Below are 72,089 nucleotides of genomic sequence, written 5' to 3' on the forward strand. Positions count from 1 at the left end.
AGAATCTAGCTTAACACCTGATAGGAATGGAGTAGGAGTAGGCTTGTAGTCACTCATGTGAAACTAAGAAGGCAAGTCAAGAGCATACTTGGGCTATGAAAGTGTTATCCCTGCTGAAGACTGTGTGATTTCAATGCCAAGGAAGTAATGTAGAAAACCCAAGTCTGTCATGGAAAATCTATCCTGTAGAGAGGTCTTGACACTGGCTATGATGGATGAAGTGATCCCTGTAATGATCAAGTCATCGACATAAAATGCTAATATCAAGTGAGAATCATCTTTATGAAGAATGTAGACATTTGAATCAGAGTGACATCTGGTGAAACTTGCTGAGAGGAGGAAGTAATCCATTTTGGCATACCAAGCTTGAGGAGCCTACTTTAGACCATAAATAGACTTCTTAAATTTGCAAACCATAGTAGAATCCTATACAAACCCCTATGGTTGCTCCATATAAATTTTCTCATGAAGATCACCATTCAAAAATACATTCTTAACATCCACTTTGTGTACAAGCCAACTTTGAGCTACAATAATTGCTAGTGTCAGGTGAGTGGAGTTCATCTTGGCAACTGGTGCAAAAGTCTCTATATAGTCAATACCTAGAACCTGCAAGAAACCTTTTACAACTAGTCTAGCCTTATGTTTATCCACACTTCCATCTACTACAAATTTGGTTAGACAGATTCACTTACATCGAACTACCTTTCTTCCCTTAGGAAGGGGAAGTAAGTCCCATGTGTTATTTTTCATCAATGAATTGTATTCTTCCTCCATAGCCTTATCCCATTTTGGAATCCCTGATGCTTCCTTAAAAGACTGTGGATTTGAAGCAATGGCTATATATGCATGTGGAAATGACTTGTGCTATGACCTAGTCCTTTGAGTGTCTAAAAGATTTCCCACCAATGAACCTGCTGCATCAAGAGTATGCTATGCCCAACAAGGTTTAGTGGAAGAGGAAGAAGGAATTTCCTCAACCGTTTGTTGACCCTACAAAGGTGGTGTCTTGCGAGTCAAAGTTGGAGGAATCTCATCTTCTGTGTCACTTTCATCACTATGATCACTATCCACTAAGGAGGAAGAAGGAGGAGTTGAAGAAGCCAAGCTTGGACATGTCTCTTCAAAGTGAACACTCCTTTCATAAAAATTTCATGTGTCTCTAGATCCATTAGTTTTTATGCCTTGAGATGATCAGGATATCCAACAAATATGCATGGTTTTCTTTGTGGTTCTAATGTCTTTCACTTTTGTGGAGGTATCCTTTCCCATGCTAGACAACCAAAAACTTTGAAGTGTTTGACACTTGGTTTTCTGCCACACCAAGCCTCAAAAGGTGTTATTCCATCTAAGGCCTTACGTGGACTTTTTTTTTGGATGTAGTTGGCACAACACATGGCTTCAGCCCAAAACACTTGATCTAGAGACTTGTGTTGAAGTATGCAAGTAGTCATTTCCTTAAGGGTTTTTTTCTTCCTTTCAACTACACCATTCTATTGTGGCATGTATGCAACTAAATTTTGAAGATCTATCCCCTCATGTGTGCAAAATTCTATAAGCCTAGAGTTGACATATTCTCTGCCATTATCTATCCTTGGGATCTTGATGGATTTCCCTGATTGTTTTCTCAACTTGAGCTTTGAAGGTGATAAAGTTGTCAAAGACTTCACTCTTATGACCAAGGAAAAAGACCCAAGTGTACCTTGAAAAATCATCAATAAATGTGAGAACATAGCGGGCCTTACCAAATGATTGCACTAGAAATGGGCCAGCTACATCACTCTGAACCAATTCTAGAACAAAAGATTCCTTCCAAGACTTCCCCTTGTCATATTTCTCTTCAGGATGTTTACCTACTTTGCAACTTGGACATACACCCTTTGAAAACATGACTTGAAGTAGACCAATGACCATTTCCTTACTACTTAGTTATTGAAGGTAGCGATAATTAAGGTGTCCAAATCTTTTGTGCCATAGTTTACTTTGTGTGTTTGAATGAGTCAACAAGGCAAGAGACATGGATTTAGGCATAAAATGTGAGAAAGAATAAAGTCTTGTCTCATGGTTTGCCTTTCCAACTGCCACCATTGAATCATCTTTGAGATTTTTCACCACTACTGTGTCTGGGAGGAACTCTATTTTGTTGCCACATCCATAGTGAGTTATTTGATAGATGGAGAGAAGATTGGTGCTCAGGTTAGGAACATGAAGTACATCCTTGAAGATGCCATTTTCCAACTCAGCATTTCTTTTACCTTCTACTTCAACTTGAGTATCATTTCCCACATAGATGTAAGGTACATTAAATGGTTTTAAAGAGGAAAATTGCTCCCTTGAAGCACCCATATGATGTGTTGCTCCAAATCAAGAACCCATTCCTCAACATTATTTTTACTTGAAACTAAAGCTTGTCCCTTTCCCTTTGAAGTGGATGAAGATCCCTTTTCCTTATATGCATTTGGTACATCAATTTTGTGTTTCCTCATAATATTGACCAATACATCAACCTTCTTATCCTTGCACTCATGTTAATCATGACCATTTCTCTTGCAACAGGAACACGTTTTCTTCTCCTTTTTTTTGGATTGTTCCCCTTTTGATTATTCTTGGAAGAAGATTTTCATTTTTGTGAAGAAGAATGCTTAGTGGAAGAAGATTTATTTGAGGAAGATTGTTGTTTTGAGGAGGACTGTTGTGTGTCATCTTGTGGCTTAGCCTTCCATTGCTTTTGCTTCTTGTTGAAGTTTTTACCACTTGAATTACCTTCATTTTCTACCAAGGCTTTGGTTTTGGAAGACTTGAGAATTCCCATATCCACTAGATTGTCATGTTCTAAGATCAACATTTCTAAGAATTTTTTGAATGAAGGTTTAACATAGGCACCACCCATTGTTAATTTGTGTGTATTAAAGCTAGAAACAAAAGGGGCCTATTCAGGTAGAAGATGAGTAATGATGTGTTTGATCATCTTTCCATCCTTGATGGGTTCACCACAATCCTTTAGTTGTGCCCTACACATTTCTACTTGGGTAAGATAGTCCTTGATGGTGTCAAAATTTCTAGTATTCAACTTGAGAAGTTTATCCTCTATTGTGTAAGCCATGTCTTAATCTGTTGTCACATACAAAGCTTCAAGTTTAGCCCAAACCTCTATTGGATCTATAAGCTTCCTAATGTGAAATTTGACAAGATTAGAGATATTTTTGAACAAGGTCACTAAGGCCATCTCTTGTTTGGATTTCCAGTCTTCTTTCCAAGCTTCATCAGCATCAGTAAGAGGTTTCTTTGCTGCACCAGTGACATAACACAATAAACCTTTTTCTACCAATGGCTCTTTAATATTTTCTTTCCAAGTAGCATAATTATGTGGAGTTAACTTTGAAAAAGAACCAATAATGCAAGAACATAGGATCAAGGAGACATAGTACATAGTACACACCCCCCTTTTCACTCAATCAAAAAATCCCCCCCAAATAAATGATTTTGGCACTTTATAAATAGTTCGTTTACAATGGGCCACTTGCCAACATCGACAAAGTGGGATTTTTGATTTTTTTGATTACAACCTCTATATAGAGTACAAATCTAAACTACTACAATGTAGCTCAAAATTACAACAATTGTGAAGCAATATAATGCAAAATAGGATCTATCTCTAAAAGTGGTATTTTTGTCCAAATAAGACTATAATCTAACTATAGATCTAAAAACTAGATGAAAAAATATACACTTTAAAAAAAAAGAACTTGAAAAGGAGTCTAGATGAGCCCATATGATGCATTTGAAGTTGCAAAAAGTAGGATTAGCTAGGTATGGTTGCCAAAAAATGCTATTTTGACAAATCCATGCACCAAAACTAGAAACTAGCTTACCATTGCAAAAATTTAGGAAATTTTACATAAAATAAAAAAAATTGCTCCTAATTTGGAGTCTAGATGATCGAGTTATGGCCGTTTGAAGTCAGCCTGCCAAATCAAAATTGCATATGAAGAGGGGTCTGCAGAGGAAAACACTGTGTTAAATTTGATGGTCAAATGGCCATCACTGCAGTTTAAAAATGCCCTGGAATGACGGTCAAATGGCTATCAAATTTAGGCTTGTGATTTGCTTACATCAGCATCTGTGGAAGCCTATTATGACATCACCCTGTATGATCGCTGACATGGTAGGTACAAATTCATACAAAATTGTACAAAAAATGATGATGTGTGTCACTGACCTTGCTATACGGATCTAACTTGGCAGGTAGATGATGTGACTAACAAGTTAGTGCAGTTCTAATGTGGATGCTGATTCGATAATGCCTACATAATAGATTGTTTATGGTGCTTGTGTGGCAGATAGTTGGCATAAAGAATTTGATGTGGCTATGGTGTGGATGATTTGTAGCCTACCACATGTTTGATGACTGTGTGTAGTGAGTCAGATCACTGCCACTGAGGTGGAGCCGTGTGGAGGGAAATTGAACCGCATAGCCCAGTGTCTCTGCCACATGGCAATATCATTGCTTGCCATGTTTACAGGTGAAACTCAGTTGTGTTGTTGTTGAAGGTTGTAGGTTTCCAAAGGAGGAATTAATGGTGCCAAGTTTTTAAAAGATGACTACAGTAGTTTGTTTTCTGATCCCAGCGTTGGGACTTTTAGTCCCACATTGATCAAGGTGGCAGGAACACAGTTGTATAAAAAGAAGCCCACGAATATTACAAAACAAATGAACTGGCTTGGTTGGCCATGGAGGTATGAGCCACTGGTTATGTCAAAGGTCACAAATACTGCCAGTGTGTGGTAGTGCTTTTTGATTCTATGTGCATGGCCAGAAATTGATGTGGTTGGCAGTGTATTGTGCCCACATAATAAGGTTTAATGCCTATGAATAAATTATAAACCTACAAAATAAAATAGTACCCATAGAATATTCTACACTACATGGCTCCAGGGTGTAACTGCCCGATACTTGGGCAATTTTTTTTTCTCTACTTGGATGCCTAAATAAATAAAAAAATCCTGAAAAAGCACCAAAAAAGAAGAAAAATGTAGAATTAATGGATCAAAAAATCAATTAATCAGATCAAAAAAAGGCCATACCCAAATTTGCAAATTGGGCCTTCGGGTTCCAATTTGCAAATTTTTTTTTCCTCCCTATTGACCATGGCCTAAAATAAATTTTTTTATAGTTAATCTTCACCAAATCATCGCTTTGGATGTAATGGCAAGGTCTACTTCGGATCTAAATGCTCCCAATTGTAGCTAATGCTCTGGATCTGGATTGGGTCCCTTAGAGAGATGAAGCAATGAGGCCTCCAATGACTATGTGATGAGTATCTCCCTTAGCTTTGATACCATGTAAGAATCTACCTTAGAGAAGAATTTACCCAAGACCAAGGAACTCAAAACACAAGCACAAATTAGACCAAAGTATGATCAAAATAACTGTATAGTATTCAATACAATGTACAAGTACACTAGGAGTGCCTGAATATAAATCCCTCTGAGATGCATCTAGAATGCCTCAGAATCAAAATTGTGATAAGTCCTACAACCAAGCATATGTCCACCAGATATGGGTTATCCTCCATTAAGCACAGAAGTAAGTGCGATGATGAGAGGATAAGCTTACAAAGGTGTGACACACAAATTAGTGTTGTAGACACCATGTGCTAAATTAGGAGTGCAAATAACTATGTTGTCTAGATGACAACTCAGTGAATGATGTAAACTCCTATGTTGTAGACACCATGTGCACATTTAGAGTTGCGTACTTCTGTGTTGTCTACATGACAACCCAAAAAAATGCACAAACTCCTAAGTGTCTCATATAGAGAAATAATAAAATAATGCAAAATAATAAAATAGTTCACTAACCTAAGTAAACTTAAGTAAAGTGTAAAGAGTAAATACCTATTTACACCAACAAAATCTATAATGGAACACCCTTAGTAGAGGAAATTTTGTAAATAAAGGCTACTGTAAATGTAGTTGGAAAGTTTAAATTTGAATAAATAAAGTGGTCAATTTTTTTGTCTATTTGCGTGTTCCTTCTCCTACTCATAATTTTATTTTTTGAATAAACATGTAAAAAAAATAGAAAATTTGATGTAAATAAATTGCAATTATTTTTAGGACACATAATTAAGAAATATGAACATCGATGGGAATGTTGTAGACCATGAAATGATCCATGAGAACAATTCACTTCCTCCTAGTGATCTGCTACTTTAGGTTTTGCAAGACACACAAACAAAGTTACACAATATGGAGAAAAGGATGAACAAATTGGCAGCCCAGATTGGGCAAAGTCAAGAAGAAATCCAATCCTTGCCCACTTTTAGAACAAAACTAGGAATCTTTGAGCATAGTGAAAGAAATAATCAAGAAGAGTATTACTCAAATTGAGGAACAAGAGAAACTTGAAATAGTTAGTGATTTATTTGTGGACATTAAAAAGATTAAACCATCCAAGTTTTGAATCTGAAGAGGATTTAGAGGCTTGGCTAATAGAAATGGAGCATTATTTTGAGATTGGATTTTTTTTTAAGAAATGTCAAAGGTAGTTTGGGGAATATACCATTTTTTAGGAGAAGTTTCTACTTGGTGGGGAAACACCAAGGTTGAATTGAATATCAAAACAATTGAAATTACCTTGGAAAAATTTGTAGCCATCTTTAAAAACTGTTGGTTTCCCCAAAATTTCTACAACCAAAATTTTTTGGACTTCCAAAACCTTAGACAAGGGAATATATATGTTTGCTCACAAGTATTAGGAGAAATTCACTTGACTGCTATAGTATATACCTTCGTATCAATAGGATAGAAATATGAAAGTGAGAAAATTGATCATGGGACTAAATAATAGGATCGATGGGGTAGTTGATGTTCACACCCCTTGACCAATGGAAGAAGCCCTTGAAAAGGTTGTTTGATAGGAACATAAAATCAAAAGAGATGATTCTATTTTAGATAACAAAAGGAAAACAAGTTGGAATTTAGAAGGGGCAGATATCAGATCCCACAAGAAACAATTTAAAGACTACAAGTCCAACAAACTAGAACTAAAGGGAAATGGTAACAAGGATTTCAAAAGTAACCCTAGTACAAATAAGAATGGCAAGGGAAATGAGAGGAATGAGCCACCAATAGGATACTATAATTATGGAGGAGATCACTATGCTAACAAATACCTCAATAAGACAAACACCAAACAACTTCATCACTGATCCCTTCCACTACAACAACATGTTTACGAACAAAAGATTCATGAGGCACTTGATAATCAATAGCTAGATCAAAAAATAGGCCCGATCAAAACTTCGAGTAAGATCTATGGAAACCCTATTTCTATATTAATTGATACTGGGGCCTCAAAATGTTTTATATCACCTATGTTATTAAGTAGATTTCCAAAAATATATATTTTTATGGAAAAACCATGGATGGTCGAGTATGTGAACTAGTCAAAGGATAAGGTAGATTAGTGTATGTTTGACGCACTGGTTGGCTTTCCAAAATTCTTCACAAAGTTGAACATGTATGTAACACCTCTTGGGTCCTACGACATTATTATAGGCACTAATTAGATTAGTGAGCATAGGGCCAAGGTTGATTTTCTTTCCAAAATTGTAGAATGTCTAGATGACCAAGGCTATCCTATAAGTATCAAGGGAGTTGTACATGAAATCAAACCATGCTACATATATGGCATGCAACTCAAAAAACATGGAAAAAAAGGCTGCAAGATTTTTGCAATAAGGATTGAAGACTTGAGAAAACCTATAGATACCACATATGAGGATGACTACATCTTTGAAGATGGAGAAATTGGAGAAATATTGAAGAAATCCTTTGAGGAGAAGTATCCATACCTCAAGAAATTGTAGGATGTGTTCCCAAAAGAGCTTCCCAGACTACCTCCATCTAGAGTTTTTGATTTTACAATAGTTTTAGTACCCGAAAGTAGAATCTATTTTTTGAGCTCCTTATCAGATGACCACTACTAAATTAATGGAACTACAAATACAGTTGTAGGATATGTTTAATAAGAAACTTATTTGACCTAGTGTTTTAACATGGGGAGCCCTAGTGTTGTTCATTAGAAAGAAGGACAAAATAATGAGATTGTGCATAGAATGCATAATGCTCAATAAGGTCACCATCAAGAACCAATACCCACTTCATACAACTACTAATTTATTTGGTCAAATAATATAAGCCACAATATTTTCAAAAATTGACTCAAGGTCAGGATACCATTAGCTCCACATCAAGGATGAGGACATCCACAAGACTACATTCAGGAATAGATATGAGAATTATGAGTTCACAGTATTACCCTTCAGGTTAACTAACACCCCAACAACCTTTATGAATATGATGAATAGTATTTTAAGTTTTTATTGGTCTTCATAGTTGATATTATGATCTACTCAAAAAATGAAAAGGAACATTGAGAACATCTAGAAAAAGTTTTACAAAGATTGAGAGAACATAAGCTATATGGGAAGTTGTCTAAGTGTGCCTTTTATCAGAAAGAGATCCAATATTTAGGACATATTATATCAGCCAAAGGAATATCTGTAGATCCTTCAAAAATCAAAGCAATTAAGGAATAATCTATACCTAAGAATGTGACAAAATATAGAAGCTTCATGGGGTTGGCAGGGTTCTATAGGAAGGTTGTTAGAGATTTCTCTAGAATAGCTTATCCAATCACTTCACTTCAGAAGAAAGGGGAGAAATTTACATGGACTGAAAAATGTCATTTAGTCTTTGAATATCTAAAGAGAAGTTAATTATGACACCCATTCTAAAAGTACATTACCCTCAAAGGAAATTTGTAGTTATAACCGATGCATTCAGAGAAGGATTAGTAGGTGTATCGATGCAAGAAGAAAAAGTAATTTCATATAAGTCAAGAAAATTAAAGAGCTACAAGGAAAACTATGCTCCTCATGATCTAGAGTTAGTAGCCATTGTGCATGCCCTCCAACTATGGAGAGACTATTTGATAGGGAAGCCTTTCGAACTTTGATCCAACCACCATGGCCTAAAGTATATCTTTACTCAACCCAACCTTAATGCTAGATAAAGAATATGGTTGGAATTTCTAGAAAATTTTTGATGGTAAAGAGAACAAGGTATCAAATGCCTTAAGCTGAAGAAGACATATTTCCACAATGGATGTTATAAATTCTAGGTTAAGGGACTAGGTATTGCAACATCTAAAATAAGATTAATTATATATAAAGGCCTGTCATGCTCTTCTCAAGGACCCACAATGTCCTAGGTACACAAATTTTAGAATGGAAGAAGATGGTTTATTAAGGTATTGTGATAGGATGTACATACCAAGGCACCTAAACTTTGAAAATTGATTTTAGAAGAATTCCACTCAACTCCTTATTAAGGACATCCTAGAGTAACCTAAATGATGGTAGATATGAAACCCCTATACTTTTGGAAAGAAATGAAAATATAAATAAAAGATTACGTGGGAGGATTTCTAGAATGCTAGAGAGTTAAGGTAGAACACCACTATCCAACTAGTCTTCTATATCCAAATGAAGTACCAGAATGGAAGGGGAAGATAATTTCCATGGATTTTATACATGGATTACCCTTGACCTAAAGTAAACACAACACCATTCTAGTAGAGGTAGATAGACTAACCAAGGTGGCTCACTTCATACCTAGTAACCTAACTGATGGAGCACCAGAGATTTCCCACAAATTCATAAGAGAGACTTTCAGACTTCGAGTTTCAAAGAAGATTATCTTAGAAAGGGATGCTAGAATAATCTCTAGATTTTGGAAAACACTATTCTCGACCTTAGGGACTAAGTTAAATATTAGCTTCACTTATCATCTTGAGATTGATGGTCAGACAAAGAGAGTGAATAAAGTTCTAGAATATCTTCTCAAAGTTTATTATATGGACTGACAATATCAATGGGAAATGTATTTACCCTTAGTGAAATTTTCTTATAATAATTCTTATCAATCTACTATTAAGATGGCACCCTTTGAGGTTTTATATATGGCCATAAGTGTTAGACTCTAGTAAGCTAGAATCATGTTGAGGATAGGATTATTTTTGGGCCTGAAATGCTCAGGGAGATGGAGGAATAGGTGATCCAAATCTATCAAAGACTAAAGGAAGAAAATGATAGAAAAAAAAGTTATGTAGATGCAAAATGAACACCCAAAGAATTCTCAGTGGGAGAAAAGGTAATATTAAAAGTAAAACCCAAAAAGAGCACTATTAAGTTCGAGAAGGATGCCAAATTAGCTCCAACATATGTGGGAACCTTTGAGGTGCTAGAAGTCATGAACCTAATAGCCTATAGAATTGCACTACCTCTAGCTCTTGCCAGGATGCATGCCATCTTTCATGTGTCATATCTTAAAAATTATATCACACATCATGATCATATAATTTATTGGAACCTATTGCTAGTATGAGACCTAGGGTGGGGGAAATAAAATCACTCAGAATACTCAAGGTGGGTAAGCTTAGCTTACAAAATTGAGATGTGAACCAATGCAAGTTCTAGTGGGACTAGTATGTACAGAAAAATGCTACTTGGGAAGACTACAATGATATTTTTCAGAAATACCCTCATCTTTTCTCAAGGGCCATAACCTGATCTATTCCTTTCATCTTTTTCCTATTCTAGCAATGTTAAAAATTTTTGTTGTTCATATACTACCTTTCAATTTATTTTTTAAATTATAGAATTCATCATAGAAAATGAAACATAAGGGGGAGGGTATGTTACATCTTAAATTTTTTACTTAATTAAATTTAATTTATACCTGTTAAGATGACAAGTCTAAAACCCTCATTTCCTTTGATCATGTGAAAAGGAAGTTATAATTAACTATTTATTTCATGCAAACTTGATTATTTATAGTTATGTTGTATAATTGGTTATTGATGATGGTAGTTAACCATTTCTCATCATGTATTTGATAAGGGTAGTTAATAGTTGCTTGTTATATTTACTAGATCATGGTAGTTAGCCATTATTACAATTATTTGTGTTACATTTTGGTATTGATTTAAATGGGAATAAATTATTATTATTATGGGAATGTTACATGGGTGGTTGCAAGAGCAGATGAAGGGGAGAAAGCATTACTAAATAGGATTTAAGGAATGAGGCACTACCATTTTCCATTTGTTCGATCGTCAGGTATGGCCTCTAACTATCTTGGCAAGAATCTAGCGATTTCATAACAAGGTACATACATTGAACACACATCAGGTACTTGGGAAACATATAAAACACTTATATATATTTAAAACATAATAAAAATTTGTACCTTTTTTGTTCTATGTTGGCATCTTCATTTTCTTCATCACTTGCACGCATATATATATATATATATATATATATATATATATATATATATATATGTGTGTGTGTGTGTGTGTGTGTGTGTGTGTGTGTGTGTATAAAGATATGGTATCACCATACTATTAAATCTTTAAGCTCATCTCTATTAACATATGTTTGACACTAGGATTTGACATGGAATCCCAATTTGGGTAAAACTACTAGCAACATGTCACCACTTTTTCACTCTTTTGAAGTGAGCTCTATTAGTAGCCAACCCTATTAAAGGTTACAATACACACTGTTAAATGCGACCTTGTTAGAGGATTTAATCACCTTATTAGGAGTGGCCTTTTCAGAGGACTTTAGAACATTCCATTAGAATGTCATCAAGTTAAAGGATTTTCATAGACTGTTAAGTCCTTCAATGACTCTTAGGTCAACCTTTGATTAAAAGGATTTCAATACAAACTATCTACAATGATTAGAAAGAAAACAATAGGGCTTTATCTATATGATTACAAATCAATTTTTTAGTTTCAAATCTCTATTCAATGCATGTGTTGATTCCTTGATAAGCCTTTCTTGTCACCTATGTCCTTGATTTTATTGGTAGTCCTTCAAGCATTCACCCTTCTCTTCACATCAATCTTAAGTCTTTTTCTTAGATTAGCTTATCAACCTCAACAACATTGTTCCATCTTACTGAAAATATCTCACACATACACAACTATGTTCTGTTCTTCATGTTTATCATTCACAATCGTCACACTCTATAAAGTTCATCTCTATACCTCCTTAAATAGGTAATTTTGGTTCTTTACCATTTTCACAATCACTGCAGATCTTAGGATTCATGATTTGATCCAATAGATTCAATGTATCTAATCACCATTTTATTCATCTCTTTCTTTTCTTTCATTTCTAGAAAATTCTCATCAAATTCATTCATTAGGAATCTTACCTAATCCTCTCCTTTAATTAAATGATCCAACTCATTAGTCCTTATCTTCAACATATTTTTCCATATCCTAATAAATCAACTGAGTCGACTGGGAATCATGATTTCTTATATGCATTCAAAATAGTATTTCTTGACCAACACTAAGTTCAGACATTCGGTCATCACTATTTAACTTGACCACTATAGAGCTTCTAGCTCACCATCAATGCTATTTTCCTGGCCAATATTGATGCTCAGTCAACACTAAATTTGCTTGACACTTGCTGTAGCTTGGTTGACACTAGCCTCACTTAGCATAAACTTCAAGTTTCTTAATATTTTACTTTTTTTCTTGGTCAAGCCTTACATAAGTGATCTATCTTGGTTTGTATTGTCAAGACTTGAACATTGACATGATTTAAATAATCACTTTGTCTTTTTAAAGTCTAACTAATAAAATATCCATTGCAAGTTCCTTTTCACAACTCAACCTTTCCTGTAGGTCCTTTTTTTTTGAGAAACTTCTCAAATCCTCTTCATTAATCAAAATAGACATGACATTCAGATCAGATAGCAACATGTCTCATCAATTGATTTGACATCAATGACAATACAACAATTGTTCCAATTGTAGTTTCCAACAACTTTATTATCAACCAAGGCTACAATTAGAAAATATTGGTAAAAAAATTCTAGGAATGGGCATTGATAATCACTAGAAGAGGAGATTGTACTAATAATGGTTGAAAGCAATAAGGGGGGTAAATATTTTGCTTTCTTTAAAGATAAGTTTGATCACATTGAGCACCATAGAAAGGGCACACTATCACAAAGGACATCAACCTATTCAACTTGCAAAAATTCAACCTTAAAAGACAATGATCAAATTCAATGCATTGATCATACTCGCCAATAGCTATGTCACATTTGATACTTTACATATATTGATAATCATGTGTAAATGAAAATTAGATATGATTAATCGTAATAATCATAAATGATTATTATAACTAAATATAAATTATTGGTTATTATGGTTAGCGTCTCTCCATTGTGTCCCTTAAAAAATTATTTATGTTAGTTGAAAGGCTCTCCAAGGGTACATTGAAGAATATTTGATATTATCACATATATTTTCCTTTTGTGGAGACACTCATATTCAAATCATAGAAGGTTGTAGTCAGTACCCCAGGTGTAAGAATTATAATCACATATTAGAGATGACATCCAAAAAAGAGCATACATCATAATTATATACTTGATATGGCTTAAGTGACATAGAAAGATTGCATACATAATATTGAATTTGATAGATAAGATATCTTTACCTAAATATTACGTGTAAACTTGTAAGTATAGTACATAATACATTTGAACATCATAGACAACCTATTGGAATACTTTACAATAACTGGGGGGGGGGTGTGAATCAGTTATTCAAGGTCCAAATGTACAAATAAAACTTTTCAGTACTTAACATATTCATATCCATAAAAAAGTTAGAAACAATAGTCCACAAGATAACTAAGAAGGGGGGAGGGGGCTGAATTAGTTATCCAATAGTTAAAAAAATTATCTTCTTTAACTAAACTTAACTATTCAACCAAAGTAAACAACACCAATAGTAAAATGCACATACACAATTACCCTAGATATGTTGACTAGGGAAACCCTTGATCAGAGGGAAAACCCTGGTAGGAATGCTGCCCACAAGATGATGTACTAATATAAATATTCCTTGTTAGAGGATGGACCCTATTAGGAGTCTATTACAATATTTAGTACAATGAGTCCTTGTTAGGATACTTTAAATCCCTATTAGGAGATTCCAACCCTGTTAGGAGTTGTGTTATAATGTATGCAAGATGAGCCCATTGCCCAAACATGCAATTTCAACTACAAGAAAAGCTCATTACCTAAACAAATAATTTTCTTCTTTCCTCTATTCTATCAACCAAACCAATCACTATCAAACCTTGTAGATGAGGTCATAAAACTCAGATCCAAATACCAAACTTGGATCACTCAACAAAACCTCAACAATGAAGTTTCCTTCACTTTTGCACTGCTCTGCTCAACTTCGCATTTCACACTCTCTGTTGCTTATCATCAATCATCAAATAATATTCCTACACACATCATGATAAAGGAAAATGTCCTTCCTTTATATCAAGTTTTCAAAACAATTCCTTGAGTCGGCTGTTAGACCTTCTCAATTAATTATCATAGAATCATATTAAGAACACATTACACTTAGAGATAACATTAATCTTCCACCTTGTAACTTGAATAACTTTTTTTAAATGCAATATTATGATGAGTGAGCTTATCCACATCATCCTCAACATGTATTTTCCATGTCCTCAACCTCAATCCTCAAGATATCAACTCTGCTAAGAGATATGACAAGTTTACCAGAACATGCCTTTGTAAACTCTAACTTAGAACATAGATCACCAAAACTTACATAACTTCTTCTAGACTTATCCTTTCTTCTTTTGACATTAACTACATATAATAGATGCTTAAAAGTATCTCCCATAACCTCAGGTGGTTATAATACTCAATTGGCCTTAATTTTTTTTTATTGTTATTCTGTTAGATACCATAGAATACTGCTATGTTGACATCAATGAAAAAATCAGTCATGAATGTAACATATCAACATAGTAGCATATCTACAATACTCCCCCATAGAAATATCATTAGCATTCATGCTTGCAACCAATCTTCTAACAATCTCCCAAATCTTCCAACAATCTCCCCCTTTGGCATTGATGGCAACATAGATGAAAAACATCTAGTTCCAAGAATACCAATGAAAGACTGCTCATCTTCAAATCCTCTTCATCAATCATTCTCCCCCATTGACATAAATCAATGTGCTCTATACTAAACTATTCATTATATGTTGTACTTATGCCAAACTTCTTTAACTATTATGCATACTATTTTTCATGCCAAACTTCTCCCTCATTTACATCAATGTCAAAGGTAACCAACTCTACTGCATCAAACTCTGCAACAACTGATTCTTACTAGCTCAAGTGTCAAAAGACACTATTCAAAAGATTATCAACAAGAGTCCTAGATGACTCTATCCATCATAGATACTCCCCCATTCAAGAAGCATATGCATTTAGTCCATACAAATAATGGTGCTCTATTACCCTAGACTGATGCACTCTTGCATCTTCTACTCTGATGTAGGAAGGGGCATAAACCCAAGCATACCTCACAAATACTCAAAAGTCTCTTAGGGAAGATGCTTAGTGAATATATCTCCAAGCTTCTCTTTAGTGCTCACATACTCTAATCTGATTTCCTTTTTGCAATTTTTTCTCTCAACATATGATACTTAATAGAAATGTGCTTAGTCCTCAAATGCAAAACTAGATTCTTAGACATATTTACCATGTTTGTGTTGTCACAATGTATAACAACAGGTTCATTGATTTCTATCCTTATATCCTTTAGCATCTGCTTCATCCAAATGAATTAATTGTGATTATTTGCTACTGGAACATACTCTACTTCTGCTATACTTTGAGATGTACAATCTTTTTAGATATCTAAATATCCTTTTGACTGCTACATAATGTGCTTCTCTAGGATCAACCTAGAATCTTGCAACAATTCCAACTGCATTTTATTAGAGTATTTTTCATTTATGCTTATTAATTAAATCATATTGATTTAATTATATAAATTTCTATTACTTTAGTTACTTAAGCTTCATTTAGGTGCATTATTAATTAATTAATAATTAATAATGTGCAACCTAGCTTTTTCCTTTAGGGTTTTTATCTCACCTTTATAAGGTTGAGCATTGTACTTTTTCATTATCTCTTATGCATTTTTTCACATTTGAGAGCAAATTCTCTTTTGTCTCCATTTTTATTCTCTTGTAATAAGTTATTTCCTAATAGGTTCTTCTTGGGTTGTGTAGAATTGATATTAATCAATTCTTTCATGGTATTAGAGCTCAGATCTATGGTTGCTTGTTCTTGATTTGAAGTATTTTTTGGAGCTTCAAGGGTTTGATCTTTTATAAGTTTTTTCTTGGTTGGATCTAGGGATATACTTTTTTTGGAGGTCCCTTGAGCCAAAACAGACCTCACCAATGGATTTAGAGGATCAATCTGGCAAATTTTGATATAAAATTTGACCTATTTTGGTTATCGGAGAAATCTGTAAAAAAATTTAGCCCTTGGACCATTGACATGCATTCCAAGGTAATTTTTTTGAAAAGGATGCAAATGTTTTTTTATTATTTAAAAAAAAAAAATTGCATATAAAAAAGGGGTTAATTTCAAAAATTTTGAGATGCAAATTTCATGTGTTAAAGAAGTTTTTTTTATCAACTTAAAAAAGTTGATTTGACTAGCTTTAAGGCTAGTACGCTTGTGCAGGTAGCTTGTATGCTTGCATCAGCAAGGTATGCCTGAACACCTTGTACACCTGCATCAGTAGGGTATGCTTGTATGCCTACATGCATAGAGGGGTATGCCTGCGCATGCATTTTTTTAATCAATTTTTTTTTTTTTTGATTTTCTCCTCCACCACATGTGGTAAGATACGCTTTTTTGGTGAGATTTTTGGAGATCCACCAAATTTGGCAAAATTTTTGGCACTTTGCACATTCAATATTTTTTTGCAGTTTTGGGAATGCATTTCAAGATGCCACATCAGCACATAGTCACTAGTGATCTCAGGACCCAATCAACTGCCACATTAGCGCATAGTTAGCCAGTGACATCATCACCCAGTCAACTACCACATCAATGACTAGTCAATGATGACATCATCAAAGTGTCATATGATGGGCAAATGACAATCAATTTGTTTGCCGTGACTTTTTTCTAGTGAGCTTGTTTTCATAGCACCTATTCATTTTTTGCTCATAACTTGAGCATACAAGGTCAAAAATTGCCAAATGAGATATCAATGAAAAGATCTTTCTGAGCTCTATGCGATTCTAGAGGTTTGAGTTTTTGGCTTAGTCATTTTGATTCTTTTTTTAGCTTCAAAGTTAGAGGTTCTTTTTTGCACTTCGAGAGTTGTATCTAGTGCATCCGATCTCTATTTTGAGCAAAAAAATAGGCATTGGAAAGGTATTGGAATGTTCTATCCATATCATTAACCTATTTCATCAAATTTTGTGCCAAGTATTTTTGATTTGTATCTGAAGCCTTTTTGCTCTTATCTCATTTACGCAATCTATTTGTATGTTGGGGACCAATTTATTATGTTGTAGGGGGGTGTTTTTCCTTTCTATCTTTTACTTCAGAATTGAACCTTCTTCTTTTGTCTTCTTCTCTCAATGGAGGACTCTTATATTGCTTGTCTTATATCACATAACTATCATACTTGGAAATGATAGATGACCAAATTGCTTATGGAAAAGGGGTTATGGTCATGTCTCGATGTGGCTCAACTAGTACTATAGAGGCCTTATGAGCTTCTAATGTAGTGCAATAAGATGGATGAGGCAATGGGCCTCATTGCAATGAATATTTTAGATGGGTTATTGTTTCACCTAGATGGTTTGAATACACGCAGGACTATGTGGCACAAGTTTTCCACCTTATTTGGCACAAGGAATTAGTTTAGGGTTCTATAGATAGATGTAGAGTTTACCTCCTTGGTTCTTGAATCATTCACCAACATTGAGGATTTCTTGATTAAATTCAAGCCTCTTCGATCTATGTTACAAGTTGCTAGAAAGAAAAAGTATGATGATGAGTGTATCTTCCTTATACTCTCAAAGCTTTGAGGGCCTTATCAGATTTTCACTTCTACCTTCTACTCCATTATGGATGCTCTAGGTGCATGAAATGTTATGCCCTCTTTCAAGACCTTTTGTGACTGGTTGACTTGTGAGCAATCAAAACTCACTTAGATGGATTCTCTTATAGGTTCATAGTCACAAACATTGCTTGCCAAGCTGCCTCAGAGTACACAGAAGCCAAAGCAGATATCAGATTCCTCTTCTCAGCACTCTATTGGCCCACCATCTTCTTCTAAGAAGGAGAAATAGAAGACTAAAAAACCTACATGTTCATATTTTCAAAAGGGAGCACATGATGAGTCACTTTGATATTAGAAGAAGTTTGATGGTTACAAGAAATAGATAGAAAATTTGCAAGCTCTTCTTTAGAAGAGAAATCTCTCCTCTCCATCCTCTTTTGGCTTATAGGGGTTTTCTTATCAGTCTTCCACTATCTATTCTACAGTTGGACATGATCTTGGAAAGGGTCATGTATTATGGGCTTCTGTCACATCCCCTTCATAGGTCCCTTGGATACTAGATTCAGGTGCTTCTCACCATATGGCATCTTCTCAACAGATCTTCTCTTCTTTTGAGGCTTCTCCTATTCCTCATATTATCATTGCAAATAACATTGTTATGATAGTCTGTGGGAAAGGCATTGTATGCATTCAATTTGGCATATTCAATGATGTGTTGTATGTTCCATCTCTATCTGCAAACCTTCTCTTGGTTTATTATATTTCTCATAGTGGGTTAGGGAAGATAGTTGAGTTCACTCCAAATTTAGTTTTCATCCACGATAGTATGATAGGAGGTATTGTTGCTATAGGGACAACTAATCTTTCCACTCGTGTCTACTCCTTTTTACACTTTGGTCCACCTTTTCCAGAGCACAACTATCCTCCTTTGAGAGAGCATCATGTGGTACAATTAGTTTGCTTGAACCTCTATGTGGTTCCTAAGACAATTGTTGTGATTTCCCTGCAACCTCCTATTGAGCTCTTTTCTATTCAGCAGGGTTCCTCTTCAACACTGCTTGATCCTCCAACTCCATTCATCAAGCTACCAGGTGTAGTTGTTGAGGATTCTATAGAGGACATTCATCTCCTCTCTGATGATAGTGTTAGCGCACTTGTCATACCACTTACATTGGGGATTCCCTTTTAGGATCCTCATGTCTACTTCTTTGAGCATTAGCTCAGCCTTCCAGTGACACCTTAGCTTTTGAGGTTCCCTCTACAATGTCCACTGAATTTCACTTCTCTACATTGGAGTCATAGTGGTTTTTCCATTGATCTAGGGGTTATTTCATTCTGGGGGGGCTTTGGAGCCTTGAACCTCTCTCATAGGGGGGTTGGAAACACACATTGTACTTATGGCTTTGAGAGAGTCTCTTAAAGTCATTATTTTTTGTCTGTGCCTTCTTTTACATCTCTTTTTGGAGAGGGGTTTTTCCCACTAGGTTTTCTCCTTTACTCTGGTTTATAGAGATTTCCTTGAACTGGGTACTTGATTAGGCCTTGTTGCCGAGACTCATTTTTTTTGCTTTCATAGCTTTGCTAGGTAAGCTTACTCCCTGCTTTTAGCTTAAGGGGGGGTATTAGAGTATTTTTCATTTTTTCTTATTAATTAAATCAAATTGATTTAATTATATAAGTTTCTATTACTCTAGTTACTTAAGCTTCATTTAGGTACATTATTAATTAATTAATAATTAATAATGTGCAACCTAGCTTTTTCCTTTAGGGTTTCTATCTCACCTTTATAAGGTTGAGCATTGTACTTTTTCATTATCTCTTATGCATTTTTCACATTTGAGAGCAACTTTTCTTCTATCTCCATTTTCCTTCTCTTGTAATAGGTTATTGGCTAACAGGTTCTTCTTGGGTTGCGTAGAATTTATATTAATCAAGTCTTTCACATTTGCTATATCTACCCTTGTACGAGTCAGATATTGCAATCCTTCGATCATAAATTTGTACTTTTTATACTCAATAGTAGGTGTCTCATCCTTTGTAGATAACTTGTGTCTAGTTACCATAGGTGTTCCAATAGATTTACATGCTTCCAAACCAAACCTTTTCAATAAGTCCTTCAAGTACTTAGTCTAAGAAATAAAGATTCCTTCTTTATTCTGTACAATTTTCAATCCTAGGAAATATTTCATCTCTCCTATCATACTCATCTTAAATTCTTTCTTAATTTCTTCAATTTTTTTTCACTTTCTTTATCATTTCCTCCAAATATGATATCATCAACAAATATTACCAAAATCATCAAACCATCATCGATTTCTTTCCAATATAGATTACTGTCTACCATACCTTTGCTATATCCAGGCTTTGTCAAATGCTTGTCCAAGCTCGCATACTAGGTCCTTGGTGCTTGCTTCAATCCATACAATGCTTTCCTTAGTCTGTGCACTATGTCCTTGTCATGTATCAAAGGACATCCTTCATGCTGCTTAATGTATATCTCTTCTTCAAGTTCTCTATTCAGAAATGCTGACTTGGCATCCATATGACATACTGTGAATTTCTTATGTTGTGCATAGGCTAAGAATAATCTTACTACTTCTATTCTAGCCACTAGACCATTACTCTCATCATAATCCATTCCTTCTTGCTGTGAGTAACCTTTACATACCAATCTTGCTTTGTTTCTTACAAACTCGCCTTGTTCATTCATCTTTTTTCTGAATACCCATTTAGTTACTATCACATTCTTTTCTACTAGTCTAGGGACCAATTCCCATGTCTCATTCTTTACTATTTGATCTAATTCATCTTTCATATCTTGTTTCCAATAATTGTCTTTACATGCTTCACCTACATTCTTAGGCTCAACTTGAGATATCAAGCATAGTTCTTCATTTACTCTACTTCTTGTCATCACACCTTTATCTTTTCTTTCAGTGATCTATTTGGATGGGTGATTCTTTATCATATTCTTTCTTAAAGTAGAAGTTGCTATCTCACTCTTGGCTCTAATGAAGGTTCTGAGATTTGTTCCTACCTTGGCTCTCCTTCATTCCACAAATCATTTTTAGTCTCAAGAAATACTTCATCATTCCTTGGCTTAGTAACAACATCATAATCTGAATTGCAATCAACTATTCTCTCTTGTATCCTAAATTTCTCATCAATTTTCACATTTTCACTTTCCATAATAGTCTCAGTTCTTTAATTATAACATCTATAAGCCTTTCTTTTCAATGAATAACCAAGAAACATACCTTCATCTCTTCTAGCATCAAACTTACCAATATCATCATCTCTTTTGATATACCACTTACTTCCAAAAATTATGAAATACTTAACTATAGGTGAGTGACCAAACCATAGTTCATAAGGGGTCTTGTTTATGTCTTTCCTGACTTGCACTATACTCATAGTGTAGACTGCTATATTTACAACTTCTCTCCAAAATGTCTTGGATGCATCATTGTCTGTTAACATAGCTCTTACAGCTTCTGTAACTAACTTGTTTCTTCTTTCTACAATGCCATTCTATTCAAGGTTCCTCAGAGCTGATAACTATCTTTTGATTCCATTTTCTTCCCAAAATATGTTAAGCTCATTTGAAGTAAATTCTCCTCCTCTATTCAATCTTAAACATTTAATCTTCATACTAGATTCATACTTAACTCTATTCTTGAATATCTTGAATTTATCAAACATGTCAGATTTCTCTTTAAAAAATGAAACCCACATCATTCTAGAAAAATCATCAATTGGAATCATAAAATACATTTAATGATAAAATCCTTTAGTCTTTGTAGGACCATTGAGATCTATGTGTCTAATCTCCAACTTTTTTGTAGTGGTAAATTTCTTGCTGGGAAAATAAGTTCTATTATGCTTATCCAAAACACATTCCTTTCAAATTATGTTAGTAGGCTTTACAATCTTTGACAAATCTCTAACTGCAAACATTCTACTAGTCCTCACAATACTATCAAAGTTTATATAACAAAATATCTTATTCCATAACCAACTGTTATCTATATTTTCAACCAAACATGCCATTTTAGTAGGATTCAACTGAAATACATTACCTCTACATTTGGTTCCTATTCCAATTACCTTTCCATCTTTATCTTTGATCATGCATGTCTTTTCTATGAACTACAACTGATAACCTTTGTCTACTAGTTGGTCAACACTCAAGAGACTGTACTTTAAACAATCAACAAAGTACACATCCTCATTGTTAGTTTTACCATCAAGGTTATAGATCCAATACCTTTAACTTGGCATGTTGCATTGTTTCCAACTTTGACAATTCCTCCATCATGACTTTTGAAGTCAACAAACTTGTTCATTTCACTAGTCATATGATGTGAAAAAACACTGTCAATTATCCAATTAGATTTATTTTCAACCTATGATACCAAAGCTACCTTCTTTGTGTATATGAGCAATGTTAGTATGCTAATAGAAACCAAATTTAAATAAAGCTTCTACAAACTAAACAAAATTCATAAACTTCAAGATAGACTAAGATTAGCTCTCAATTGAGAATATGAACCATTAATGGGCTCTCTCAATGAGAAGCTCTCTTTTTGAGTGGCTTTGTCTAAATAGAAAAGATGTATGCTCAAGCTTATGCTTCAAAAAGGGCTTCAAATGGAGTTGGAATTTGGGTGTGAGTGTATGGTTTTGATGTAAAATGGCTTCTTAAAATGGCATTATGACTTTACTTCATGAATTGTGTTGTTTTGCAAAGGGGAAGGATCCAATTTATAGGCAAGAGGCTTGAGGGATTGAGGGCTAAGATGCAAGGATGGGAAAAAGCTCATGGAGGGCTCATATTGCATGAGAAGAGAGCACATGGATTGTGCTTCCTTACAACCAATCAGGGAGTGACACATGTCATAGGGTGAGAGGATGGAGGAAAGGGGAAGGATGAGTCAACAAAGGAGGCTCAAGGGATAAAATCTTCATAAAGACCCTCATAATGGCTTGTAAGAGCAATGAAAGGGCTTGGAAGAGTCATTTATGGCCTAGTGGGCTTCATAAAGTTTTATGGTTGGGATATTTTGAGGGAGATGAGAGGAATTTCGACTTGGGCTTGATTAGGAAGGTTTTAAGCTTGCTTAGGATTGTGCAAATGATCAGAGGATGGATTAGGATGGTTTGGGATTAGCTTAGGGATAGGCAAGTGGATGGCATTTAATAAGGGTGGGTGAAGGAGGAGATATTTGTTAACTTTGGCTTGGGTTAGTAAGTTTTAACCCATGTTTAGGGAATGTGACAAGGTTAGGAGGGGATTAGGATTAGGTTTAAAGACATCTTCTAGAAGAGTCTAGACTTTGGATGAGGATAAAGACTTTCTAGAATAGTCTAGAACTTCCTAGGATGAGGATGAAGACTTTCTAGAAGAGTCTAGAACTTCTTAGGATGAGGATAAATTAGATTTTTAGGAAATAAATAAAGTTTTATTTATTTCAAGGGTTTGGGTTGAGGAGATATTTATTAAAACTTTTTTAATAAACATGAGGATTAATATTTAATCTTAATTAAATATTTTGAGTTGGGATTAGGGATAGGAAATGATGGGATTAGCCTTTAATCAAAATTAAAGAAGGATTAGAAGATTTTGGAAGAGGCTAGTGGTCTTAAGGAAATTGGCCAAGTTTTGGGCAAAAATTTTTATTTTTATTTATTTTAGGTTTTTTGGTCAATTTATTAATTAAATAATGTTTAAATAAGGAAATAATGTTTAAATAAGATTTAAACATTTTTGGGAGGGATTCCTTAATTAAATATTTTTAATTAAGATAAAGGGATTTAATGGCATAAAAATAAATAAATAAATTAAATAATTAATTAATTAATAAATGATGATGTCATCTGGAATTTTTCAGAAAATAAAATTACTTTGTTTTCTAAAGGTTTTTAGGTGTCTACACTTTGGACTTTCTTCTTTAATTTCCAAAAATCCAATTTCATCATCAATAGCACTTAATACTTGTTTATTAGAACCATTATCTTCATTTGCATACAAAGACTTTCTATCTTTTCTAGGTTTATGATTTCCCTTATACATTCTCTCTTTAAGGACACTTAGATGCATAATGACCATATTCATCACAAGTCCAACATTTGAAAATTCTCTTACCTCCTATTTCTCTTCTTACCAGAAGCTGTCCTTCTTAGATCTGCTCTTGCTAGAAAAATCTCCTCTAGCACTTGTGCTCCTTAATAGACTAGGTCAAATATTTAAGGCACTAAATGCTATCTCTATTCTAGTCAATTCTATAGACTATCTAAGTTCATTCTCAACTACTTCAAGTCTTCCAAGCAATGTCTCCTTTGTGAAATCTTTGGTACAAGATATCAATAACTGTATCATTTGAACTGCTAACTTAAATGGTGGTGTTAGAGTCTTCAATATCTTCCGTATAACCTCATCATATTCTTTGGTTCCTCCTTGAGCTTGAATACCTACAATAACTTTTGATATCCTACCTATATATGTTCTTACAGATTTATCTTCCATCATTTTAGCATCTTGAAATGCACAAATCCACCTTTGTAGCCTCAATTTCTTAGAATGTGCATCACCTTCAAAACTATTTCCCAAAGCTTTATAAATCAAATGTGAAGTAGTAAGTGATTTTACCTAATTGTAATCAATTTCAAGAAGTAGAGTTAATAGTACTTCTCTAGCTCACATGTCGTACATGAAAATATCTCTTTCTACCTTGTTACAAGTTTCCAAGTCCTCTTCAACAATGATTGTCTTCTCTGATTTTGTCAAGATCCAATATCCTAGACCCATACACTAAAAATGTGTCATTTGTTCCATCAAACTTCAGACTATCTTTCTTGAACATGTTTTCCATGGATCTCCCAAAGTTGTTAACCTTTTCCTTCAAGGACCTGATGCTTTGATACCAATTTTTAGAAACAATAGTCCATCAAGATAACCTTGGGGGGGAGAGGTGAATCAGTTAGCCAAAAATTAAATTTTTTATCTTCTTTAATCAAACTTAACCATTCAACCAAAGTAAATAGAAACCATAATAAAATGCACATAGACAATCAAACTAGATATGTTGACTAGGGAAAACCTTGATCAAAGGGAAAACCTTGGTGGGAATGATGCCCACAAGATTATGTACCAATATAAATATTCCTTGTTAGAGGATGGACCCTGTTAGGAGTCTATTACAACATTTAGTACAATGAGTCCCTTTTGGGAGACTTTGAATCCCTATTAGGAGATTCCAAACCTATTAGGAGTTGTGGTAGAATGTATGCAAGATAAGCCCACTACCCAAACATGCAATTTCAACTGTAAGAAGAGCTCACTGCCCAAACAAGTAATTTACTATTATTTTCTTCTTTCCTCTATTCTTTCAACCAAAACAATCACTATTAGACCTTGTATACTAAGTCACAAACCTTAGATCTAAATACCAAACCTTGGATCACTCAACAAAACCTCGGTAATGAAGTTTCCTTCACTTTCTCACTGCTCTGCTCAACTTCGCATTCCACAATCTCTGCTACTTATCATCAATCATCAAATCATATTCACACATACATCATGATAAAGTAAAATAACCTTCCTTTATACTAAGTCCTCAAAACAATTCCTTGAGTTGCCTATTAGACCTTCTTAATTAATTATTATAGGACCATATTAAGAACATGTTACACTTAGTGATAACATTAATCTTCCGCCTTGTAACTTGAAAAACTTTCCATACACACAATATTATGATGAGTGATATTAGCCACATCATCCTCAACATGTCTTCTCCATGTCCTCAATCTCGATCCTCAAGATATCAACTCTGCTAAGACATATAACATGCCTTTATAAACTATATCTCAAAGTAGACATCACCAAAACTTACATAACTTGTTCTAGAATTATCCTTTATTCTTCTAGTGTTAATTGCATATACTAGATACTCAAAGTATCTCCCATAACCTTAGGTGGTTATAATACTCAACTAGCCATCTGTACCAACTTGATTTTTTGCTATTCTTCTGCCAAATACAATAGAAAATAGCTATGTAGATATCAATAGAAAACTCAATCATGAATTTAACATATCATCATAGTAGCATGTCCACAATACTCTCCCATAGGAATATCATCAACATTTATGCTTGCAATGAATCTTCTAAAAATCTCCCAAATCTTCCAACAAAAACCATATCATACATTCATCCATTAGAACATCCAATACCTTAACTTAGTAGGCCAATGTCCTAGGTAAAAATAAATTTGAAGAAATGTAAGCATGAAATACCACAAACTCATTCACACAATTTGACACAAGGATTTTATATGGAAACCCAATTTGGGAAAAATCACCAGTAACATGCTACCAATTTTCACTCTTATGAAGTGATGCCCTATTAAAGGCAACCCTGTTAAAAGTTACAATACACACTGTTAAATATGACCTAGTTAAAGGATTTCAATCACCCTATTAGGAGTGAGCCTTTTTAGAGGACTTTAGAAAATTCCATTAGAATGTCACCCAGTTAAAGGATTTAAAAATGATTGTTAGGTCAACCTTAATCTGAAGGATTTATCTAGATTGATGTAGTTGTTAGAAAGTAATAGCAGGACTTGATCTAATAATAAACACAATGCACTTGTAGATTATAGATCTTTGGTTCAGCCCTCCATTTCTCTTGGCTTCGTACTCTTCATCTTTGATAGCTTTTTCACCCTTCAAGCATTCATCCTCTTAAGCCTTCTTACTTTACATACCAACTACAGACTCTTCTAATCAGCCACCATATGAAGCAACACCCTAAAATTCTTGTCTTCCTTAGGTTCTCACACATGATTCTAGCCTACTATCTCTATAAATAGAGAATTTAGGCCTGTTTCTATTTAACCACAATTGTTCATTTGAGGGTTAGGTAAGATTCAATGATTCTACCCACTTTTCCATTTTAGTCTCTTCTAGAAACTTCTTCTACAATCCTCTTTGAATTCACCTCAAAGTGGTTTATTTTGAGTTCTATGCCACCATCTTATCATACTTATCTTCTGCACACTTCACATAATTAAATAAATCAAATTAGTCAACTTAGATTCATCAAATATTTGATTAAACACTTTTTTCTATCACTTGGCATCCACACTGTTCACTTGGTAATAATAGTCTTTTGATGCTCGACTAATACTGGGTTGCTCAGCATCAACTAAGTTTTCTTAGCTTAGTCACTATTGTTATTTACCTGATGCTTGACTCTTACAAAAAAATTTGATGCTCGACATATTCTAAATTTTATGATGCTTGACACATACTAAATTTTGCTTGGCTTGAACTAAGTTTTCTTGGCTTACACTATTTCCTTGGCTAGGCTTGATAGACATTTTTTATGAAAGTCTTCTTTTTGGCTTAGCTTAAGTAATCATTTACTTTAGCCTTAAGTAGATCAACAATACATGATATCATCAATTTTTTATTTGGTCTTAGTGCTCCTTTTATACACCAAATAACTCAACCTTTCTCTAGGTTCTCTTGTTATCCTATCTTTTCAAATCCTCTTCATCAATCAAGAAAATGATAGCATTTAGAATAAAAAGTAGTTATCTCACCAACAAGTTGTAGGTTTGACATCATTGACAAAATACTAATTGTTCCATGATAGGTTCCACACACTAGTACATTTGGGCTCATTTTTTGACCTTATTGGTCAAAATTTTGACCTAGTTTTTGACCAAACTTCGATCAAATTTGACTTGCACATTGGTCGAAAACTTTTGAAATTTCCAGCACATTTTCTGCCAAGCATTGGTCAAAATTTCAACCAATGCTTGGTAGGAAACTATGGAGCATTGGTCAAAATTTTGACCAATGCTTGGTAGAAAACTGTAGGGAATTGGTCAAAATTTCAACCAATTCTTGGTAGAAAACTACTAGGCATTGGTCAAGATTTTGACCAATGCTTGGTAGCAAACTACTGGGCATTAGTCAAAATTTTGACCAATTCTTGGTAGAAAACTACTGGGCATTGGTCAAAATTTTGACCAATGCTTTGTAGAAAACTGTTAGGCATTGTCAATTTTTTTTTGAGGCTCACAATTATTGAGGTCCAATTCAGCAATGGCCCTTCCTATGAAATCATCGTCTAAAACCTTTTTAATGAGATAATGTGTCATGAGCTCTTCATCAGTGGGATGGAACGTGAATCCAGGAGGCAGTTGTGCATCACCCATATCATGTGCATCAGTTGTGAATCCAGGAGGCAGTTGTGAATCCACTTTAAGCCCACTCACCATGTTAGATCGTCAGGCCAACTCCCCAAGTCAGCTCGCCAAGTTGACAATTGAAGTACGCTCACCAAGTTGACTCTCTAAGTTTACTCACTAAGTCTGCCCCCTAGGCCAACTCTCCAGGTTAGCTCACCAAGTCACCCCCACTTGCCCCACCAACTTGCTAATTGAAGTCGACTCACCATGTCAACTCGCCAAGCTGACTCCCCTAGTCAGCTCGCCAAGATGACAATTCAAGTATGCTCACCAAGTTGACTCTTTATGTTTGCTCACCAAGTTCAACCCCTAAGTCAGCTCAACAAGTCACCCCCACCCAATCACCTCAATGAGTCGACTCTTTAAGTTAGCTCACCAAGTTGACTCTTTGTGCTTCTCCATGTTCAACAATATAGAGTGAACAACTGACGTTGTTAAAGGAAAGCTATGATAATGTTAATGCCGATAGTGCCTCCAACATTTCCTACCCAAGGTTTATTTGAAGCTATGGGAGTTGTCTTTGATGAGGTGGTTACACCTAAAAACCCATATATTGATTAACTTTAGCATCTAGCTTCTCATTGGTAGACAAGTCGTATCACCCTATGATTGACTAAATGTTCTAATAAAAAAATTAGGTATAATTCCTAACATGCAAATCTACCATTGGAAAAAAAAACTCAAACTATTTTTTTCAATCTACTGGCCAAATTAAGAAAGTAATCAATTTCATGTGGTATATTTATTGATTGACAAATAATCTGGTTGCAGGTGAAATGAATCATGTAAAATAGTAAATGAGTTAAGAGAAACGTGAAAGGCACCAAACCCTTTGAATCAAACAAGTAATGTTGGCAGATCGAATGGGTTGGAAAAGTAGAAAAGATAGTCAAAGGAAATCTAAGAGGGAAAATCAAATCATCCAAGACAGAAAAGTTGATTCATTTTTTTCTCTAGAGGATGAACCATATGACTCCTAGCTATTGAAATTCTAACAATTTGTAATTGAATCTACAGAATCTACCTATACTTAGATTTTATTTTGTACAAAGGCTAGAACCTTTGCAGTCAATCTTTGTGTTGGATTAATAAATCATCTTTTTTCATTTCCTCCCAGTTTCCAGTTTGAATATTGTAATTATATGGAAAATGATGTTGCAGCTTATATGAGTGTCCTTCAACAAAGAAAACAACATTCATTCCTTTACATTTGTAGTATCTATACTTTAAACTGTATCATGGCTAGTTGTTGTAAAGTTGGTTTAAAATGGTTGTGGGAATGTGTAATGTCCCCTTTATCTCACCTTGGTTGGTGGTTTGGATTAGCCTATCATTGGCCCTCATAGGCTAAGTCAGACAGTTAGAGGGTTCCCAGTTGTTAGAACGGGAGGCCTTTACCCTTTTGAAGTACACAAGCATTTAGGATTGCTCTTCATTTGGTTCAGTTTGATAAACTTACTAATTATAGTAAGTCATTTATCCAACACTTCTATATTTAACAAGGTACCTAGATTGGCCTCAATTGCAGTGATGATCTTTGGCCCCTTTGTTTTGATAAGGTATTCAAAGATTTACTAATTATAGTAAATCGAGGGTTGATAGAGATGGACCCTTACTACTTTTTGTAAAGCACCTTGGTTAGTAGTAAATGCAGTGGGCTAAGTCTTGGTGAAGTCAAAATTGATTTACAATGATTAATGGTGGACTTAAAATATTGTAATACTTTATCAAGAAAGTAATTATTAAGTTCATATCATTAATTGAAATACAAAGTGACTATAATAAAGTTATAATGCAAAGTCACTTTAAGTTATTCCAGCTAGTTTGAGAAGCTACTTCATAAGGAGGAATCAAAAGTAAAGAATGTCTACTTCATAAGGAGGATTTAAAAGTAAAGAATATTTTATCCCACATTGCTAGAAGTACAAGCATTCAACAACTAAAAAGCTATATAAGAAAGGCCATCCTTTCATTTGAGATATGTTATGAGAATTGAATGTTGAAACTTTTTCTCCATTTTTGTTGAAAATCAGTGACTGGATTATCTAAGGACAAATATCCTTAAAATAAGTGAAAACTGGACGAAAACCCATATGTTCAGTTTAGTGGATTCAATCAAAATTCATATTCGGATTGAATTGCATATTTCAAAGATAAATAATAATTTCTAATAGCTGGAATAGGACATGTAATGGAAGTAGGTTTACAAGTCCAAGTACAGGATATTGAAACTTTCTCTTTCATATTTGATAAGGTTTATTAGCTGTTGGATGATTTGGAACAGATGTTTGAGGTAGCCATTCACATCAAAGCTTGAGAACATGGGCAGAGATGAAAGATAATAAACAGTCTGTGCAGTCCCAATCATACCCCAACTATCCAAGTCTTTTGCAGTCGCAAGCCTTTGTCTAGAACATATTATTGACTAGTTAAATTTCTTAAGTTTGCAAGGTTGAGGTATTGTAAAATTTGAAAACTCCTAGGGTTTTTTTAAGGTGATGTAATAATTAAAGATTTTTCATTTCATGAATGTCTGTAGCAGTATAATATTGAGCTACGAGCTCGAAAGACTTTTGCTATATGTTTGATTAAATGAAATCACAAAATAGACACGTTTTGAAGTAGTTATTTTGATGTCAACTATTGCTATACTACTGTGATTATGCACTAGTAAACTGCATGGTTATCACTGATTTGTATGACAATTTATGATAAAAAATCAAAAACTTTTATCACTGTATGTGTTTGATTAAATGTTGATGTATTAAGCCTTCCTATGTTTGATGAAATTAAGCTTGAATATTACCTATTTGGATCATTATTTCTTACTAACTACAGATTTCAATAATCATACAATTGTTTGATGGAATTCATATGCAAGGAGTTTGCATTTGATTTTTGCAAGGCATCTATTTGATGATATTTCTTCAAAAGACATTTAACATTTTAGGCAAAAACTTGGTTTGGTTTAAAGTCCACCAGGTGTGAGTTCTACCAGGATGCTTGGAAACCAACATTGTTCATCCTAGATAGCAGAATCTTTCTTATCTCAAACCTATGTTATGTGTTCAGATTAGAATTTTTAGTCATTAGGTTTTAAATTCTACGTTTTTAGAAGCACAAGCCATATGATTTTCATTTTCATATAATGATTAAATTGCATTTATGTATTTGAAAGAAGCAAGGTTTTCTGATATACCGAGACACCATTTTATTATTCTCCACAATATAGACAGGTTTCAATTGAGCATTCATTTATAAGACTTCAGTAAACATAACAAACTTATTTTCATGTATATTGAGCCTGGGGGGACCTAAAATCTCCTTGAAGAGAGGAGTTGGTTTGATACAAAAAATAATTATGTCTTTCAAGTCTTTTCCTACCAAGCAAAGGATGGGATTGCCATCTCTACTTCAAATTTTCTTTATAGCTGAAGAATTAATAAAGGATAAGTGAACCAAAAAATTTCAAGGCTTCACTGGAATAGAAAACTATTTCAGTATTTCAAGACTTTTACCAAGTAAAGTATGTGCTTACTAAGTTCTAGATTTGTGAAGCTTGCTAAAAAAAGTCTATTATCATCCATTAGTATGAATTTAATATTTGGACATAGATCCAAATGGGTGAGAGAAAATCTGAGCCGCAAAAGGGACATGACCTTATAGAGAGAATACAAGTGTCCAGTGATCTAAGAGTAGTTTGTAGAATTGAAATTAGTCAAGCAGGTAATTCGAGAACTCTTATCCCATTTTAGAAGAGTTTTAAGGTTAACACAATGCACTATAATTTTTGTATCACAAATTGGAGCCATATAAAAAACATGAGATAAGATGTGGGCAATAAAGAGGTGTATTTAGGCCCAAGTTTGATTGCGAGGGGTTTCTCAGAAATCTTTTATGAGAAACATCATCATCTATAAAACAACTTTGTGACTTGAAAGAATTAACAGCGGCTCTATTTTTTAAATTGCGATGAGTACAAGAGAAAGAGAAAATTTAAAGGCATTGAATAGCTTTGGAATCTGCCTCTGCAACTTTTTTATAGATAAAAAACTTGGAATGATATCTAATGACCATATTCTTACCTCCTTTCTCCTCTCTTGTTGACCCTGCACCAAACTCTCGCCCATTGCAGTCATGTGCACGCCAAAACAAAACAAAATTAACATTGTGGTGCCATTTTTTTATTATCCACATATTATGTTGTGAAGGTAAGAATTTAACCAATTTAACCATGGTCAAAATTTTGACCATATCGAGCCCATTTTTTCAAAAAAAATGAATTTAATAACCCAAATAAGCCTTTGGTTGAAATTTTTTGTCGAAAATGGGGGCCTAATGTACTAGTGACACTTTAAACAATCTCTTTTCAACACAACCATACGAGATTAAGTGCATATAATGCATTATAATACAAACAACAACCTTTATGCATAAATTGCATTCCAAGACTGCATACCAACCATCTTTGTATCGAGAGGATTCAATAATGCATTTAGAATTACCAGTCATATGTACATTATATTATAATTCAATTACAATTATAGTTGCATTACAATATTGTTAATTGCATTATCATTACCATCATACATACCCTTCAATATTACTTTTCCATTATTGTAGCATTCAAAATTATGAGTCATATATATAGTTCATTGCCTTGTGTTCATACTTTAATGTTACTACATTCATTATTATAAATAATTCACATATTTGTGTACATTGCACATTGTATTGCAGAAGGAATTCAATAATTCATGTAGTGTCCAAATAACCATAAAAGGGTGTTTGTGTGTATATGATAGCAATCAAATTTTAATTTATAGATATGTTACAATACAATTTTTTATCACATAATGCTTGTCATCATTGTAAATGATGCATTTCTTTTCTCACCTTTCACTTTCAAAGAGTTTCATTATAAATAATTATAAATTTTTTAATCCTTATTGTTTTATGATCTTCCTCTATTTTCTTCTTTTTATTTCTTGCTTATATCAAGTCTCAAGCCTCCAATCTAATCTATTTATATTCTTTTAATTATCTCTCCTTCCCTTTGTAGAATACTAATTCTACATATACTTATGGTTTCATTATTATTATTAATATTATTATTGTATATTTACAAATAATAAGTATCAAAGGTATAAACTATATATATATATATATATAATAGGATTCATGTGTATTAGATATATATGTATATAATGCAATTCAAATATATGTAATGCACCCTTCATAATCGTGACTATGCCATAGATATCTAGATATATAATAATATATATTTCAAAATTGATTACCAATTATATCCATAACCTTTGATCCTTTGATTTCCTGATTCAAACTCTATCTGAGCAGTCCCCCACTATGTATATTTAATAATGGTTTCTTCTCTTTAATGCTTGGAACTAGTATATATTTTTTGTTTTTATTTTTTCCAGCTATATTTTTGTCAATTATGAGTCCCCTTGGATGGTTCAATGCCAATTCATATTAATATTTCTTATACTAAATGGACGTGACTTTGGAAAGTCAATGCACTTGTCTAACACCCATTCAAGACTATGTTTGGTATATTATTAATCTTGATGCAATACAAGGTAGGTGTACCCCAAAAGGAGATGACTAAGGCCCCAACAAATACAACACAACAAAAGTAAAACAAGACAGTTGAATATAATACACTTTGTTAACAAGAGATTACACAACTTACATACAAATTGATATGTAACATGTCAAGTTGTAAGGCATTCTCGGGTAAGGCCAATAAATTTTATATTACAAACCAAAACTTTCTACTCTCAAGCTTTCTCCAAGTATATCCTTGATTACTACTAAATGATGATATTGTCCCATTCATGACTCGAGGACATTACATATATAGCCATTAGGACACACAAGTTGTCTTTAGGTACACAATATCCAATAATAGGCAACGTGTTACACAATATAGGATTAATTTTTTTTAAAAAAAATTCAATCAATATAAATAGAGAATTCACTAGTAAATTTGGACCCAATTTTTGACCAATCATGGTCGAATTTTGACCAAGATTTGTCACTATTTTTCTCATCAAAATTTTGACCAAATTATAGATTGGTCAAAATTTTGATGAGTACATTTGTCAAAAAGTTTTAATTTCTGCAAAGATCAATAGAAACAAAAACATTTCAACGAATGTACTCTTTGAAATTTTGACCAATCTACAGTTTGGTCAATATTTTGACAAGAAAAATAGTGATGAACCTTGGTCAAAATTTGACCACAATTGGTCAAAAATTGGGTCCAAATTTAATAGTGGAGGCCCATATTTAACACTCACATTTCTGGCGCCCATTGTGGGGCTCAAAAAATTATTTTTCTAAACTCACTTATCTTCATTTTCAACATTTTGCATTTTGTTCTATATAATACAGTGAAATCTTGTACATAAAGTTCTTTTCTTGTCCGAGAATTCTACTTTCTTGCACTATACTATGTACTTTCTCACACAATAATTTCATAAATTCATGTAAAGAGAACATTCTCTCATGCAACACAAAGCATAGACTCACACGGCCCTATGCAAAGCCTCACATGAGACTTGACAAAAAAGTGTCTAAATTTTGCATTTTTTGCATTCTGTCATTGATATTTTTGTTCTAGCCTCTATTTTTGAAGCATTTATTTCATGATTTATGGTTTTTGGAACAATATAACAATGGCTTACAGGACGATTGTCGAAGACATGTTGCAACAAACATACAAAACTTGCTAATAGTTCACCTTCAAATCCTATCATCGAATCTACACGTGACGAAGGCCATGATGTGCATCATAGTGGTGGAGGTATTAATCTGCTATTAGAAGTAAATTATTTAACTACTAATAGAATTTAACATCTTCAATTGCAATTGGTATAACCTTTTTCTAAAAATTTTAGAACATGTTGAACATTATAGTGAATGAGTGGAACATGTTCCTAGTGTTTCGTATGTTGAGGTGACAACTGATCAAAATGTTATTGTACATGATGTGGCACTGTTATGTAAATAAAAATGCATGTTATGTTCTACTAGTTAATGAAATACTTGTAATAGTAAAAAAACAAAGTGTGCAAATTTAACCCATTTACTTGTTATTGTAGCAAACCCCCCTTTAGTGCAGTAGCCTTGTGCTCATTAGACCAGGAGGAAGCATCATAATTTGACATCACATCCACAAGAGGAAGAGAATAAGGAAGATATTGATGTTCCTATTAGCCTTTTCATTAAGAAATCTAAGAAAAACAAAAGGAAGAAATGATTTTTTAAAATGCTCTTTGATAAACCTTGTTTGATAAACTTTGTTGGATAATGGAAGAATGATGTTTTAATGAATTATTTAATGAATTTTGCATATTAATATTGAATTTTATGTCATGTTAATTAATTTTTTTTATGTTTTAATGAATTATTTATTATTGTTGCGTATTAATGAATTTTATATCATATTAATGAATGTTATGTGATTGTATTGATTGAATGTTATAGTTCATAGATGGATGAATGAATGAATTAAGTATGTAATTAGATGTTAATGGTAAATTTAGAGTGATTTTAGGGGTAGGGGGTGAGGCTAGATCAGCTTACACCTTCATGTGGTTGGCCTTGTTAAGTAGAGAATATTAAAGTATTCTCAAAACCAAGTGAAGCTCAAACTAACATACTTTCATTAATTAATCAATTTCATTTTTTCTAGGTCTTTTCTCATAAGTGCATTTTGGATGTGTCATTGTTAGAAAGCTATCAAATAAAAAGTTAGAAGGGCCAATAATTGACTTTTTTGGCATGATTTCCCTTCATTTTGTGTAAGAATCTCTTCTTGAATGCATCAAAACTGCACACTTCCTTTTGCAGAGATGAACTTTGTAGTCTGACATTGAAATTAAATCCTTTGTATATTAAAATTATGACATTGAGAAATATCAAATATGTTTTCATTAATTCTACTATGGTTCTCTTGGTTGTGTTGGAATACAAACACCCTAAGAGGGAGGGGGAGGGGTGAATCAATGGTTTAAGATACCTTTCAAAACTTGAAACAATTACAAGTTATATAATTTAACACATGAGAAAGATAGTTAATGAATAAAAAAGTGACACAATATTTTAATGTGGAAAATTTCTTAGGGTAAAAAAACCAATTTTGATCTAAAACTTTATTGGCCTCTTGGTCAAATCTTTTAGAGCTACAACTATGGGAAGCACCAACACCTTGTTTTAGAAACACCAATTTAAAGGAACAAAAATCCATTACACAACTTCCAAAATGAAAAAATGAGATATAAAATTAGAGGATCATCTTTGTTACAACATAAATCATGAATCACTAGTTTCAACTTCTTGTTGAAAACATAATGCAAGATATACTTCTATTCTCCTCAAAACATCCAGTATCCAAATATGTTTTCTTTTTCCATTAAAAGATCCAAATCAAATACTGATATGAATGAATGAAGAATAAATATATAAATCTTCTTCTACCTTTCATAAACTTCTATAATGAAAATCAAATCACACATATGAAAATAGAAACATAAAGCATTACCCTCTTCTTTGTTGTTAAAAATTTGCCTGCAAATTGTTCAGTCTACAAGGAATTCCACATAAATCTTGCAACTTCTATAAAAACCACCTATTGGATGTTTTAGAGGAATTTATTTTCTATTTACAAGTTGATTTTTTGAGTTGGGTACACAGCCAAAACTTCCATTAGACCAAAACCGCTCAAAACTGCTAAAACTATCATAATAATTTGGTAACTATTTCTAATAAACATACTTTTTCTCTTTCCGTACATGTGTTATGCAAAAACTAACAAAGACCCATTTTAGATAACTCAAAGAAATCTCCAAAAAGGTATGATTGTTGGGATCTAATTGATAAAAAATCCTATTGACTTTCTAATAGACCAAAACTACTTTTTATATCCGTTTTCTAAACCAATGTGAATATTAAGTGTTAATTATATAACACTTAAGTGTTTTTCTTGAATATGTTTTGAACAATATTGAACAAAATAAAATAAGATAATTACATGATGTTAAACATACCATATGCTCATTATAATTACATTATTGACATCAATGACAACAATCAAAGACCAAATACCAAGGGTTCAACAAACTCCCCCTTTGGCATTGATGTCAATACCAACTTTCACCTGTATATCCATGTGTACCTATATATCCTGTATCTGTACCTATATATCCTATATCTCTACTTGTATATCCATCATGTAGACATCATCATCTTCATTTTTCTTCCCCTTTGACATCACTAAAAAAGGAGATATACCAAGGCTTCAGTGTCACAAAAAAATAAGAAAAATATGCTCCCCCTGAAACCTATCACTCATTTATGAACTTATGCAAGAGAAGAGAGGGATAAAACCTCTAATCTTGTTTGTAACCCTTCAAATATGGCTCTTGAGAGAGGTTTTGTAAATATGTTAGCCAATTGATTTGAAGAAGGAACAAACTCTAATTTAACATTACCATTCAAGACATGTTCCCTTATGAAATGATAATGAACATCAATGTGCTTGGTGTGTGAATGCATAACTAGATTCTTAGAAATATCGATTACACTCTAATTATTACAATAGATAGGAACTGGTTTAGAAAATGTTACTTTCATATCTGATAAAGTTTGAACCATCCAAAGAACCTATTGACAACAATAACATGTGGCTATATATTTAACCTCTGTAGTAGAAAGTGTAGTAGATTCTTGCTTCTTACTATGCCAACACACTAGCCTGTTACCCAAGAAAAATGTTTCTCCTGAAGTAATTTTTCTTTCATCTAGACAACCTACCCAATCTGAGTCAGTATAAGAAACAAATATGAAATCATCATGTTTAGGATACCAAATCCTATAATCCAAAGTATCTTGAATATATCTGAAAGTTCTTTTAACTGCCATAACATGAGATTCTTTAGGTGAAGATTGAAATCTTGCAACCAAACATACTACATGCATGATATCAGGCTTTAAAGCTATGAGATATAGAAAAATATCAATCATGGATCTATAAGTACTTTGATCAACATCATTAGAATCATCATTTTTAGTAAGTTTACATTCTGTTATCATTGGTGTTCCCATAGGCTTACAATCTTCCATATAAAATTTCTTTAACATCTCTTTTGCATACTTAGTTTGGGATAAGAATACACCATTTTCCAACTAAGAAATTTGCAACCCAAGAAAATAGGATAGTTCCCTAAGCATGTACATTTCAAATTCAAATTGCATAAGCTTTAAAAAACCTTGACTTAAAGCATCATCATTGGATCCAAATACTATATCATCAACATAAACAAGAACAATGAAAACATCATCACATGTACCATATATGTACAAGTTACTATCAACATAACCTCTTTTGAAGCCATTTTTTGTAAGATACTGATCCAATCGAGAATACCAAGCCCTTGGAGCTTGTTTCAAACCATAAAGAGCCTTTTTTAGCCTGTAAACATGATTAGGATAGTCTTTTTTTTCAAATCCTTTAAGTTGATCCATATAAACCTCTTCATCAAGATAACCATTAATAAATGCAGTTTCAACATCCATTTGATACATTTAAAGCCCTTGAAATATGAATATCCAAGAAAGATTCTAATTGCTTCAATTCTAGCAACTGGTGCATAAGTTTCATCAAAGTCCACACCTTCTATTTGTACATAACCCTTACAAAGCAATGTAGCCTTGTTCCTTGATATCTTTCCATTTTCATCAAGTTTATTTCTAAAGACCCACTTAGCACCTATTAAATTTTTATCTTCGAGTTTAGGTACTAATTCCCAAGTTTTATTCTTTCCAATTTGACTCAGTTCCTCTTTCATAGCATTAACCCAAAACTCATTCATAATAGCTTCTTTATATGATTTAGGTTTAATTTGAGATAACAAAAAAGGATTAGCACATTCACTAGATCTAGTTCTTGTTCTTGTTTGAATACCTACATGTTTATCCCCTATAATATGTTCTTGAGGATGATGCTTCTTCGATCTTGTTCTTGTAGCCTTTGTACATGTGGGTTTTGGTGTTTCTATTTGATCTTTTATCTCTTCTTCACCTTCATCAATTTTATTATCTATTTCTTTCAAGTCTTTATCATTATCTTGTAAGAAAGCATTATTCATTCTTATTTCCTTTTTATCATACACAACTTCATCCACTTTCACATGTACACTTTCAACAAGTTTATTCAACCTTTTATTATAACATTTGTAAGCTTTATTTTGAGAATAATATCCTAAAAGGATTCCTTCATCACATCTTGAATCAAAGCTTCCTATGTTATTGTATTGCATAAAAATTTAATAAATGGAATAAACACTAAGCAACTAAGATTTATTTCTACATGATTATGCAAACCTTAAAATATGTAAGAGAACATGTAACTAAACATGACATGAAATAAAAATAGCTTAATCTACTAATGCAAACCTCAAGAAATCACAACGTGGAGATGATTTCACATTATAGGATGTGGTTGCTCACAATTCCTCTAGCATAACAATGGGGTAGATAGTGCTTGTGTAAATGAGGAGAGGGCTCTCCTTTTATAGGAAAATGGATGGTTAAGATTCAATGCAAGATGAAGGGTTAGGATCTCTCAAGATCAATGAGGTGACCATGAGGTGGAGGCCAAGTAGATTCCATGTGGATTAGGGTTTTTGACCTTTCAAAAGAGGCAAGATGCTCACACATGTGTGAGCAACCTTTGATGGTGACATGATCAATGAAAAGTGCAAGAGGTGTGAGAAGCATGGCTTCTCACACATGTGTGAGATACCTTAGCTCTCATGCAAGAGGACAAGTGTGCAAGAGGTGTGAGAACCATGACTTCTCACACACATGTGAGACACCTTGACTCTCATGCAAGAGGAAAAGTGTGCAAGAGGCATGGAAGACATGAGGGGTGAGGAAAGTGTGAACATCCCTCACACATGTGTGAGCACACACTTAGGATTAAAAGGGGATTAGCTAGGTGATTAGGAAAAGCTAGCATGATTAAGGAAGTGGATAGGTTTAGCAAGATGGGTTAGTTAGGATAGTGAGGTTAGGTGAGGGTTAAATGTAGGAGCCATGTGCTCCAATAGGATTAAATGTAATATTTAATTCGAAGGGGGATTAAGCAAGGATTAATTAAGTAAATGAAGTACTTAATTAAAGTGAATGGGTTAGGATGCAAGTGGGAATGCTAGGATTTAATTAAACCTTAGTTTATTTAAATCAAGGAAAGGAAAATATAATTAAATAAATGTAAATTTATTTAATTAATGGTAAGGTAATTAAATAAATAATATATATTTATTTAATTGGTCATGAAATGGGTATTTGGACTAGTAGCATGATGCCCCAGTCATGGAAGGATGAGGAAGGATGACAAGGGTGGAAGGGTATGCCCCCTTGAGAGAACATGTGGGTTAGGAGAACATAGATGTTCTCTTGAAATGGATGGGAGGATGAAAGGGAGTGGAAAATGAAAAGATTGATAAAGTTATGCTACAATGGTGTGAACAACCTACGTTTGATATTGTACTCAACATTATGCACCAAGGTATGAGGAACCAAGATGACAATGTGACAAGTAAGTGAAAATAGGGTTCTAATACAACCAAATGCCTTGTGAAACCATGATATGGAAGACCATGATTCCTGGGACAATAGGATGCAAAGACCATGATAAATTTAGAAAATAATAATGCATACAAGTAACAAGCAATCATGCACAAAAAACCAAAAGAAAACCAACATTTTGCCACTAGTCAAGCTGAAAACCCATGAATGGACTGATTGATGATGATTGATTAAAGATGGCAAAGCTCACGATAGGCGTAATGCACATCCAAGGATTGGGAAGGATTAATCCCATGATAATGTTTGAATATGGTTAATGGATTTTCAGCTGATTGGGTCAAATTGATGAATTGATTAGGGATTGATGTACAAGATTGCAAGATTAGATTGATTGGATTAGTATTGATTGCACAAGTGATTTTTTTGATTTTATGGTAGATAGAAAATGAACATGGATGAGATTGGAAGAATAGATATTGATAGGATGAAGAATGATGAAAGTAGAATTGATTTGATGTGAAAGAATTAGAAGAAGGGAAAATTGATTGAAATAGAGGATGAATGAAGTTGCTTGAAGTGAATTGGAAGAATTAGATTAAATGTGATATGAATGAATGAATATAATGGATAGAAATGAATTGATTGAACGAATGTGGAATAGAATGGATTGGGACCAATGACAAGGGAGAACCAAGGCATGGTAAATGGAGGAAAAGCAACGTGAGTTGGTGGATGACAAGAATGGTGAAAGGATATGAGGGGTCAAATGATATGGTATCAGAAAATGTGGAACCAAGGACCATGTTTGGAAGGAGTCCCAATGCCCCATACCAAGGATAGGAATATGGTGGAAAATGTGGTGGGAAAGGATGCATGAATATTGAAAGATGGTACGAAGGCTAGCATATGGAGGAGAGAGGGCATGTACTCTACCAAAGCATGTATGAACATTTTGTTATTGTGCCTCTAATAGTGATCACGAGCATGGGTATGAAAGTGGAATGAAGAGGGGATATGGGAGGGAGAGTATGAATATGATATGGGTAATGATATGAAGGATATGGATGAAATGTGGATATGAAGTGGAAGAAATGGAAGGAATAACCAAGATCAAGGACATCTGGAATAAGGATGGAAGTATGTATAAGTATGGATGGAAAATGGATGAACATGACAAGGATTATGGGATGCAAGATATGGATAACATGTCAAGATCAAATATATGGAAGAATTATGGATGTATATAGGAAGATATATGGATAATGTACAAGGGATATGGAAAGTGCATATGGATGGACGAAAGGAAAGTGAAATTCAAGATCAAAGATGGAAATGAATGATGAACAATAGATGGAAGTAGGAAAGATATGTAAGGAAGAGTGGTATGGATGGAGCTTGCCCCTAGTGTAGAGGTCAAGTAGAAGAGGATAAGTGAATGGAAGGAGAAGTGGAAGTGGAAGACATGGGATAGAAAGGGAGGACTCAAGCATCTAGATATGAAAGGGTTTGGAGTAAGGTGATGGAGTGGGTGGGAGGAAGACATGGTTGATGGATGCTAGGTTGGAAGGCTTGTGAGTGAGTGGATGAAGGAGGTGAAAATATCATCATTGGTACACACCTTGAAGGGTGATGGAAAGGACGAAATGATGGAGGATAGGTAGGAGAAAGTGTGGATTTTGGGATATAAGGACCCAAAATGGATGAAGGAGATGATGGATTTAGGATGGTGGATTTGGGTATATAAGGACCCAAAATGGATTTGGAAAATGGAAGTTTGGGTGTTTTATGTATGAGGGAAACCTTTGGATTAGCAAAATTGGATGTCATTTGGAATCTTTCTTTGAGATTCATTGCTACATTAAGTAACTTAGGGATCCACAAAATTTTTTCATTTTTCATTTTCAGCCTTTGTGGCTTTTTATTTGCTCTTTCTTCTGGATCGTATTTTTCTTTTCTTGGACATGTCTTTTAGAGGGGACATGTTGATCCTTGTATTTTTCTAGATTTTTAGCTTTATGCTCTTTACTTTTGCATCCAATTTGCTTACATTGGCCATGGTATGGGTGTGTGAAAATAAATGGGGTGGGAAGCATATGGATGGTGAATGTTGGAAGGAATTCAAGGACATGTGCCTTTGTTGATCTTTACTGGGAGCATGAGGGGAGGAAGTGGAAAACATGGATATGGTGGATGGAGGTATGTAAGGACCCAAAATGTAAGGAAGGGATGAAGGATTTGGTGGGGGAACATAAGGACCTAGAATGGATGTAAATGAGGAAGGAATGGGAATATGGTTATAAGGTCCTAAAATGGACTTGGAAGATTAATGATGGAAAGCTTTAGGTTTGGATGGAGGAATTTTGGATTTGGGAGGCATACCAACATCTTGATACATTATTTCTTTAAGGGGATACTTATCATTTTCAACATAAGATGTGAGTCCATGTATACGGGGTTCATGAGTGGATTGGATAGGTGTGATAGGATCATGTGGAGGATTAGGATCGCAAGGGGGATTATGAGGGATAATAAGACCTTGGGATGGGGTGGGATCATGAAAGGAAAATGAAGGGGTGCTTTGATCTTGACTTACAAGAGGATCATGTGGTGGAATGAGTGGGTCATCAGATGGAATAGGATCATGAGATGGATTGATTTGATCTTGACATGGAGGAATATTAGTGGATGGAGTGGACAGAATATCTTCATGAAGTAGAGGATCTATGGAGGCTAACTCTTGAGATGGAATGGAATTGGTGGTACATGGAATGCCTTGATCTTGATTAGGAAGGGAATCATGAGATGGACGAGGAGGGATAAATGGATCTTGAAGGATAGGGGAACAATGAGATGGAGAAATGCTTGAATCTAGAGAAGAAGAGGAATCTATAATGTCATGCTTTGGAGGAAGGTCATGAGATGGAATTGGGGTTATGACTTTGGGTGAGTGGCTCTCTTCATTTTTTATTTTACACTTAGCTAAGAATGATACTAAATACCCCTTATGATGTGGGGATGATGTTTTTGGAGGATTAGGATTGTGTGAAGATAGATCTATGGGTAGGGGATTGGGAGGATGACTTTTGACATTAAGCTCAAAGTATGGGGAATTGCATGGAGGGTTGGGGTTGGATGGGACATGAGGATGAGAAAATGAAGGACACATGGCAAAGAAGGTGGCCTTTTCCTATGGACTTGCTATGCTCAAGATTATATTCTTTAGTTCCTCAATTTCCTTGGCAAGGTCATTTGTGTTTGAGGAAGTGTGTGGGCTATGAATAGAAGTGTATGTAGATGAAGGATAATGAGGTGGATTTCCGTTGTCAAAGGTAGAAGAATAATGAACATGACATGGATGAGAGTTGGGTATGAAATGTTGAGGATGAATTTGATATGCAAATTGAATGGGAGGTATAACTCCATATTATCTTTGAATATCATCAACCATTTGATTAATCAAATTTGGATCCATAGATGTTAGATGAAGAGGGATGAAATATTTGAGGATGGATGGAATATGAACCTAGGACTAGGAGCAATTTTGGACTTTGTGTTGATTTGATTTAAATTGGATTTGACTTGATATTGATTTGATTGGATTTGATATGGATTGGATTTTATTTGATGATAGATTTGATTTGATTTGATATTGATTGGATGATGGTTTGATTTGATTTGATAAAAACCTTAACCAAGTGAATGTGAGATTTGAATGAAAGTCCAATGGTGAGGACAATGCTCCTATGTCCAAAGTAGAAGATGTGATGCAAATTTGAATTAGAAGAAGATGTTAATGAAATTAAAAAGATTGATTATGGATGAAGATGTAAATGGATTGAATTAAGAATTGATTAGAAAATAATGAATTTGACAAGGACTTGGATTAGACGGATGATGATTTGAAGAATTGAATTAAGGATGAATTATGAGAATGATGGAGGAAATTGAATCAGGATTTGGATTATGGATCATGACTAGGATAAAGATTATAGATTAGATTGAATGATAAGGAAATGATTTGGGAGAGTAGAGATGATAAAGATGTCAAGGAATGGTTTGAATGATGAAGACAAGAGATGTATGAGGGTGATGAATGTGATGGAAATAAGAAGTGACATGGAATTGATGTGGACAACTTGACTAAGGGAACCTAAACCAAGACTTTTTTTTGTCATTTTTTGAAATTTTTTTGGATTTTTTTGGATTTTTATGTTTTATGATGTTTTTGGGTTTTAGATTTAATATGCAAAATCAAACAAGGAAATATGTACAAGGCAAGTGCATTTCAAACACTCAAGAATGTCAAACACACCAACAATCCTACAAGGCTTCAACTAGGATGTACAAGGATCAACTAGAGGGTGTCCTCAATATATGCAAGGTACGTGAGGCCCAAATCTATAGATGAAAGAAAATAATGCCACACAGAAAGGGGGAGATGGTAACCCAAATCTCCTCCTTCACTTCCCAAAGGTATAAAGTTCTTTGGGGCTTAGCCAAGAGTGACAAGACTTTACTTCCAAGAGAGGTTTCTTTTGATTCACCTCCCACTATTTATACTCCGCTAGAACACTAGAGTTGAGGTCATCCCAAGGGGTGATGAAATCCCCAAGCAGGCCTCCTAAAAAAAGAAAAACAAGACCACTTATTTCTTGTGCACCGAAGATCACCCGAAGGTGCAAGGGGAGAGAATATGTAAGTGGCCTCGAGGTTCAAAATACATGCCTTCTTTCCCAATGAAACTTTAGGTTTTTTAATATACTTGAAGACACGTGATTAAAACATACAATGTTCTTTTCAACTTGACAACGTCATACAAATCAAGAGTTTTCCAACATAAGTAAATCGAGCGTCATCAACATAAGAAAATTTGATAAGGAAAGAATCAATTTTGTTTATGCGTTCAAGATTAATTGATGGTTCATTTTAAGCACCAAAACAAAATATGTATTGCAATGTTCATTGATCCTTAGAAATGCAAGATAACGTTATCATTCATTCCAAAGCAATAGCATTCAATTAACTGTGCATTCAAGATTGAGTTTGATTGTTTTAGTGTTTAACCATGCATTTAAAGATGAGTGTTTAAGCATACAAGTTCATTCCAAAGAAAATGTAAGACAAAAACTTGCAAGCAATATGGTTAGTAAGAAAATATCCTTGCAAAAAACACAAGTTAGGGCATCGAAAATGTATGAAAAATGTGAACAATCTTGCAATGAAAATGTTAAGAAAAAGTTTCATCTTTGATAGAGAAAACAAGTATCTAAATAGAATCAAAATCTCATGAAACTAGCACCATTATGATGGGCTCAAAATTAGCTTTTCAGTGATATTTTGTTTTTCAAAAATGGAGTCTGTATGCTCAAGTTATGAGCAAAAAACCAAAGGCTGCTCCTTATGGCTTAGAAGGGCACGTGGAATGCTGATGTAGTGATGATGTTAGTGACCTAGGAGGTTAAATTTGATGATTAAAGGCACAGAAAGAATTTTTTGTTTTTGTTTTTTGACATTAAAAAGAGAAAAAAAAAATCTGGTTTAAAAAAAAGAAAGATAAATGTTATTTTTTTAAAATGAAGTTCAAAAGAAAAACAATATTTATAATGTTATTCTAAACACCAGTTACACGTGCCAAAATGTGTGCTAGAAAATGTGACCTATCGGGAGCATGAATCAACAAACAAACATTAGTTAAAAACCTCAAATATGCATCAAAGACTCAACAAAATGAAAGAACATTAACTAACTAATGCTTGCTTGATTTTTGCAACTCTAAGTAGCCAACAAACCAAATCCTCTAGCCACCTCTATAGCTCAACAAGAGCACCCATGAGAGGCCTTGTTGGTGTGTTAAGATGGGGGGTATGTTTGGTGTGCTCTCCCAAACACAACAATGTGGTGAATCTCTTGAATGTGAGTGTGCAAATGTGAATGATTATGAAAACCATGAACCTAAGCTATATGAGATGGAGAACACCTCAAGAAATGGCTATGGAGAAAGCCATACTTGAAGGTATTCAATGAAGATGATATGAAATGTAACCAAGCAAGCTAACTAGTATGCAAACTACACTAAAATGTAAATGCAATGGAAATGTGCATGCATAAAGAAACTAGATGAACAATGCAAATGCAAAGCTAAAACGGCTACCAAAAGGTTAGTATGCACCTAAAAATCACCATGAAAACTACCATGAAAGCTACTATGAAAGCTTAAACTAACATGCAAACTCAACTACAATGAAAGCTCAAACTATGAATGCAAGCTCAAATCTCAAACCAACATGGTAACAATGCAATAATGAGAGATGCAAATGCTTGAGACAAGGCCTCTATTTATAGGCTTGAGGGAGGGCTTGGTGAGGTGGCATCCATGTAGATGCCACATAGGGTGACATGCAAGCCATGCAAGTGGTCAAAAATTCAAAGTTTTCTCACACATGTGTGAGCAAACTTGAGAAGAAAAGTGGGAGAAAAGAGTGCAAGAGGAGTGTGTAGGCATGCCATCTCACACATGCATAAGCACACACTTAGGCTAATGAGGGGGATTAGAAAAGTGATTAGGATGATTAAGTGGGATTAAAAGAGGAAGTAGGCTTATGAGGATGAAAATGATGGGTGTAGACTAGGTTTTAGGCTAGGCTTAAGATTAAATTAAAGAAGAGTTAATTTAATAATAGTTTTAGAGGAATTAATAGGATGTGAGGATTAAATAAATAAAATTTATTTAAAGAAGGGGATGATGGAGGATCATGTGTTAAATTAATTTAACACATTAAGGCTAGGAGTATTTAAATTAAATTTAAATACTTAGGAGAATGAACTCATTTAATTAAAATAATTTAATTAAATAAGTAGAAGAATGTGAGCAATATAATTAATTAATTAATAATTACTTACAATGTCACGGACAATATTAATAAATTAATATAGTTTTTAGGGACAATTTTAATTCCTCCTAAGCTTGTTGAGGATTATAAAGATGATATATGTTTCATGGTTGATTGTGAAAAAGTGTACGTACAGGCAGTCATACCTCGAGTGGCATATGTAAAACTATTACCTTATGAATTAAATATTGATGAAGCAAGAGACATCATTGAGGCACTAGTGAATGAACCAGCTATTCCTAACATCCCTGCCTTTGGAACTTATAATGAAGCAAGGGCTAGAATTGAGCTTGAAATCAAGCTACCATAGGCCATAAGCAAAGGCAAGAGGAAGATAGTGAAATTGAAAACTGCAACCGGTCCTCTCATGCTAACAAAAGGAAAAGGTGAGGATGAAGAAGATGATGAAGAAGAAGGAGGAGAAGAAGAAAAACAAGAACAAGAATTTGAAGAAGAAGAAGAAAAAGAAGAACAAGAATCTGAAGAAGAACCTCCAAAGAAGAAAGGTAAGGCAATCATTACCAAACCTAAGAAGAAGCCTACTGCAGTATTCACCAGAAGAACTAGAAAAGGCAAGTAGGAACCTATACTGGTCAAGCCTCCACCCACATTTGAGGAAAGTCTCAAAAAATTGGAAGAAGGAGTAGGCATCACAAATTTAAGGGCATTGAAATTTGAAACAAGAATAGATGCTGAGAAAATTCCAAAGAACTACTAGAGAGATTGCAACCGAGATGGAAGTTAGCCACCCAAATGGTAAAAGACATATATGAGCAATCTCTAAAGAATCTTTGACCAAGTCTCACTGGAGCAGAAATAAAGACTACAATGAAAAACCATGAAGGTAAAATGATGATCAGATTTCACAACTGTTTGATTTTAATCAAAGACATTGAGCATGTTGTAAATGATGCAACAAACATGTGGAAAAAAATCTATCATCTGCATAAGCCTAGTGAAGACCCAATAGAAATCAAGGATGATGACAATAGTGATAGTGATGATATTGATGGCACTCCATCCATTACAATCTCACCAGAATAGCTGCATGCATTAATGGAAGACAAGGAGGAAGAAGAAAATGAGGAAGAAGGTGATCCAGTTAAAATTGTAGTAGAAGTGATTGCATCCCTTCCTCACTCTCCACCAAAAACTGTTACATCCACCAAGGAGACAACTTCTGCAAGTGAGATTATGAGCACAATAGTCACATCAATTGCTCAATCTTCACCAACCTCCTCCCAGCTCCAAGTATCTAAAACAGAGGTGCCAAGCACTTCATCTACTGAGCTGATTGCTACTTCTTCAGCTACTGAGCCAGCCTCCTCAACTCCATCATCATCAGTCAGTATAATAGTAAGTTCCACAATTTTGTCAGTTCTAGCTTGTTCTACAATTTTATCATCATTATTTGCATCTACTTTGAATACAAATAGTTCAGATATTGCTATATCGAGTGTATCATCCTTTTTGGGAAGTATTCCAGTTTTTGATCTGGTAAATACTTCTATTGGCATTCAATCCTCAAGTCCTATCCCAGTTTTTACTGCTAGTCCTTCCAGCTCCACTATTGTGTCTATTCCTAAGATCAAACAAGTCATCATAGAAGTCAAACAAAATCATCCATTAAGACTTCTGATCATTGGAAAGGAAATTCTAGAAGATATTGAATTAGACACAGAAATAGTGATTCCAAAGATTGACTATGAAAATGCTACCATTAAAGAGATGAGGTTTGCTAGTCAACTAATAGAGATGAAAGCTACATAGAAGTAGTTAAGGTCTGAAAGGAATAAGGAATATAGAATAATTGAGAATGCCATGAATATAATTATAGATGCTATAGGTGTTGAAGTAGATTCTACTCAACACATTTTGATTTAGTTAGAAGAGGGTGTAAATAAATTCAATGAGGACACCTCTGGTCAAGAAAAATTGATTGAAAAGGCTAAAAGAAAATTTGATAATAAGGTGCTTGAGCACATTGCTCAACACATTACAATAAAATAGGTAGAATTGTCCACAATTTTGGCCAATATTGAAAATTCCTTTAATAATATAACTTCACTTTTTGCCAAACTTTGTGATGTTACCAAGTACACCAAGGAGATCAAAGAAAAATTGAATAAAATTGATGAGGATATGAAGGTCAGTGCACAAATGTTGCAACTTGACCCCAATTCAAGTTCATTCCATCATCTCAGAATCAGATTTTTGTCAGAAAAGGAGGCAAAATTGTTGAGAGAGGAAGCAAGGATTAGGTCTACCTTGATTGACATTCAGAATATGATCCTTCCTATCATGGACACAATGCAAAAACACATTGTCTACTCCAAAGCATTGATCCATGACAACAATTTCTCAGTTGCAGATGATATGATTGAACTTTTAGTTGAAGTTCAAATAACACTCTCCACCTGCAAAATTTTGCAAGAAAATTGGGATAAGACTTTGGCTCTTATTCTTAAGGTACACTCTGAGTTTATCTCCCATTTTGGTGTCTCTATGTAAATACATATTGTTTAATTTGGCATTATTGTCAAAAAGGGGGAGATAGAGTACCAAAGAAAAGATAGAAATTGAGATAAGACTTTGGCTCTTATTCTCAAGGTACATTCTGAGTTTATCTCCCATTTCGGTATCTCTATGTAAATACATATTGTGTAATTTAGCATTATTGTCAAAAAGGGGGAGATAGAGTACCAAAGAAAAGATAGAGATATTTGTAAATACTCTATGCATATTGTATGGGGGAGATATATGTAGATCAGTACGTCAAATTTTGCACATAAGTTTTGGCTCATAAGTATTTTTGTCACTAATGCCAAAGGGGAAGATTGTTGGAATTATGATATATTTGTCATTAGTGCAAACACTTATTCAATTTTGAATGCTTATCTAGCTCATCAGTTAGTCTACAGTGTATACCAAGCATTCAGTGGTTACCTTATAAGTTTAGTAGGTAAACAGTTCTCACCGAGCATTCTAGAGGATACTGAGTGAATGAGAAGTTTAGTAGTGTTTACCAAGTGAAAAAGGTAAATGAAGGACTCAATGTTTATCGAGTAAAAAAGGTAAATGAAGGACTCAATGTTTACCTAGTAAAGCAAGGTAAACGAAGAAGTTAGTTTCTACCGAGTGACACTATATCTATCGAGTCACCAATGGTTACTGAGTTCCAAGCAATGTTGTGTGGCTAGTATGAACCGAGCCTCTACTCCTACCAAGTGCATGATGATGCCGAGTAATGTAGTGGATGCTAAGTATCAAAAGATCACCGAGTCAGTTCAGTGAACCTGAGTTATTTACTATTGGGCTAACTCAGTAATGTTTTGTTCACTTGTGTTTTGGCCAACCTTGCAATTGTAAATATTGGAAAGGTATATATGTAATGTATGATATCATTTGTAGTATGGTGTGTATGAAAATATAAAGAGAGTGATGTTCGCATGTGAAGAAGGTATTGCTATATTTTGAGAAAAGTGAAAGTGAATCAGCAGCAGAGTAAAATACAACAAGGTCAACATAGGAGTAGAAAAGTTGTATCTATCACATCAGGTGATCAATGCAAAAAGAATCTTATCAACAAATAGTTGTAAGCAGATCCACTACTTCATCCTAATAGGTGAATCAGTTTATAAATCCTTTAACAGGGTAGATTTAACAGTCTTTTTGTAAATATCCTAACAGAGTGCATACTTCACTGTATGTTTGTAAATCCTCTAACAAGGTGGATCTAGCAGTCCTACTTGCTCCTAATAGGGCAGATCACTAGAAGTGATCATTGTAAGCCTTAACAGACCAACTTTATGTTGCAGTATTGAAGTTTTGTGGGCATCATCCCCACCCTAGTTTTACTTTCTATTTGGAAGGTTTCTGGGTCACCAAATCTTTGTGTACATGTGTAATGAATGTTTGATCTTTCATTTATGCAGTAGATTAGATGAATGAATGATGAATGGTTGAAATTCTAAATTGTTTAAAACTTTTATAAGTTACCGATTCACCCCTCCCCTCTCAGTAACCTATCATATCCTTAATATTTCCAACAAATTACTCATAACACGACCAAAGAGATTGCATTTGTAACATCTTAGACCATTCATTTTAGTAAAGAAATAACCAAAATGAAACTTTGAATACCTCTTGTTAGGATTAAACCATAGACAAAAATAACAGTTACATGAAAATATAACCAATATCAGAAAATAATAGATCACACATAAAAGAAAAAGAACACAAGACACCAAGATTTAATGTAGTTCACCCAAACCTTGGGCTACGTCCACCAAATAGGAAGTCCAATATTTTTACGATATAGTGATTACAACCTGATTACAATCTATAATCACTTACAGCTCAATACAGCCGCAAGAACCAATTTTTGCATCACCATATGAAACAGTCCCTAAACCTAAGCCCTTTTATACAAGTATTTTTACTACTTAAGGGTTATAATTAATAATTACATGTCGGCCCAAAATCCCAATAAAATAGGGCCCAAATTTTTTTTTTTCCAGGGTGATGCTCTGAGCCTCAAAGAATTTATAAAGTACATGTATAGTACTTTCTTGATCAGTCACCACAAACTAACACCTCCTTGACATGTATGTGCAATTACTTATTCTATGTCCATATTGATGACACATGAAGTAATACCCATCAAAGAAAGAAGTGAACATGTTTGAGTATCTTTTACCTAAGAATGAAGTGCTTGATATAACCTATTTTTTATGATTATAAATCTGATTAAAATCTATATTTTTACTTGCATTTGAAGTGGTAGCATTCTGATTTTTATTCTTAATTTTAGATTTAAATATCTTGAATAAAGATTTATCTTTCTTGTCACTAGAACATTGTCCAAGTTCAAAACCAATTCTTGTTGGATCATCAATTCTTCTTTGTTTTCTTAAAATATCATCCAAAGTAATGTTTTAAATTTTTTCTAACTTTATTTTATATGATACTACTTCATTCATTAACCTTGTACATTCCTGATCTTTATAACTTAATTCTCCCTTACTGACAAATACAATTCTCTTTTGTTCCTCAACGTGTAATTTTAATTCTATAACTTGTTCATTTAATTCCTTAGTTTCTTTTTCAAAGTTATCTTTTTCCTTTAAGAATTGATATTCTTGAACACTTAAATTCCTTTTTAATTCCTTGATTTTTTTAAGTGCATAAAGAAATTTACATTCTAAATCAACCTCAACAAGTTCAACATCATCATCACTATCTGATTCTTGACAAGTAGGTTCTATAGCCATAAATAGAACTTCATTTTCATCACATTCAAAACTACTAGATTCACTATTTGATACACCAAAAATTAAACTCTTCTTCTTAAAGAACTTCTTTCCGTTATAAAATTTATTTTTACTTGATTTCTCTTTCTCATCATCTACTTCATCATGACTATTATAAGGACATTTAGATGCAAAGTGTCCTATTTTACCACCATTAAAGCATTTGAAAGGAAGTTTACCATTTTATTCACCTACTCCTTTCTTTAATTTCCTTGAAAAATGTGATTTAAGAACATCAAGATCTTCTAATTCTGAAGAGACTTGCTTCACTTTCTTTTCCACCTTGAATGTTTCTTCTTTGCTTGTGGATTCCTGCTTGCCAAACTTTCTCATTTCATAAGATACAATTGCTCCATGAATATCTTCCATTGTATACTTGTTAATATCTCTAGTTTCTTCTATAGAACATATCTTGGAATCAAATTTATTAGGAAGAGATCTCAAAACTTTCTTTACAACATCAATATCATCAATTTTTTCACCTAGTCCTCTTATGCAATTTACAATTTCATCTATCTTAAGGAGATATCCATCTACATTTTCATCATTATCCATCTTTAGGCCTTCAAATATTTCTTTCAAATGTTGTATCTTGGCTTCTTTAACTCTATAATTACCATAATATGCATTTTTCAATTTGTCCCATACTTCTTTAGAGGAATTGTATTGCATTACCTTAACAAAAACATCTTTAGATAAACTATTAAGTATAGAAAATTTAGCTTTCATATCAATTTCATACTTTCTCTTTTCATTAGGATCTATAGGCAAAGTATTAGGAACTTCATAACCATTAACAACTAAAGCCTAAACATCAACATTAATAGATAACAAATATGTTTGCATCATTACTTCCTAAAAACCATAATTTGATCCATAAAAAATAGGAACCTTTGAAGAACTATCTTGAGCCATAAAATATAAGTATTCCACTCAACCAAAATCTACCCAAAGTTGTTAAACTTGATGTAGGGAATATTGCTTTGATAACACTTTTTGGAATACAAACACCACTGGGGGGGAGAATCAATGGTTTAAAATACTTTTCAAAACTTGAAACAATTACAAGTTATACAATTTAACACATGAGAAAGATAGTTAATGAATAAAAAAGTGACACAATATTTTAATGTGGAAAACCCCTTAGGGTAAAAACCACTTTGAATCTAAAACTTTATTGGCCTCTTGGGAAAATATTTTAGAGCTACAACTTTGGGAAGCACCAATACCCTGTTATAGAAACACCAATTTCAAGGAACACCAATCCCTTACACCTGAAGCACAAACTTCCAAAATGATAAAATACAATATAAAATTAGAGGGTCATCTCTATTACAACACAAATCATGAATCACTATTTTCAACTTCTTGTTGAAAACATGATGCAAGATATACTTCTATTCTCCTTAAAACATCCAATATCCAAATATGTTTTCTTTTTCCATTAAAATATTTGATCAAATACTAATATGAATGAATGAAGAAGAAATATATAACCCTTCCTCTATATATGAAAAACTCCTACAATGAAAATTAAATCACAAATAGGAAAATAGAAACATAAAGCATTATCCTCTTCTTTGTTGTTAAAAATATGCCTGCAAATTGTTCGATCTACAAGCAATTCCACACAACACCTGCAACTTATGTCAAAACCACCTATTGGATGTTTTAGAGGAATGTATCATCTATTTATAAACCAAGAAAGTCAAAATTTTGGAGGAAGGTACATACCTCAAACTTCCATTAGACCAAAACCACTCAAAATTGCTAATTTGTCATAATAATTTGGTAATTGTTTCTCATAAACAAACTTTTTCTCTTTCCATACACGTGTTATGCAAAAACTAACAAAGACCCATTTTAGATTACTCATAGAAAATTCCAAAAAGGTATGACAGTGTTTGTCTAACTGATAAAAAACATTATCGACTTTCTAATAGACCAAAACTATTTTTTATATTAGTTTTCTAAACCAATGTGAACATTAAGTGTTAATTGTATAACACATAAGTGTTTGTGTTTGTCTTGAATATGTTTTGAAAAATATTTAAGGACATCAAATAAGATAATTACATGATGTTGAGCACACCATATGCTCATTATAATTACATTATTCACATCAATGACAACAATCAAAGACCAAATACCAAATACCAAGGGTTCAATAGATTGGTATTATGGTAATTGTTGCAATTACTATTAGATTAAATCAAGACCACCTTCCATGATTGATGGGACATATCAAGAACATTGAAAAGGAAACAAGTAAGATTTATTGGTATATTTTTACTTAACTTTGATTAATATGGCTTGACAATGTGTATTGAAAATATACTTTAACTTCCAACTTACAAAATACAACTTGAACTTGTGAATTTAAACTAGTACTTCTACATAAGAATGCAATGAGCAAATACACTTGGAATGTACTAGATGTAGTCTTGTTATCTACTCCACTTACCTAGTGTTAGCTTTCAAGGTGTATTCAAATGATTTTCAAATCAATAACATTTCCTTAATCCCATTTATGGATGCAAATCAAAGATCAAGTATAAATTGAAGTTAATTTCATTTAACTGCCAAATTAGCTGGTGCTTTGGTCTATGATTGAGTTAGTCAAGAATGCATTCATGATTACTCAAATAAACTTTGATACGATACTAATTAACAATAAAGTGTATCACTATTCAAGTTAGAAGTTTATCATTGACAATATGTCATTATTATAACTTATATGATTTATGATCTTCTTGTTCATATTTAAAGTTTTCCCTTTTTGTTAAGCATCTTAACATTTATCATATATTATTACTAATGTTTAGAAACATATTGCACATCTGAAATAGAAAGCGATACATTACATTTTCTCTAATTCACTAGGGACTTGAATTTGCTTACATTTGTAAAACATGATTGTAAACATTACTTTGTAAAGTGATTGGAACATCCTAATTATCTTGTTTATAAGATTATTAAAGAATATGCATGTAATTTTGTAATGTCCCCTAACCAATCCTGTTGATTTTAGGATTGATTTTGTAATTCAATTATAGAAGACTCCCTTCAATAGATGATTATACTTAATTCTTCAACTTGTGACAAATAAGAGTATGTTGTAGTGAGGTAATTAGGAACGATTAGCCTTCAATAATCCATTCTAGAAAGTTTCCTTTCTTAACTCAAACATTGTCTTTTTATGTAATATTGTCTATAGAAACATGTTTCATGTTTATAATTTGAATATGTGTTCTTGCAACGATTAGGGTGTTGTTTCTAATATCTATTTTCAGATGTTGCAACTAAATTTTTCGATAAAGAAAGTGCTCCATTGAATAAATCACCATAAAATGTAAGAGATAGAAGTCTATGTCCATGAATGAATGACTTCAACATCCTTATATATATATTTCCACCTACATAGTTGATTGTTCACAGTTAGTCATGACTTGTTCTTTGTTCCATAAATTTGTTCTATCTCATGTGATATCACTACTGAATGAGTATTCTTCTTCCTAGCTCTTATAATCTGATCATAGAAGATCAATTCTCAAATAGGTATTGTATTTTCTATTGAGTTGATAGTCATTGAAGACTCATTTTTAAGACACTGAGAAGACTAGAAATAGTTGATAGGTATTGTATTTTCCTATTTCATCCTGACAACTGATTTTTTTACTTAGAAGCTAGTGTATTATTCCCATTCATTTATTCATTGTTTTTTTTTTCTCACATTTTTCCTACTCTAGTTGTTGAACACTATAATAAAATTTCAAATGTTATATTGGCTTTGAAAAATCACCATAATTTGACATCCTCATCCTCTTGAGTAGATTTCTTCTCAACTACTTCATTACTCAGTTCTTTGTTTAAATGCAAAGTTTTTTCTAATGTCATCATTTTTTAATGTGATGTTATAGACTCCTATGCCTAGGATTCAAAAGTGTCAATCATGTATGGTGGGTCAAAAAATTTGCAATGGCATGCATGGATTTAGGATTAAGAGTAGTCCTTTTAGTCAAAGGATTGTTCTCCACCCCTTTTGAAAATGGAATGCAACCAAGAATGGAAAATATTACTCTTCTTGGAAACTATGGACTAATGATTTTCCACTCAAGGATAGAATTCATATTGAAGTTTTTTTGACGGGTGCAAAAAATATAGTGCTAAAGGAATCTTGTTGAAGGCTACCTAATTTACAAGAATAGAATATTAATACTATGCCACAAGTTGATGATATGCAAGGAGCATGTGGGACGTGTAGCAACATGAACAATACTATCAATTTAGCCTAATTATAAAATTAAAAGAATATTTTAACATTGATTACACTATCACATTCAATTTTGTCAAGAAATTTTGGTCCTTGAGGTGTTGTGGAAATGGAGTGCAGTTGGCCTAGATAACATCTGGAGTGGGAGATATGAAGAAGCATAAAGTTCTTAAATTAAAGACATAACCATGAAGGATCTAAGTAAAATTATTGTTTCTCCTTACAATATAATGGGCAAGAGGGCAACTAGAGAAGAGGGAGGTACAATAGTATGGGAATCTAGGTCATTTTCAATCATGGAAAATAAATAAAGTCTGTTTTGGTTCTAAAGATTATGGATATGAAGTAGATATTGGAGAAATGCATCAACTCTTACATCATTCTTAGATTGAAATTGAGAATGCTTTGTTTCTATACATTTCATTTCTAAATTGTAGTTGATTGAAGCTGATAAATAAATATCTATACCTTTCATTTCTAAGTTTTAGTTGATTGAAATATTAGCTAGGAAAATTACACATGAAACATGAGAGTTATTGTGAAAAAAATTTCTATGGTGGAGTGAGATTGAATTGACATGTCATCTACAATAGTAATAATAATGCATTAATTTTGACTCAATACATTAGTAATTCTACAACATAGGGGATTATTGCCACCATCTATTTCAAGAAATTTAAAAATCATTGTGATATTGCTATAAAGATTCAACTATATAGTTTTTGAGTCCAACTCATTGACCCATGCTTCACAAGTAGTGGTTCAAAAGAACCCATTGGCATGAGAATTAATGAAACACTTATCCCCATTCTTACCATTGAGTTATTGCGATAGAGCACACTCATCCTGGCAATTCAGTGAAGTTGATGCCCGATACTTGCAAATCTGTATAAAATACAAGCATGTAGATGTGTATATATATCTAAGCTAAACAAACAATGGCAAGGAATGGTGCATTGTGTAGATCTCGAGTAGCAGGTGACTAGGACTCCCTCTCTCAACCATATCAGGCATGTCAAACATAAATGTAAAATAGACACACACACCATACACATGCAAGTATGGAGTAAGTATAATAGTAAATATTGAATATAAATAACATCATATTCTAACATTAATATCTCATCATTGTGAGGAAATAATAAACACCTTTCTAAGACACACCATATGACATCATCATAAAAGTAATTTCATTAACTAACCAAAATTAATTAAGGCATCATCATTGTAAGTAAGAAATTGTTACAACCTAACATAATCAATTACTCAACATATCAAAGTATTACATTTCAAATATCAAATAAGGGCTAACCCATATATAGAAGAGTCATATAGAACTTTAACAACTAAGTCTACAATGATAATAAAGGAGGGGTATTATAGAAAGCATACTAGCTTAAACATCACACACACAAAGGCTTGATTCTTAGTCTAAAAGTGTTAAATAGTCAAAGTTGACTTATCTTTCCTTAGCTTAATTTTTTCCTTAGTGACTTTAAGGATTTCCATAGAAAGCTTTGTTTTTTGCAGCATTGACCTTTTGTCACTACACATGTGACAAATTCTAGCCAAACTCCTCCCAAATAAAGCCTTACAGGCTAAATTGGTATAGCTTATTAAATATATTATAAAGTGGTGGAATGATACAAGTTCCTTACACTAGACCCTATAAGATTTTGTCCCTATGCACGATACCATGTTATGATCATGCCCCTAAAGGGAATGGTCTTATCTAATTAAGGTGAGCTTAGAGGAGATCCTATAGCTTTATCAATAGCAATGAAATATTTTTAAGACACACTTCATCTCCTTTAGTATATGCTTGGTTAATGCCATTTTATCTATTTATAAAATAGTTCCTATCTTACACTCAATGAATAATGTATTTATAATTTTATTTATTTGGAATACTATTTGTATTTGCTAGATAGATTAAATCTAATATGAATGCAAGTATAAGATTTTACTTAAGTAGTTAACACATTTGAAATGAATATCCAAAGTTTTCCAATTAACTTTAAAGAACTGTATTATTTAAATTTTCACATGAAATATTGTCATGTTAATTGAATTATTCTAGTTGTACCACATGTTGATAAAAAGAAAATATTTGCATGATTTCATGACCATTTTATTTGGACATGTTTCTCTTTGTTTCTCAATGCAAAAAAAAAATGGTGGTTGTCCAATAGAATCCTAAAGGAACAACAAGAGCTTTGATCGAGCTATAGTCCCTGCCTTTTGTTAAAAAGGATGCTAGATTTTTTTTTTGAGTGGAAAAAAGTGAACAAAGAAATATAGTGACAAGGTTTAGTTGGATGCAATTATTCTTTTATCAATATATGAATAATGTAAACAAATTTTTATAGATTAAAAACTCAATATCATTATTTATAAAGTAGTATTTTATTGAACATTTAATATTTATCAATTTTATTAATCTTAAGTCTCAAAAAATTATACATTTACTATTTCTTATATTGTAGATAAATGGTGCATGTCTTTCACTTTGGATTATAGATTAATATGTTTATCCTTTGCTAAGCTCCTTTGGTGGGAATGTTCTATTCAATATTTTCTTGGTAATGTGTTTCTATTTTAAAATAAAATTATTATTTTAATAAAATTCTAAGATCTATATATTTATTTAAATTTAAAATCATTATGCTTTCCACAATTCATATGAATGTTCATGAATGTTTCTAAAAGTTGATTGGATAATTGTATTTTTCACCATCATACTACATGAAAACATTAATTTTTTTTTAATAAATTAGTTTAGTATATCATGAAAAATTTAGATTGAAAATTGAATTTTTTGTTAGATTTAGATTTCCCTTTAATGCCTAAAATTATATAGTAATATATAAATATGAAAAATGATAGAATTTTTTCAATTAAAAGATTGTATATTTAAATATTTAATAGAATTAAAATATTTTAAATAATCATTAAAAAGAAAATATTTTCAATATTTTATCATTAAAGTATTCTTTTTTAGTATATCTATAATAAATTTAATATAAATTATATTATTTTTATATTATATAATATATAGAATATAATTTACTACTATTAATACTATATTATAACTAAGTTATGGATACATAAAATTTAGATATTTATAATATAATGTCTAAAATGGAACCTCTAAGCTAAGGCGTAGAGAAGGGCCTGCCAACCACGCTCAAAGTGCCCTTACGATATCTTGCATCCAAATTTATCATCGACTTAGCATTTAAGTTAATTATTTTCCTCTCTTGCATTTGATTAGCTATGCAAATGTTTTTGATCTAGTGACCTGCTGATTTGCTGCGATGGTTAATTGCTCTAGTGTTGCTCGGAGAGTGGGTGTATTATTTCTATAGGGGCAAATGGCATCAGATATTCTTCTGACACCAATGGAAACCAAAGCTCTACTGATAAGCTCTGACAAGCATTAATTATGATCTTATCTCTTATTATTTCTTTGCATTTCTTTAGTTCAAAAAATAGAGATTATACCTAGGAAATTGGTCCTTGGCCAATGAAAAATTAGGAATTTAGTTGTCATAATTGAATTAAAAAATATATATGTAAAAACCTTAGCTTTCAAAATTTTGTTTCTGCTATCAAACTAATTTTGGGGTCTAATGAAAACATTAGTTCCTTGCCTTATATAAGGCAGGGACTAATAATGCTATAGAGTTTGGTTTATGGGATAAACAAGTATGTTTCCTTTCCTCTAGAAAAATGAATTATGAGAAAAATAAAGTTGAAGGTTTAAAATAATAAAAGATATAGTTTTAAAAAAAAGTTTAGGTTTCTTTTATAATTTATAAGGAGTCATTTAATATAAAGATAATTATTTAGTATTTGAGATATGAAACATATAACAATGAACATTTATTATAAACTATTGTACTTTAAATTAGTTAGCATATCACATTTAACTATGTATAGTTTTGATAAATATAAGCAAAAAAATCAACAGTGTTGGTTCATACAAGTAAAAGAAGTTTAGGAGAAATCAAGATCATTTTAACAACATAGCTTAATAATCAAAACATAGATAGTTCAGAGTTTCGGTAACCATAGGAACCATATAAGCAATCATATGATAACTATAAAAGACAACTAAGATAACAAACAATAAACTCCTAACCCAAAATAATAACTTTTTGAAGAGACTTTAATATAAACTAAAACACAACACTATCACTTCCTTGGATAAGGATGGTGGAAGGACTCTATTGGAGTAGGAGGAAATGGGTAGACATGTTCTAGACTTCTTTACGAATTTTTATAAGAAAGAGGACAAAAGGTGCAACAATTTAATAAGGAGAACTATGCTTAATAATATCCCAAAAGTGTTGGGAATGAAGGAAAATGATAAGTTAAAGGAGAAAGTATTAGAAGAAGAAGTGAGGAATGTAGTTTTCTTTATGAAAGCCTTCAAGGCACCATGCCTAGATGGATTCCCACTAGCCTTCCTCCAGCATTTTTGGGAAGTGACAAAAAATGAGCTAATCTGGGCCACTAAAGACATCATTAGAACTAGGGAATTGCTAAGAAGGATCAATAAAACCTTCTTAGTTTTGGTGCCTAAAATTCAATCCCCCAAAACTCTAAGTGATTTTAGGCCGATCAGCTTATGCAATACCATTTATAAAGTGTTTTCCAATGTGTTGGGCAACAAGATTAAACACTTCTTGGACAAGGTTACTGGGAGCCCCCAGAAGGGGTTCATCCTAAGTCGACAAATTCTAGATGTTGTGATTTCCACACATGAGAACATCCACTCCATGGAGAAAAGTAGAACTCTGGGCATGGCTCTAAAACTAGATATGTCTAAAGCTTATGACCAAGCCAATTGGACCTTCCTTTATGAAGTTCTAGAACAAGTTGGGTTCGGAAGGGATATTGTGAACCTAATAAAAACTATGGTGGAAACCATCCAAGTTGAGGTTCTTCTTGATAGGACCCCCTGGGGAAATTTTGAGGTGGTTAGAGGATTAAGATAGGGGGAGCCTATTTCCCCTTACCTCTTTATCATGGTGGCTAAAGTGTTACAGAGAGCGATTTGCAGATTGGCTATGTTGGGTGACTTAAAAGGCATTCAACCTACTATGACACTAATGCTTGAGGTTTTCCAAAAAATTGTGGATGATACCTTCCTCTGCAGAGAGTCCTCAATATAGGAAGCTAAAGCTTGGAGGAACCTCCTCTCCAATTATGAGAATCGCTCAGGTCAACAAATTAATCTAGCTAAAAGAAAGATATATATTTTTAATACCCCTAAGGTTTTGCAAGTGAAGGTCAAGAATATCCTTGGTTTTCAATCAGAGAACCTCCCAAGCACATACCTTGGGCTCCCTCTAACCATGAAAGAGGTTTCGACCAACTATTGGAACATTGTCCTAGAAAGAATGCAAAAGAAGCTTGTTGGGTGGAAGGGGAAGTTACTTAGCAATGAAAGAAAATTGCAACTCCTTGGTGTGGCACTCTAGGGAATTCCAATCTAATTTCTCTAAATTTCCAAGATCAACCAACACATGGTGGAAAAAATTGAAAGAGTGCAAAGGAACTTCCTTTGGTCTCACATGGAGGAGAAGAATAAATGGAGTTTGGTGACTTGGAAGACTGTATGCAAACTGAAGGATAAAGGGGGGTTGGGTATAAGAAGAATGGTTGATATGAATAAGGCTCTACTCACAAAAGTTGGATGGAGATTGGTGGAAAATGAGACTGGTTGGGGAAGAATTATGAAGGCTAAGTACCTTGCCAACACTCACTTTAGATATAACCTCCTTAATAATGATTCCACTTGACAATAAAATTTGGAATGCTCAAACATCCACTGTACATGTCACAGGGTATGAAAGGCTAAAAGAATATACATTTATAAAAATAGAATTACATCATGCTCCTCAGATCCATGATACAAAGTACAATACAAGAAATGAAACTGTCCATCATGAAAGATATAACCATCCATCATAAAAGATATAAACATCCATCATAAGATGTAACCATCCATCATAATGATACAAAGATAGAATGCAAGTAAATGCAGACAAGGAATCTCCGGCCATGGTAGCAATAGATGGATCTCAGTGGTAAGAGTAAAAAGCACTACCACCTAACCGTGTGGAACCTAAATGGCCCACTCCCACTGCATTGAGGAGATAGTCTCAAGTCTCAAATAGGATATCAATCCAAATATCAAAAGTACTCTCTAAGTCCAGGAAGTCCTAAAAGTAATCTAACTCAAAGTTTCCAAGATAAATCGACATCTAAACCTAGAGGCACATAAAGACACGTAGGAAACCTACTATGTAAGTGGGCAAGTGGAATCACATGAATCATGCTAGATTTACCCTAACAATTTCTCAGGACCCTAGCCCCCTAGTGATCCCTATGCAGCACTAGTATCCTCTTGTATTGACAAGGCATCCTAACGATGCAAGGTCACAACCAAGTGTTCTCTCTACTCCCATCCTAGTCTATACTAGCACTCAAGGCATGGGTGAGAACATAAAAAGACTCTTATTAGGTTCATTTTACTCTCATTTAGTGTAGTGTTTTCACTTATTAAACAACTTACAATGGGTTACCCTGGCAACCACATAGGGCCCCAACCTCTATTGCAATCCACTTCTCGACATTACATATAGATAACCTACCCTAGGCTCATGAAATCACAAATCAAAGATTCATATAAAATCACCTTAGTCTTATACAAGTGACTAGAAAGAAACAAAAGATAATTCACAATAACACATAAGTTCTCTACGAGTAACTGCAAAGCATCCCAAAAATACTAATTGAAGACTCAAAATGGTTAAGTCAATTATTTCATAACATGACATCATCAAGAACAAATCATACCAAATACTTTAGTGTCATAGAAGAACATTGGAAAGCAATAACAATTAATAGATCAACACACATCATAGAGCATACCAGACACATTACCATGGTTGAGTATAAAAGATTGAAGTCAAATGATCATAATGCCACAAATGCAGAACTTCCAAGCCTTTGGTAACATCCTAAGATTGGTCAACACCCTAGTCAACCCAAACCCAAAACATAGACAACAAAAAAAAAATAGAGTGTAGGTTTCATAGTTTGGTTTGATTTTAAAAACATATCGTTGAGTTAATGTAAGGTTATAGTTTCCAGTTTAATGTATGTTTCAAGCAAATAAGTTTCACAGTTCACCCTTATGATTAACCCATTCTTATGTTAGAATAGAATACAAAATTACCCATATTTGATTTTAAGTCAATTTCCTAAAATAATCCAATGGCAATTATTTATTTAAATTATTAAAATAATAAGGTATTGATTCTAAATAAAATTCTTTACAATTTTATAAATAATCCATCTTATAGATAATAATAATTAAATAAATTTTTAAAATTTCATTTTATAACATTCATTATTAATTACATTTAATTAAACTAAATTTAATTTAATTAATTATTAATTTTAAAATAAAAACTATATTAATATTATTTACTTAATTATGAAATTAATAAATATTAATAAAAATTACTAATAAATAATAATTAAAATTTAATAACTTAAATATAATATAATTTAAACTTATTAAATTAACTAATGTTAAATAATAATATAAATTAATTATCATTAAATATTAAAAAATTAAACTTTAAAAAAAAGTGATTAGAACCCCTTGTGATTTAAATCCCAGGTCTGTGTACATGACAACCCTACTACCATAGGCAACATGTGTACTTGTTGTGATGGCAACAGGCCTACCATGCAGCCTATAAAGGCTGTGGTGGCCTTTGCTGCCAACGTAGGTATGGTGGGGTGGGGGTGGGGGTGTGACAGCCCTACCTCACCTTTTTTCATACACACACACACACACACACACACACACACACACACACAAATACCCCTACAGATAATAATTTTAAATATAATACAATTTTAGTTTGATAGGAAAAAATTCTAATTAAAATTTTTATTTCCTTTCAAAATCCCTCCCAATTTCATTTTCAAATTTTAATTTTTATAGAAGGAGGATTGTTCTGATATTTTAATCTTCTCATATACAGACAAAAAAAAATGCATACTAGAAATTCCAAATTGCAAGATTAGAAGATTCATCACAGTAAAATATAAACAATCAATTCACTGTCACGAAGAAGATAGGAAAAGAAATAGCATAATCAACTGTGTGATTAAATCACAAAAAACTACCTGAACTCTAATGCTAAATCGCTGCGCCCAATAAGATTTGTGAGAGAAAATTTTCCTCTCCAAATCGACTCTCTTCCAAAAATTCCTTCTTTGCAGTCCCTCGAAAATGAACCCTCAATTGGTGATAATGAGTTCTCTCCTAAAATTGGGGCACTAATTGTGCATTCACCTGAGAGGACTCCTTGCTCACCAGACTTTAACTCTTATTATCTTTTCTTTATCTTTTTCATGCATGTCTAATGAATTATAAAATAACTTTATTTAATATTTACTTGACTTCTCTTTTTAATTAATTTATTAAATTTTAATCTCATGCACACATTATGCAATCTTAAAACATTTAATAAATTATAATCTTTTTCACTTAATTTATTTTCAAACATTTAATTAATTAAATATTTATTAACTTAAATAATAATATTATTTAGCATTTATTTAAAAATGAACTTTAAATATATTATTATTAAACTAAATAAATATTATCATGTTCTAGAATTAAACTTATAACTTTTATCTTTAAATTTAATTCTTTTTATTTAATTAATTTTCCAATTAATTAAATATAATTAAATATTAAAATATCATAATATTTTTCCATTAAATTAAATTATTAATTTAATCATTTAATTTGACTTAATTAATAGAAAAATACCAAAGACTCAAAAAATAAAAATACGAAAACCCATCATAGAAAAACACATATAAGATCAATCTAAAATGTTATAATCATGAATCAATGTCATTCGATGCATTTGAAAGGTAAACAACTCAAATACTTGTCCTAATTTTCTAGGACAAATGGCTTAAAGGTTTAAGATTTTGACTTAAGAATTTATCTCCCCTCTCTTACCATTGAGATAATGCAATAGGGTATGCTCATCTTGGCAATTCAGGGAAGTTAATACCCGGTACCTACAATCTACATAAAATCCACGCATGTACAAACACATGTATACTAGCTAAATAGGCAATGGCAAGATGTGGTGCATCATGTAGATCATGATTAGCAAGTGACTATGACTCCCTTCCTTAAAAACATCAAAAACAACATATGTAAAGAAAACACACATGCAATATGGGGTAAGTATCCATAAGAAGACACATAATAATCCATCTAACTAATCATCATCAATTACTGAAATCATTGAATAATCAACATACATACATGAAGCATAGAGTACCAAGTAATCTTATTATATAATCAATTGAATGTAAAATAATATATGATAATCTCAAAACAATACTACTAATAATCAAGCATAAAACTGGCCTAAAAGAGTTTGGCAATGATAGCAAAAATGTGAACTAGGGGTAGGCACTACATCCACACCCCCTAGACTTAGGCTTACTCCTGGAAGCCTACAAGAATGGTAAAGCTAAGAACTCATTGTGCGGTTCCATTGGACCCTTTCCCCCTGTAGGAGGATATGACTCCACTGGGAACAATACAACAATAATATTCAAGATAACAAGGTACTATGGTAACCATAAAACATACTAATTTTAGTCACTTAGAGCAATATGATTATGGTTTAATAGTAAACCAAAAACCATATTGATCCAGCATTCATTCTCTTAAAAAATAATGAAATAAATCCCCTAAAAACTCTGAACAAAGGATCAACATCCCTAGTCCATTGGAAAACATACAAGATGCTATAATAACCATAAACTATACTACTATAAGCATATATAAAAGACATATGTTATGAAAAAAAATAAGTTTCAATTTTTAGTATTGCCTAACTTTAGGTTTAAGTTTAAGTATATTTTAGTTTTGAGGTTTAAGTGTTCAAGTTTGAAAATATACAACTAAAAGTTCAAGTTTTGATTCAGTTCAACTAGTTCAAGTTTCAGCTTGAAATATATATGCATAACAATTTAAATTTCATTTTAGTTCAACTAGTTAACAACTAGTGGCATTCCAATATACCTAGAGCTCCCAATGTAGAACTAGGCTCTGATACCATATGTAACGCCCCACCAAGGGATCCAAAAGAATTAACCTAAAGCTTTACTAAGATTGCCAAACAATTTTTTTTTAAAGAACAAGAAAGAATAACATACACATCAAACATAAAGTAGTGGAAGCAATAACATGCAATCATATATAAGAAAACATAACAGATTACATTCCTCAAGGATCCCAAGATGTTGAGTCACATTTAAATTTAATTAATACTAAGTCTAACAAATACTACATTCACATAAATGAACAATTAAAAGTCCAAAGTCCATTTAAATACTATACATTTGTTCTGAATGCCACTTGGCAATAAAATTTAGAATGCTCAATCATCCATAGTACATGTCATAGGGTATGAAAGGCTAAAAGAATATACATTTATTAAAATAGAATTACATCATCCTCCTTGGATCCATGATACAAAGTACAATACAAGAAATGAAACCATCCATCATAAAAGATATAACCATCCATCATAAAAGATATAAACATCCATCATAAGATGTAACCATCCATCATAATGATACAAAGATAGAATGAAAGGAAATGTAGACAAGGAAACTCCAGCCACGGTAGCAACAGATGGATCTCAATGGTAAGAGTAAAAAGCACTCCCACCTAACCATGTGGAACCTAAATGGTCCACTCCCACCATGCTGAGGAGATAGTCTCAAGTCCCAAACAGGATATCAATCCAAATATCACAAGTACTCTCTAAGTCTATGATGTCCTAAAAGTAATCTAACTCAAAGGTTCTAAGATAAATTGACATCTAAACCTAGAGACGTACAAAGACACATAAAAAACCTTCTATGTAAGTGGGTAAATGTCATCACATGAATCATGCTAGAGTTACCCTGGCAATCTCTCAGGACCTCGCCCCCCTAGTGATCCCTATGTGGCGCTAGTATCCTCTCATACTGACAAGGAATACTAATGATCCAAGGTCGTAACCAAGAATTCTCTCTACTCCCATCCTAGTCTGTACTAGCACTCGAGGCATGGGCAAGAACATAAAAATACTCTTATTAGGTTAATTTTATTCTCATTTAGTGTAGTGTTTTCACTTATTAAACAACTTACGATGTGTTACCCTGGTAGCCACTTAGGGCTTCGACCTCCATTGTAAGTCACTTCCTAACATTACATATAGATAACCTACCTTGGGCTCATGAAATCACAAATCAAAGGTTCATATAAAATCACCTCAGTCCTATACAAGTGACTAGAAAGCAACAAAAGATAATTCATAATAACACATCAGTTCTCTATGAGTAACTGGAAAGCATCCCAAAAATATTGATCAAAGACTAAAAATGGTTAAGTCAATTATGTCATAACATGACATCATCAAGAACAAATCATACCAAATACCTTAGTGTCACACAAGAACACTGGAAAGCAATAACAATCAATAGATCAACACACATCATAGAGCATATCGGACATATTATCATGGTTGAGTATAAAAGATTGAAGTCAAATTATCATAACGCCACAAATGCAAAACTCCCAAGCCTCTAGTAACATCCTAAGACTGGTCAACACCCTAGTCAACCCAAACCCAAAACATAGACAACACAAAAAAAATAGAGTGTAGGTTTCATAGTTTGGTTTGATTTTGAAAACATATCGATGAGTTAATGTAAGGTTTTAGTTTCTAGTTTAATGTATGTTTCAAGTAAATAAGTTTCACAGTTCACCCTTACGATTAACCCATTCTTATGTTTGAATAGAATACAAAATTACCCCTATTTTATTTTAAGCCAATTTCCTAAAATAATCCAAGGGAAATTATTTATTTAAATTATTAAAATAATAAGTGATTGATTCTAAATAAAATTCTTTACAATTTTATAAAAAATCCATCTTATTGAAAATAATAATTAAATAAATTTTTAAAACTTCATTTTATAAAATTTATTATTAATTACATTTAATTAAATTATTTATTAATTTTAAAATAAAAACTATATTAATATTATTTAATTAATTATTAAATTAATAAATATTAATAAAAATTATTAGTAAAAATTACTAATAAATAATAATTAAAATTTAATACTGTACATATAGAACCAAAAAAATATAATATGGAGTGATTGCGAGAGAAACAGAGATTTGAATGATGGGGGCAATAGTCACCTACAACTGGAAGAGGGCTGCCTGGGAGCTTTGCAAAAAGGAGTTTAGGCTTTAGATGCCATGAGGGATGGGTCTACAGAGAAAAGATCAATAACAGATGGCCAATGAATCATTACAGACGGAATGGGGGTCAACAAGCAAAATCATTTTATCAGAACTATGGGCATTTCAACCCCTCTTTGAGAAGGCAGAATGGCGGGAATGATTGGAATTGGGAAAATGGAAGGAATAGGAGTGACTAGTTTTATAGGTGTTTTGATAAGTTTGACTACTCCAAGATTGCTCATAAGTTTTATAGGTTGAAGTAGCAAGAGGAAACGACAATTGGGGAAAAAGAAACGCTGAAAGATCAAGCCCACAACAAAGATGACAATGTCACTTATGAGGTAACGTCCATCATTCACATCAATAGTGAAAATTGGATTGAAATAGTTGATGAATTAAAAGATAAAGCTTTTTTATTTAAATGGCTAGGGCCATGACCATCAAGTTGCACTATTAGGTAGGGTTGTAGATCTTTATGGGGGGTAGAATGTAGATTAAAAACCCTAACAAATAGATTTTATATGGGGGTAGCACCGAGTAGAGTAGATAAAGATGTCATTTTGAACAATGGCCCTTATCTATTTGAAGGAAAGGGAATCATTTTAGAGGATTGGGTGCCAAATTTTGACTTGAGTAAGAAAAATTACAGTCATTCCCAATCTGGGTCAATCTTCACAATTTACTAGTGGAATATTGGGGAGAAAAGGTGTTAGAACAAATTGGAAACACAATAGGGGATTATGTAAGATAAAAAATGGTCCTTAATAAAGTTTATTCATCTTCCCATCCAAGGCTTTTAATCCTTTTGAAGGAAGGAAATCCATGCCCAGATTATATAAACCTAAGCACGGATTATGGGTTTTCGAAGTAGCAGGTTCAGAAATGGGAAGGGGGGGAGAATAAAAATCAAGAAAAGGATTTCCTGAATATAAAAAACATTATCAGGAAAGGTTTGGAGGCAAATAAACTTCTATAAATTCTAGAAATGAAAGAATGTCAGTTGCTTTAGGCACAACAATCCAGTTATCAGTCTCCCACAAATTTTGAAGATGAGAACCAGGAACCATCAAAACAAATGTAGGCAGAGATAAGGGATTTGGAGAGGAGGGAAGAGGAAAAGGGGGATACAGGAGAAATAGAGAATTCCACTCAAGTGGTAATAGAAACCCCATGGGAACAAGGGTGTGATCAGAGGGAAATGAAAATGCAAAGAAGCAACCAGGCAGAAGATAGAGACCAACAAAGGATGGTAAACTCCCCTCCTAATCTAAGTAGGCTGACTGAATGGAATGAAGTTCCTACTTTGCATGAGAAGTAGCTTCAAATAGGAGAAAAAGATGTAAGGAGTGAAATTCTGAGAGATAAGGAGCCTGAAGATAATGATGATATAGTTTTTAAAGACATTGAAGTTTCCCCTGGAAGAAATCTAAGTGAATCTTTTGAGGAAATCCTAGACAATTGCAGTGGAAAGAAGGAGGTAGTTTCACCTTTAGAGGAGGACCTTTTAAATGATCTTGGCCTATCAGAGATGCCCAGAATCTAGGAAGAAAGATCACTAGAACAAACCAGCTCCAAAAAGAAGAAGCCTAATGTTGGAAGCAGGAGAAAAAGAGGTCCAAAACCTATCAGAGTGAAGTTGGAAATGGTGGGCAAAGAAGCTAGTGAAACCAAAATTTTGAGACCAGGAAAAGGCTTAGCCTTTTCCTAGGAGCCATGAAAACCCTATCATGGAATGTTAGGGGCTGCAATGCCCCTGACAAGATTTGATTGATCAAAAGATGCCTTGATCAATCAAAATTAGATTTAGTTTTTCTTCAAGAAACTAAGATAAAAGAAGAAGATTTTGCTAGCTTTAAAAAAAAATTTAGAAGATGGGAATGCTTGGTGACAGGTGCATAGGGAGCTTTAGGAGGAATGTCAATTCTTTGGAAGCCTAAAACTATTACAATTTCAGAGTCTATTTCAAATGCAAATTGGCAATGGGCTAAGGTTTTTGTTAAGCATCTTCACTGGTCCTTTATGGTGATAAATGTTTATGGCCCAAATAATAATGTTTAGAAGAGAATGGTATGGCAGTCTATAGTTGAAAAAGTGCAGGAGTTTTCAAATGAGGTAACAATATTAGGTGGGGATTTCAATGCCATTTTAAACTCAAAAGACAAAAAGGGGGGGGGGGGGGGGGGGGGAGGATGGCTCTCTGAAAGTCAAAAAGATTTCAGTAACTTTGTCAATGACAATGGATTAGTAAATATAAATTTCAAAAAAGGAGACTTCACATGGACTAATTGAAGGGAAGGTTTTGTGCATATAGCAGAAAAGTTGGATAGGTTTCTAGTGG

The sequence above is a fragment of the Cupressus sempervirens genome, chromosome 11 (genome assembly GCF_028749045.1).
Source record: "Cupressus sempervirens isolate cs-2001-9-10 chromosome 11, ASM2874904v1, whole genome shotgun sequence".
Taxonomy (NCBI): Eukaryota; Viridiplantae; Streptophyta; class Pinopsida; order Cupressales; family Cupressaceae; genus Cupressus; species Cupressus sempervirens.